Raw genomic sequence first — 72,089 nt, 5'->3', positions numbered from 1 at the left:
ATCGTGGTCTTTTCTTTGTTGGGAGGCTATGGATTACTGATTAAACCTCTTTACTTATTGGGCTGTTTAGATTTTCTGTTTCTTTTTGATTTAGTAATGATAGGTTCTATGTTTTGGGGAATTTATTCTGGAACATTTCACAGCTTTATCAATATATCAACAAACAAAAAACATGTCACATACATAAAATGTCTAAAGTTAACTTTTTTCCTTTTTCTTTTTTTTTAAAGATTTTATTTATTTATTTGACATAGGCATTGAGAGAGATCTCAAGCAGGGGGAGACCTAGGCAGAGGGAGAGGGAGAAACAGGCTTCCTGATGAACAGGGAGCCTGATTTTTGGGATCATGACCTGAGCTGAAGGGAGACATTTAACTGACTGAGCCACCCAGATGCCCCAGAAATTCAACTTCTAAGATAAACTAATTTCAGCATGTACCATCAGATAATAAAAACAGAAACAATAAAATCAGAAGAGCAAAGTTTATCTGCTCTCCATTGGGCTGTTTGATATAAACCATGTTGAAACTGGTTACTTGTATTTAAATATTTCCTTTTGTGGGGCGCCTGGGTGGCTCAGTGGGTTAAAGCCTCTGCCTTCGGCTCAGGTCATGATCCCAGGGTCCTCGGCTTGAGCCCCACATCGGGCTCGCTGCTTGCAGGGAGCCTGCTTCCTCCTCTCTCTCTGCCTGCCTCACTGCCTACTTGTGATCTCTGTCTGTCAAATAAATAAATAAAATCTTTAAAAAAATAAAAAAATAAAAAAATTTCCTTTTGGACAGTATACATTTATATTGCTCAAATAGACCAGTAGACTATAAAGACATTTATTTACAAAACAGGGACAATGATATTTACTACACTGGGTTTGTTAAGGATTGAATGAAATTCATTAAGTAACAATAAAGTAAAGGCAACAATTGGTATGTACTGAATTAAGGTATTTTCCTAACTCCTTGCTAACTACTCAGCTAGATTCCATTGAGCATGCCTCATCAGAGGTTGCTTCAGAAGCCAAATACCTTTTCCAGTTTTGTGTCTTGTTGTTCTGAGTTCTTGTCTAGTCTCTGCCCCATTGGCTTATCTTGCCATATGGCTGGCTCCTTAGCACTCGATAATGCATGTGCTTTGATTTCTGACATGTTTCCTTAATCCTCACTGCTCCGATTTCATCTAGAATCAAGTTTCTTAAAACATCGTTTTACATATGAGGTGATAGTAAAACCTCAGTGAGTTAATCAGGAGAATATTTTTAAAAACATATCAATGTATTGAGTAGGTGGCTAAAAAATACATGAGAAAAGATTGAGATGCATATATAGCACTCATTGTTTCAAGAATCAGAGTGTTGTAATATGAACCTGTGAATACATTATAGGTAAAGTTGCAGGACAGGCACTTTAAAGGACAAAGATATCTGGGTAGTTGAACAGGAATCAATTATGTAAAATAAAGGCCACCTATAGTGACATAGTATATAAATAACGTGGTACGTATCATGATGTCGTAGGGTTTCAGGGAGGAAAGACTAACCCAAAGTAGAATAAGATGAAGAGGTTTTTGGATAAATATTCGTTTTGAAGAATAAAAGTAAAATATTGTCTATGTAGTAAAGGTGAAATATTTGGTATTCCAGAGCTGAAGCATCTTGAACAAGAAAAGTAAGATTAGAATAAATGTGGTCAGTTCATGAGCAGTGTTTGATAATTTTATTTTACTCATTCTTTTTATTTCCTTCATTCTTTTATTCATTCAGTCAAATATTTATTGAGTGACTACCCCACAAGACACTGTTCTAAGTACTACTTACTCATCAGGAAAAACAAACTCCTGTTTTAGTGTAAATGAGGATTAAAAAGATAATGGCAACTAGTGAGAAATGTTGCTGTATTTTCACCATTAGGGATTTACTTTTATTTTTTTTTTTTAAGATTTTATTTATTTATTTGACAGAGAGAGATTACAAGTAGGCAGAGAGAGAGAGGAGGAAGCAGGCTCCTCGCTGAGCAGAGAGCCCGATGCGGGACTCGATCCCAGGACCCTGAGATCATGACCTGAGCCGAAGGCAGCGGCTTAACCCACTGAGCCACCCAGGTGCCCCACCATTAGGGATTTAAAGCCAAGAAAGTAAGCCTGGCCTTTTTCTGGTTCCTTCACTTATGCTGTTCCCTCTACTTAAAATGGTGGCCTTTTTTTAATCATCACTACTTACCTTGCTACTCATTTTTAAAATCCCACTCAGGGAAACCTTTTCTAACTCCCTAGTTTTAGTGAGATTTTCTTGCTGTCACAACACTGTATGATTATCTTTCTTAATACTTAATATTTGCTATTTTACATAGTGTTATGTGAAATATATATATATATATATATCTCCCTTCCTTTGAGTTTCATGAGGGTAATGACAATCTTTGCCTCCTGATTCCTAGTGCAAGAGAACTTTCAGTTAACTTGTATAAGTTTTTAGATGCTCACACCTTAAATAATCAGCAGAGAAGAGCTATTATGAAAGTATTCAGTCTTTGAAATCCAGGCAAATAATATTTTAGCCAAAATTAATTATAGTTACATTAGTAAAATGTAATCAGTAAATGCAAGTAGTAAAATGTAATTGGTAAAATGTATTTTTCCCCAGAATTTAAATAAATAGAAAATATAGCAAAAGTAGTAAGCATCTCAATTTTAAAAAGTAAGGAAATGATTCAAGTTCAAAAATACCTTAAGCCACCTTTAAAGTCTTTACTGGGTTCCTGAGCATATGGTTTAGGTGTGCTTAGGAATCTAGGCAATGCTAGAAACCAGCATGAATTCACTAGGAACAAGTCATACCAAATAAGCCTCATTTCCTTTTTTTGACTGTGTTGTTAGGGTCTTAGATCAAATGATTGCTGAAGACATAGACCATAGTAGTTGTCAAAAATCTCTTATGATGTGCTAATGGATAAAGGAGACAAATGTGTCTGGATTATAGAAGACTCAAGTGGTTGAATAACCTGAGAATGTATATGAGTAGATTCCAAACTGGGTGAAGTTTTGTTGTTGTTGTTTTAAATATTATTTATTTATTTTAGAAAGAAAGAGCATGAATGGGGGAGGGAATGAGGGAGAGCGAAGTAAAGCAGCAGACTCCCCATTTAGTGTGGAACCTAATGTGAGGCTCTATCTCAGGACCCTGAGATCATGACCTGAGCCAAAATCTAGGTTTGGATGTTCAACTAACTGAGCCACCCAGGTACCCTTGGATGAAGTTTTAAAAATGAAATTAGTGTTCAGTTTTCTATGGCTCAACATTTTTATGATAAGAGAAGGAAAGAAAAGAAGGCAATTTAATTGCATTTGCAAATGAAAAACAGTGATAATGATAGTTTATATAGTGGGTAACAAAATCAAGATGCCCCAAATGTACATTCAGTGACAGGAAATGCAAAGATCCATATTTAAGACGAATTATAAATATATTCTATTTTATACCAATATAGGTTAAATATTTTGATTTGAGATTACTTCACATATAAAAAACTTGTTGATTTTAATTTGCCATAGGTTCATGGTGCACCTGCAGGAAAATCAAGTGGCAAAAAATCAGCAAAGGGTGTGATTAAAAGTCTGGATCTCAGAATAAACTGAGTTAAGCCTTAATTAGACTTCTCCTCTCAGCCATGATGGAGTAACAAGGACCTCATGTAATCTTTTGTTATAAGTAACTAGAACATGTGACAAAATATATGCAATAACTCTTTTAAGACGTTGTATAAGAAGAAGCACAAATCTGATCTCTGTAAGAAAGGAAACAAAGTAGGTGAGTTGTATAACCTCCCTAGCTTTCTTCCTAGAACCAGTTTCTGAATATTAGGTGCACAGGAGGGGAGTTTAAACAGCCCATCAGTATCACTGAATTGAGGAGGTAAAGAGTAGTTGAGAGCATCTGTTATGGCTGTAAACTGCAAGGTAGATTTTCAGAAAGAAGGAATATATGCAGGGAAAAAAAAAAAAGGGTTTTAAAATCTGCTATTGGACCACTTAAGCTTTGGCTGACTTTTTTTTTTTTTTTTAATATTTTGTTTATTTGACAGAGACAACAAGAAAGAGAAAGGGAACACAAGCAGAGGGAGCAGGAGAGGGAGAAGTAGGCTTCCTGCTGAGTAAGGAGCCTGATGTGGGGCCTGATCCCAGGACCAGGATCATGACCTGAGCCAAAGGCAGATGCTTAACGACTGAGCCACCCAGGTGCCCCAATAGTATGTTTGTTTGTGAAAAAATAATTCATATATATATATATATATATATATATATATATATATATATAGTTTAAGGTTAATATCATATTAGGTGCTTTAAAAGAAAAGTATCAATGGTCCTGAAGACATAGGACTGGAAACTCTCTAAAATGAAGCCCAGAGAATAAAAAAGACACCCTAATGGCAAATGGGATAATATTAAGCTACCTAACAAATATATAATTGCAGTACACAAAGTTAAGAAATAAGCACAGAATAAAATATTTGTAGAAATAGGGTTTTTTTTTAAATTGATGACAATTATAAATTTAAAATCCAAGAATCACAATAAATTCCAAAGAGTTATAAACACACACAGGGGCACCTGGGTGGCACAGTCAGTTGAGTGGTCAACTCTTGGTTTTGGATCAGGTCATGATCTTCGGGTCCTTAGGATGGAGCACTGTGCCGGGCTATGCTCAGCATAGACTTGGCTTGGAATTCTCTGTCCCTGTCTCTCTGTCCCTCCCCTATGCTCTCTTTCTCTTTCAAATAAGTAAATAAATCATAAAAAAGAAAAAAAATACATGCAAATGCACAAACACAACAAGCTGCATCATAATCAAATTGCTGAAAACCAGTATAGGGAAGAAAAGCAGCATAAGAAAAAGCACACTTTTTGAACAATAGAATAAAGACAAGAATTTTAGCTGACTTCTGTAAGAAATTATGCAAGCCGTGAAGGCAATACATTATTAAAGGCCTAAAAGATAAATTAAAAAGATCATTGTGATATTCTGTATCCAGAGAAGTTATTTAAAAATGAAACCATATAAAACCTTTTTTTTAAAAGATTTTATTTATTTACTTGACAGAGAGAAATCACAAGTAGACGGAGAGGCAGGCAGAGAGAGAGAGAGAGGGAAGCAGGCTCCCCGCTGAGCAGAGAACCCGATACTGGACTCGATCCCAGGACCCTGAGATCATGACCTGAGCCGAAGGCAGCAGCTTAACCCATAAACAAACAAATGCTGAATGAATTACTTTTCTGAGAAGATCTATAGTACATGAGATGTTAAAGAAGTTTTAGGTAGAAAGAAAGAGATATCAGATGGGAATTTGGGCTTATAGAATGGAATGAAAACATCAGAAATGGCAAGTATATGGATAAACAAATGACTTGTTTTTTTCTATTTTCATTTTATGGAAAGTTAGTATTATCATAAAAGCAAAAATTATAAACTATTAAAAGAATTATAATGAGTGTAGAAGTAAAATATATAACAATAATAACACAGGGAATGGGAGCAGGGAAATGGGAACAATGTTTAAGAAGTCTTGTATTTTAATTGAAGTGATACATTATTTCTGAAAGGTAAATAGTGATAAAGGTGGATATTTCAAAACTCAAGCAAATATATAAAATAATTAGGAGATACAATGTAATACTTGAAAATACTCAGTCCAAGCAAATTCAAGGAAATAGAAACAGATGAATAAAGAACAGATTCTATAAATAGAAAACAAATAAAAAGATGGTAGAATTAAATCTCAGTGTACCAATAATTACCTTCTATATAAATGGTCTGAGAAAATTCAACACACAGAAATATGCTGTCTATAAGAAATTCACTTTAAATACACACTCACCAAATATTAAAAGAAAAAGATGGAAAAGGCGGTATGTAAAAAACACACAAAAAAACAATTAACAACCAAAAAACAACGCAAAACCTTGGACTGGCTAAACTAATATCAGAAAAAGAAGATTTAAGAAAAGAGATATTATCAATGATACTGAGGGATAATTAATAATGGTAAAGGATTAAGTCATGAGGAAAATATAGTAATCCAATAACAAAATGAATACATGAAATAAAAACTGATAGAATTTAAAGGAGAATAACATACTTTACTAATATTTGGGGACTTCTACACTTTTTTCTGAATAATGAGTAGAACAGTAAGACAGAAAACCAGGAAGGATACAGAATACAAGAATTACATGGTCAGCTAAGATGATTTTCCTGATATTTACAGATCTGCTCCCAAGAACAGAAGAATAGAGAATAGACACAATTTGAAAATGTACATGTAACATTAATCCAGGTAGATTATCTAATGGGCCAGAAAAAACAAATTTGATAAGATTGGAATCATAGAGTTATATTCTCTGACAACAAAAAATTTAACTATAATTCGATATTGGAAAGATACATCAAAAATTTCCTAACTAAAGAATTAAACACACACACACACACACACACACACACACACACACACACACATTTCTAGTTGACCTAATGTTCACTAGAATTTTTTTTTATATAAAAATGTTATCACTATACCATGGTGGTTTATTTTATGTGTCAACCTAGCTCTGCCAGGATGTCAGATATTTGTTCAAGCTTTATTCTAGATATTTATGTGATGGTATTGTTTTGATGGGATTAAAATTTAGGTGGATAGATTTTGAGTAAATCAGATTGCCCTCCATTATGTGGGTGGGACTATTCAATTAATTGAAGGCCTAATATTAGAAGACTGATTACCCTTTTGAAAAGGGAACTCTGCCAGGAGACCGCCTCAGGACTCACACTGCAGAACTGGCTCTTTACTGGGTCTCCATCCTGCAGGCCTACACTTGAAGGTTTGGACTTGCCCAGTCTCCACAATTGCGTGACCCAGTGAATCTCTTAAATTTCTCTCATATGTGATATCTCTATGTGTACGTTCATGTGTGTGTGTGTGCGTGTATACATCCTATTGGTGTTGTGTCCTTGGAGAGCCCTGACTTGGCATATTAAAATTCATGAGGTATAGGTAAGGTTGTGCTAGAAAGAAATTTGCAGTATTAAATTCTTATAAAGAATAGTGTAAAACTAAAAAAACAAACAAACAAAAAAACCCCACAAAGCTTCTAGTTTAAAAAGATAAAACAAAAGGCAAATGAAGCCATAAATAAATAGAAGAAAGGAAATAATAAATATTAAGGGCAGAAAACAAAATAGAGAAGTGATAAACAACAGAAGAAAAAAAGTCACAAGATAGATATTTTAAAAAATGAATAAAACATAAAAACTCCTTTTTTTAAAAAAGATTTATTTATTTATTATTTGACAGACAAAGATCACAAGAAGGCAGAGAGGAAGACAGAGGTGGGGGGGGGGGGGAAGCAGGTTCCCTGCTAAGCAGAGATTCCTGACGCGGGGCTCCATTCCAGGACCCTGAGATCATGATCTGAGCTGAAGGCAGAGGCTTAACCCACTGAGCCACCCAGGCGCCCCCAAATTTAAAAACTTCTAATAAAACTAATCAGAAGAATTCAAGAGAAAAAATGCAAATTACTGATATTAGGAACCAAAAGTGGGACATTATTAGAGATCTTGTAGTCATTAAAAGGATAAAAAGGAAACAATATGAATATAGTTATTCCAGTATATTCAATTTAAGTGAAATGGAGAAATTAACTGAAAGAAAAAAATAAAACAAAACTGGCTAAAGAGGAAATAAAAATCTTAATAACACTATAACTATTGCAGAAATTGATGAACTGATTAAAATCGTTCACATGAAGAAAATTCCAGGGCCGAATGTCTTTACTAGTAAATTATATTATACATTTAAGAAAGAAATAATAACAATTCTTTACACATGTCTTCCAAAAATATAGAATTAGGAAATCTTCTCAACTCGTATTATAAAGCCAAAATTACTCTAGTGAAATAAAGATATAACTAGAAAATCAAACTACTGTTAAATGTCTTTTGTAAACATTAGAACTAAAATCTTTACCAAAATATAAGCAAATAGTATCTAACAATATATAAAAAGGATAATTCCATCCAGACTTTATCTCAACAATGCAAGCTTGATTTAATATTCCAAAATCAATCAGTATAATTCACCATATCAACAGAATTAGAAAGAAAAATAATGCAATTATTTTAATAGAGCTGCAGAAAATAATTTGATAAGTGTCACTCAGCAGAAACTCAGCAAAAAAAAAAAAAAGAATCAAAGAGAATGTCTCCAACCTCATAAAGGCCATTCTCAAAAAAAAAAAAAAAGCTAAACATCATGTTTAGTAGTAAAAGACTGAATGCTTAAGAATTAGTATAGGGAACAAGGACAGTTTGGTCACTATCAATATTTCTATTTACCATTGTTTTAGAGCTTATAGCCCACTGTAAGAAGGCAATGAAAATAAACACAATGCATATAAAATACAAACAAAAAAGGAACATTATATTTACAGAAAAAATAATCAGGTCTACAGAAAAACCTAAGGATTAGTAAAAAAACAAGTCAAACCAAACTCAGAAAAACCTAACTGCTATATCAAAAACAAGTTTAGCCATATCACAATATATAATATGAATATACAAAAATATATAATTACCTTTATGCTATGTGAACAGTTGGCAATTGTAATTAAGAAAACAGTATCATTTACTATAGTATCATTAAACAGGAAATATTTAGGCATACATTTTACAAAATATGTGCAAGATCCATTTAGTGAGAACCAAAACGTATTGTTCAGGGAAATTAAAGATTTTTAAGTGAGAAGACTTAATAGTGAAGGTGTTTTAATTCTTTCCAGAATTGTTCTGTGTATTAAATTTAGTATCAAATAAAATTTCAGTAGGCTTTTTTTTAAATTTTGTTTTTTGAGAGGTACCATGAATTGACAAACGGGTAGAATATACATGCAGATACATATATATGTATATATATAATATATATAATATATAAATAATATATATAATATTTTATGTGAATGTATATAGATATATAATGGAATTGCATCCCAAGACATACAGAACCTTTGCAATTCAAAGATGATAAACTACCCAATTAAAATTTTGGCAAAAAAAATTTTTTTAAACACACCCTTCTCTAATGAAGACATACCATACAATTGATCTATAGGTATATGAAAAGATGTTCAACATAATTGGTCATTAGGAAAATAAGAATTAAAACTTATTTTCTATAAGTACTTCTGTGTCCTATACGGTTAAAAATATAATTATCATATGGCCAAGCAGTTTTACTTCTGAGCATTTATTTGAGAAAAAAAATATATTTAGATTTACATTTTCCACATAAAGGCTTGACACAAATATTCATAGCAGCTTTATTCAGAACAGCTAAAACCCGGTAACAACCCAAAGTTTCATCAACAGATGAAGAACTGTACATATTTTAGTGTATAGATACAACAGAGGAGTACTTACCAATTAAAATAAATTATGCTGATTTGTACAAGAGTTGATATAAACAATATAAATAGCATACACTGATAAACCCAAGAGCATGGATGAATGTTAAAAATAGGGTGAGGTATAGAAGACTGTTAAAAGATTTCTACAATGTGGGATTCTGTTTATTAAGCCATATATTAAACCGTAAAATACAAAATTATAATGATAAAAAGTAGGTCAAAGGCTTTTGGGGGTTGGGAAGGGATGACAGTTGATTGAAAAGGTGTACTAGAGGGAGTGCTGGGATGGCTCAGTTGGTCAAATTTTGGACTCCTGATCTCAACTCAGGTTATCATCTCAGGGTTGCAGGATGGAGCTTCACATCAGGCTTCCCACTCAGCAGGGAGTCTGCTTGTCTCCCTCTCCCTTTGCCCCTCTCCCTGCTAGCTCTGTCTCTCTCAAATAAATAATCTTTGAAAGAAAGAAAGAAAAGAGTACAAGATGATTCCTTGGAATGATGGAAATGCTTTATATCAATTTAATTCATAATGGTGGTTACATACGCATATACATTTGTCAAAACACATCAAGAAGTACTTTTTAATGAGCATCTTTATTTGTATACCAATTGTACCTCAAAAAACGTTTTTCTAAATCAGAAACAAAGACATTTTTATAAAGACCTCATCGAGAACTCTGGAATCCTGCAGATCAGAGTTTGAATCTCAGCTCTGCCATCAACTTCACACAAGTGTTATTCTCTCTGGACTTCATTTCTCCTCATATTTAAGACAGATATGATCATGAACCTTAACTTTTAGAATAAGGAGAGGGAAAAATGAAGCCCTGCATGTAAAATACATAGCATAATGACCAGTATGTATGGTATATAGTTCAATATATGCTAGCTCATATATTGAACTATATGCTAGCTCATATATTGAACTATATTTGGAGGGAATTAGACTCATCCCTAAACTACCTTCCAACAAAGTTACAGTAAGTTGAGCATCTCAAGTTCATGGTTGAATAAAATTTGACTGTACTCTGGAGTTTATTTGTATGCATTCTGAGTCACTTAATATTATTCAAGGGAGTATCTCAGATATCCTAGGGAGACCCTCTTAGCAGATTCATAGAGCTGCAAATTACTTTTGTGCACAAACAAGAGCATGACTGTGATGAGAGAGGAAAAGCTTGCCCAGTCACAGCAGAGATAGCCACAGAGGTTAATAACACTCTCTGCTAAGAAGCTGTAGTTGTAGGATGGAAGAAAACTATCGTAAGTGTTATCAAAGAGCCTGCCTTGAAAAATCAACGCTATATAATAATATATATGTAATTATATATAATTGGATAGACTATTGTGAATTCAAAATCAATAAATGATTTGATAAATTCTTACTCAGAATAAACTAGAAATGGTGCAGCCCAGTATGTGTGCCTAATGCACATACAAAGAAATTTGTACAATGGACTGTGATCCATTTTTCTGTTTTTCTCATGTTTAATTTATCCTCAGTCATTTAAAAAAATACTAATTTTACCCATGTGGAGGAAAAAATTAGATAGGTAGTTCTGCTATGACACTGTTTGAATTGACATTTAAGTTTGGCCTACCCTTTGTTTATGTATATTTGCTTCCAACATTTATTGGATTTTATGGTTGAGAAGCGAGCTTTCTTCTCTCAATATTTTTGTGCTATTTTTAGGTTATTGATTATTGAATAAATGCTGAATCTAATTTTATCATTATTTAAAGTGACGATCATGTAAAAATTAAAGATTATACTTCTAGAAACAGAAATAAATGGGGGCACCTGGGTGGCTCAGTCTATAAAGTGTCTGCCTTCGGCTCAGTTCATAATCTCAGGGTCCTGGGATGGAGCCTCACGTTGGGCTCTCTGTTCAGTGGGGAGTCTGCTTCCCCTTTCCCACTCCCAGCTTGTGCTCTCTCTCTCTCTCTGTCTCAAATAAATAAATAAAATCTTAAAATATATATATATATATATATATATAAATAAATTAGATTATATTTTGATGTGATTATTTATTAAAGGTACTTAAAATTCTCAAAGGAAAACCGGAAGAATGTTTTTTCTTTAATGGAAGGAAAATACTTATAATTCTGAGGAGTTTTTAACTTCTTATATTAAGTTCCTGAACTTCTGAAAGGTAGGATAGATATTTCTGGATTTTCCATTATATGAAATGATTGAATTCTGTTTATTCAATGAGATTAAAAGATTTTCAGTTCTCTATGTTACAGTGAATGTATCTAATGTTTTCATAAAATACAGGTTTGTAAAAAGATGTGAATATATTGTGCTGTTGATTATTTTTTAACTCAATACATGAGAGGTTGATCAATAAGTAATAATCTGCTGCTGATAAAAACACTAAAAAAAGTGTCATGACTTAATACGGGGTATATAGCAAATAAACTTAAGTGTGTCATCTCTTTGCTTGCTTTAAAATGACATACATGTATTATTTGTTTTCCATAAGTATCATTTTATTTTAGTTTTCTATTTTTTTCATAAACATCATTTAATTTTTTTTAGTAATATGCTTCTACCTGAATGTAAAACAGGAATAAAATATTTTTGTTTCTTTTATAATTCTAAAACAATAATATTTAATATATTATTTACAAAATAGAATACCTCTTTAAAAGCCATCAAGTTATATGCATGAAAATACATTATTAACATGTAAAAAGTTGTTAGAAAATAAAGAATTGTCATAACAAAAATGAGTGTCAAAGATCAAGGAAACCGGGGAAAGTAAAGACATGCTAGAATGAATGTCTGATACCTGAGAGTAATTAGACTTTATTTTATGACCTCCTTTAGATTTAATATGGGATATTTGGTTCACTTGTTTTCTTGAGACCTTGACATCACTTATATAATTCATTATACAATACATAGGTCTTTCTCTAAGCTATATATATCTATGTCTTTTGCACTGAATACATAATTTTGTGCTCTTCTCCCTGGCAAAAAAGATCACTGCTCTTTTTCTTCTGACCTAGAATTTCTATAGTGTTGTTTTTCCTTAGATTCAAATATAATAAAGTGTTCAAAGTGAAACTAAAAATTTATTTACATAAGAGTTTGAACATTTAAAAGATTTATGTAGCTGAGTCTAAAGTTGATAACCATTTATTCATTCATCAAATACCTGGGAAGTCGCAAGTGTGCAACAGATACTGTGTTGGGCAGTGAGAATACCATGTTGAAGAACCAAAGAATCACTTATACAAAAAATCTTCTATAGCAATCTATCAGGAATTTTTTTTTTTAAAGATTCCATTTATTTATTTGACAGAGAGAGATCACAAGTAGATGGAGAGAGAGGCAGGCAGAGAAAGAGAGAGAGAGGGAAGCAGGCTCCCCGCTGAGCAGAGAGCCTGATGCGGGACTCGATCCCAGGACTCTGAGATCATGATCTGAGCCGAAGGCAGCAGCTTAACCCACTGAGCCACCCAGGCGCCCCCAACTATCAGGAATTTCAATACATGTCTGTTAAAGGGATTTTTTTTTCCTGCAAAAATCTATATAACAAGCTATGAGTCATAATTTTACAACACTTTGATTTGGATCAAATAGTTGATGGAAATGTTAAGATGTTGTGACCACAAATAAAGAAAAATAATTTTACAAAAATCTGATTAACATTATTCCAATTCCATAGTAATAAATGATTCTGAGAATAGTTTAAGATTTTGCAGTGATAATGCATAAAAACCTTAATTTTTGTTCCATATCAAGTCATTATTATGGCTGTCCTTTCAGAAAATTTTTTTATAAAAATATACCATGACAACTTAAAATATCAGTTAGCATTGAGGTTTTAATTACTTATTTTCAGGAAAGTTGGTGCTTTATATAGAATACTGCATATTATTTTCCTCTCTCTTACAATTTTTTTTTTTTTTTTTCCCTGAGAAATCTTGGATGCTTTCATCACAACTTTTGGTCTTGCAACCCTTTTCAGACATATAAAATAAGAGAACACACTTGGGGAAAAAAGGAATTTCTCAAAACTCCCTAATGTTTTACATATTGGGTTACAGTGTGTGTATATGCGCTCTTTAACTTCCTTTACTGGGAAACAAGGTATGAAGTAAGTAGGACAATTTTCCTCTGAATTTATGTTACAAGAATCTAATTATCATGGTAAATTGTTAATGACTAATAGCCCTCTAACCTGCTTTATGTCTATACAGACGCAGGATCAGTTTAAGTTCACTGAAAATTTCATGGCTTTAGCATTTAATATTAAAGTTGGCAGTGAAAAAGGAATATTTTGAGTGCCACTTCTGTATTGAAGAAAACACACATCATAGGAAACCTCTTGTCTTTAATTTCTAATTCATTCTGCATCACCAGAACATATCCATTTTTAATGTTTCTCAAATATTTTCAGCTGGGAGAAGAAACAGTGGGGTTAAAATTTAATGTAAAGATCCTTTCTGGTGAAATAGTGTGCTTGAAGGAAATCACTAGAGATTAGCTGGATGAGTCTGACTCATGACAGGGGGCGATCTTGACAGGAAAACGATGACCTACCCTCCCAAAACATCTTTAATAAGAAAAATGTGTGCTTAATATCTAGGGAGAGAATAGAGCACTAGAACAGAAGTTATAAATTTAAGGGAATCTGCTAACTCTTTTTCTCCCTGGGACAAACTTAAGACATCTTAACCACAATAAGTTCTGGAACACCCTAAGGTACAGACACACAGACTTATCTGTAGCAGGAGCTCTAAATACAGAATTGCATTTTACAATGATTATAACGATGGATTTAAGTGTAAATTCATATTCCTTGAAATCTATAAAATTCTTCTTCTGATATTTCTGTTTGTTATCTGGATTTAATGGGTCTGACCTATGCAGAAAAGGATTTCAGGGGATTGAATATCTGTTTAGGGAGAGCAGCCTGGCTTAGTAAACTAAGAATTGGAAATTGTGACTACCAGTTTCATAGTGATTTGATTTATAGCAGAGTTCCCTGCAAGAAAGAGTATATAAATTTTTTATTAATTCTTGGAAGACATGTTAGTATAGTACAGAGTTTCCCACAAAGCTGATTGCTCTGTGGAATGTAAGAAATTCTGTAATTTTATAATTTTTTTGCCGGCAAGTTTAAATAATTATTTGAATGCTCAATTAATACAAACTTTTATATCTTTGTGAGTTAGCATTTTCTTTGTTGAAGAAAGACATGTCATTTGTTTAATCTGATATCTGCTTTGCTGGCCAAACACTGTGGCTATTTATTTGCTTATTTATTTAAAAGCCATTATTCAGACAGATTCCTTTGTGAGTACTCTTTATTTTTGCTTGAGTACTGAATTCCATTACAGATAATCTGTCTAAATAAACACTATTGCAGTGAGTTGAATGTGATCCAGTTTGCATGTCGAGTGCAAAGATGAAGTTGCTTTGAATCAGAAGACTTTTACAAGTTGCAAATGTTCTTCTGACTTCTTTCTGACTCGTGAAAGCTTTTATAAATCTACCCAAATGTTTCTTACCCAAAGGGACAATCAGTAATTATAGAAAGGTGATAGAAGGCAACTGGTTGAACTCTGTTGTCTTAAGAGAGATCTATAAAGTAATTTCTTAGTCTTTCTGTAAAAGTCTCTTTGATTATCATCCGCTTTCTTAATAACCAACACCTATTCTTTAACACATACACACACTTGTTCATAGGAGGCAGATGATTATATAGCATTAATTTTTGCATCAAAACATTTCCTTAGATTGCAACTTCTGAAAGATCTTAAAATCACTAACATTCCAGGCAATTTTCATTGAATTATAAACTTTGGCAAATCTACTTGTTTTTCAGTTGTACAGAGAATTTCTAAAAATAATAAAAATTACTTAACAGGAAATTTTCTGGCAATTATGCAAAGAATAAAGATTTTTTGGTTTCTTATTAAAATTTTGAAGACTATATTATAAATCTCAAGAGACTGAATGTAATAAATGCAGTAGTTGTTCTAATTGATAGTTACCTCTACCAGAGCAATAAAACAACAGCCACAAATACAATTGGTGGGATTGTTAATTATGGAACTAATCTCGCAAGTACAGTTCCATAATCTAGAAAAATATATAATATGAAGTGATTAAATTAAAAGATGGAAGGTATTGAATAACCACATTAGTTTAATAAACCAAATATTCATAGACAACACTCTCTCCTAAAAAATAAAAATAAGTATATGGAAATGCTGTATTATATATGTAGTCCTCCATGCCACAGAGTGGAAACTTAGTAGTACAGAGAGTTGAGCTTGAAAAAATATGTATGTATATCTTAGTCTAGATGTAGAAACTTAGAAACACCTAATCAAGAATAAAGTTTGCTGTTGTCTCTCTGTGGCATTTATGCTGTTGACCCATGACCATGAGGACATGCTCTAAATTGTTTTCTTTTGTTTTAATACAAGTGATGAATCCCTTTGCAAAGAAATATATTTTCCTGGCCAGAATAAGGTGTCTGTGGACCAGAAATAACTGCCCTGTTTTCAACTGAGTTAACAATAACAGAAACAAAACATGTAAAATTTTGTCAGTTACTAAATTTCTTACTTAAAAGTTAAACCTTCACTAGCATTGATGGATGGGGATGGGAAACTTGTTGCAATCAAAATTTCAATTTAGATGTCTTAGCCAACAACAATGTTATTAGTACTTATTCCTGAGATTTTCAGCCTTTTTCTGTAACAAGCTGTGATGTTTCCAGTAATGCCAAATATCAAGAAATTTTCAAAACCAGTAATATTTAACTGTGTGGATTAAAATTTCACATAGCTTTATTAGTATTAGGTAGAGAAATTAAGAATAAAACCATGAAAAACATGGAACCAGGGAGTTGTGGTAGAAAACTTGTCTCCAGGAAATATAGTATTAATTATGTTTCCACAATACAAGAGATTAAAATCAATTTTAATAGTAAATGAAACACACATGAAAATACTATGATGGCACGTGTCTTGGTATATGTCTCTAGAGATAGGGTAGAAATGGTAAGGAATGAACAAATTGAAGCATTATTTTAAATGAAGGACCCATTCAGTCGTCCCTTCGCTTCGTTCTTCACTGTCTTCATCAACGCATCATCTGTACATTCATTACTTCATTAAACATTTGCTGAGTCTTGGATTTATGCCATGCCTCAGTGTGGTTATGCAGGATACCTCAATGTCAAGACACAATCTCTGACCATAAGAAGTGCATAGTTAAGTGGTGCCTGGGTGGCTCAGTCATTCAGCATCTATCTTTGGCTCAGGTCATGATCCTTGATCCTGGGATGGAGCCCCACATTGGACTCCCCACTCAGTGGGAAACCTGCTTCTCCCTCTCCCAACCCCCTGCTTGTGTTTTCTCCCCCACTGTGTCTCTCTCTTTCAAATAAATAAAATATTTTTTTAAAAAAAGTACATAGTCAAAAAGGAGAACAAAACAAGCAAACCCTAAAGTTGCAGTAGAGAATGAACAATACAACCATAGAATCATATAGAGAAATAGAAGAAACCAAGGGATTGGTAATTCTATTGGATGGGTCAGGAAAGGATATATATGGTTCCACATTGCTAAAACAAACCTGTATGTTGAGGAATCTGAAGGCTTAAAAACTTTAAGAAATACTGATTAATAAAAGAAAGAATTCTTAAAATTGTATTATTGGAGTTAAAGAGGACGTTCACAGAAAAAAAGAGGTGTGTACTAGTTTTAAAAATATAAATATCCATGAAAATGCTAGGATGAATCACAAAAGGTGGTGGACAAAGAAGCTCACAAAAGGATGGTGGATAAAGAAGCTTGATAGTCTATCAGTTCTGTATTTTTATATTAAAAAAAAACTATGCAACCTTTAGTGAGTTAAAATAACTGTAGACTTAATTATTGTTGATGATGCTGCAGATTGGAAGTCCAGGCATTTTTTTCTGCTGATGTCATCTAGGATCACTCACACAGCTGTGATTATCGGAAAGCTTGAATGGGTTGGAGGGTTGAACATGATCTCAGTGCTAGCAGGTGGTTGGCTGTCAGATCGGTTGCCTCAGTTTTCATACATATGGACTGTTATCCTTAGTAGTCTGAGCTTTTATCACAGCATAAGTGGTTCAGGGTTATCGCCCTCGACCCGCAAGGACGACAAGATGCCCCAGTTCAGATGCATCTTCTCTCTCTTTATTTCTGCAAGTCTACACACTTATATACACTTACATGACCGATCAACGAGCAGGGTACAGGAGGGAGCGAATCAGGCTGCGCACCTAAACGAACAACTTTTGCTAGCAACCAATGCTGTTTACCTCCTCTTTGGGCATTCCGCTTAGTCTCATGAGGCAACTTTTCTTGGCAACTTGCCAGGCGCCATCTTTTAATGACGGAGGCCACCCTGGCCAGGGGCCTGCCTCTGACAAGGGTTCCAAAGGATCAAGAGTGGAATCTGTAATGTTCCTCTTTTTTTTTAAGACCTTACTCTCTTTAAGTAGTTTCTACCCCCAACGTGGGGCTCAAACTTAAATCCCAGATCAAGAGTCACATTGCTCTGTGGACTGAGCCAGCTAGGCACCCTTGTAACACCTCTTAAATATAGGATCTGAAATTTCAACAGTGTTAATTCTGCTACACCCTATGACACAAAGACAGTTTTAATTCAGGAGGGAAGAAAAGTAGACAACTGAGAAATGATTTAGGTCAACATTATATAGAAACTCTCCAGTAAGTCAGAATTTTAAGTTAGGAGTGGTAAACCAGTGGGTATAGAATTGAAAGCAAGAAAAGGACAAGTTCTAAATTCTGGGCATGGGGACACTGACCCTGGCAGCAAAGGAGCCATAATGTAGCCAGAAGGCAGCTAATGGAATGAATGAGATGGTGGATGATAAAAAAGTGGAAGATATAGTCTGTCAAGAATGAAGTTTACTATACCTGTAAGAATTGAAGAGAACTCACAAATAATTGTTTGGTGTTTGAGATTGAGTTGCCTGAGACAGAAAATTTACATTCCTTGTCTTACCAGTTTTCTGATGGCAGCAGTCTTGGACTAATAATGAGTATATTGTGAAGTTTAAATTGATGGAAGAACCAGAATCTATAAAGAACTTAGCAAACTCAACACCCAAAGAACAAATAGTCCAATCAAGAAATGGGCAGAGGACATGAACAGACATTTCTGCAAAGAAGACATCCAGATGGCCAACAGACACATGAAAAAGTGCTCCATATCACTCGGCATCAGGGAAATACAAATCAAAACCACAATGAGATATCACCTCACACCAGTCAGAATGGCTAAAATCAACAAGTCAGGAAATGACAGATGCTGGCGAGGATGCGGAGAAAGGGGAACCCTCCTACACTGTTGGTGGGAATGCAAGCTGGTGCAGCCACTCTGGAAAACAGCATGGAGGTTCCTCAAAATGTTGAAAATAGAACTGCCCTATGACCCAGCAATTGCACTATTGGGTATTTACCCTAAAGATACAAATGTAGTGATCCAAAGGGGCACGTGCACCCGAATGTTTATAGCAGCAATGTCCACAATAGCCAAACTATGGAAAGAACCTAGATGTCCATCAACAGATGAATGGATCAAGAAGATGTGGTATATATACACAATGGAATACTATGCAGCCATCAAAAGAAATGAAATTCTTGCCATTTGGGACAACATGGATGGAACTAGAGCGTATCATGCTTAGCGAAATAAGTCAAGCAGAGAAAGACAACTATCATATGATCTCCCTGATATGAGGAAGTGGTGATGCAACATGGGGCTTAAGTGGGTAGGAGAAGAATAAATGAAACAAGATGGGATTGGGAGGGAGACAAACCATAAGTGACTCTTAATCTCACAAAACAAACTGAGGGTTGCTGGGGGGAGGGGGTTTGGGAGAAGGGGGTGGGATTATGGACATTGGGGAGGGTATGTGTTTTGGTGAGTGCTGTGAAGTGTGTAAACCTGGTGATTCACAGACCTGTACCCCTGGGGATAAAAATATATGTTTATAAAAAAAATAAATAAAAAAATAAAAAATTAAAAATTAAAAAAAAAATTGATGGAAGAAATTTGTCTCCCTTAATATTTACTCTACCACATTATGATTGGAGTATAAGATGTCTCTTCATTATTGACAAATTGTTTAACTAGCAAATTTAGTCTAGGATTTAGATTAGTAACATACACAGCAACATTCAAAGAACAATTGATTAATTTTAAGAAACTATTTAGTACAGTAAAATATTAGCAAACCAAATCTACCAACATACAAAATTTATACATTATGACCATGTAGGATCTATTCCAGGAATGTAAGATTGGTTTAACATGCAGGAATCAATTAAAGTAGTAAATTGTATTGGTAGACTAAAGAACAGAAATTGCATAATTATGCCAATAGATGCAGAAAAAAATATTGACAAAAAATGGAGCTCATTTATAATAAAAAAATATCTCAATAAACACAATCTGATAAAAGTCACATATAAAAGACCTACAGTTGCAGTATCTGGGTGTCTCAGTGGGTTAGGCATCTCAGGATCCTGGGATAGAGCCCTACATCAGGCTTCTTGCTCGGTGGGGGAGTCTGCTTTCCCTTCTCTCTCTGCCTGCTGCTCCTTCTGCTTGTGCTCTCTCTTTCTCTCTCAAATAAATGAAATCTTAAAAAAAAAAAAAAAAGGGGGCGCCTGGGTGGCTCAGTGGGTTAAGCCTCTGCCTTCGGCTCAGGTCGTGATCCCAGGGTGCTGGGATCGAGCCCCGCATCAGGCTCTCTGCTCAGTGGGGAGCCTGCTTCCTTCTCTCTCTCTGCCTCCTTGTGATCTCTCTCTGTTCAATAACAAATAAAATCTTAAAAAAAAAAAAAAATCAAAAGCTTTAAAAAAAAAAAAAAGACATACGGTTAACATCATAATTATGAAAGACTGAATGCTTTCCTGGTAAGATCAGAGAAAAGGCAAAGTTCCCACTTGAGCCACTTTTTTTTTTTTTTTTTCAAGTAGGCTTCAGGCACAGTGTGGAGCCCAAGGCAGGGCCTACACTCAAGGCAGGGCCTACACTCATGACCCTGAGATTAAGAACTGAGCTGCAACAGAGTCAGACACTTAACTGACTGAGCTACCGAGGCGTCCCCCACTTATAACACTTCTATTTGACATTGTTCTGGAGGTTCTGAAGAGTGAAATCAGGCAAGAAAAAGAAATATAGGCATCGATACTGGAAAGAAAGAAGTAAAATTTCTTTATTCATGATAAGATGGATCTGTATATGAAATTCCTAAGGAATCCTTCCACCAATCTATTTAGAACTAATAAGCAGTTCAGAAAGTTTGTGTTACAAGATCAGTATATATTAAAATCAACTGCATTTAAACATGCAAGTGGTGAACAATCCAATAATAAAAATAAGAATGCAGTTCCTTTCAGAGTGCTTTCAAAAATAATAAAATATCTAGGAATAAATTTAACAAAAGAATTGCAAAAGCAGTTCATTGAAAGTTACAAAACAACACTGAAATCACTTACAGTCTTAAATGGTAGAAACATCCTCTTATGAATTGGAAGATTTAATATTGTTAGAATGGTAATTCTCTCCATTACTCAATAGATTTATTTTAATCCTTACCGAAGTTACAACAGGCTTATTTATTTATTTATTTATTTATATTTGCAGAAATTGGCCAGCTGATCTTAAAAATTTAAAAAACCCCAAAGACCTAAAATCATCAAGAGAATTTTGAAAAAGCAGAACAAAGTCAGAGTGCTTTCATTTTCTGATTTTAAAGCTTATATAAAGTTATATATATATATATATACACACTAATTTATAATTTATATACTATTATATATTTTATGTGCACTATTTACTATACTAAAAATATATGTATGTATACCAATACTATATATATAGTACATTGTATAAGATATATATGTATATATGTAAATACACACACAGTTATAAATATAGATATCTTTGGCATAAGGATACACATAAAGATCCATAGAATGGAAGTCCAGAAATAAGCCCTAACATTTATGGTCAAGAAAACTCTAACTTTTCAATAATAAAGGTGCCAAGGCAATTCAGTAAGAAAAGCACAGTTTTTTCAACAATTGAACTCCACAGGCAAAAAGATTAACTTTGACTCTTGCCTCATACCACAAACAAAACAACTCAAATAGATTATAGGGGCACCTGGGTGGTCGAATTGGTTAAGCTCCTGACTCTTAATTTTAGCTCGGGTCATGATCTCAAGGTTGTGAGATAGAGCCCAACACCAGGCTCTGCACTGAGAGTGGAGTCTGCTTAAGATTTTCTCCCTCCCATTGGGGAGGGTACGTGCTTTGGTGAGTGCTGTGAAGTGTGTAAACCTGGTGATTCACAGACCTGTACCCCTGGGGATAAAAATATATGTTTATAAAAAATAAAAAATTAATAAAAAAAAAGATTTTCTCCCTCCCTCTTTCTCTACTGCTTCATCCTTAATTAATTAATTAATTAATTAAAAATTAAATTTAATAAATGAATTGTCAACTCACATGAAGGGATAAAACAATAATTTTTTAAGAAGAAAACACAGAAGAGAAATCTAAGACCTTGGATTAGGCAAAGACTTCTTAAGGTAAAACACCAAAACCTTTCTACATAAAAATAATGAGATATCACCTCACACCAGTCAGAATGGCTAAAATCAACAAGTCAGGAAATGACAGATGCTGGCGAGGATGCGGAGAAAGGGGAACCCTCCTACACTGTTGGTGGGAATGCAAGCTGGTGCAGCCACTCTGGAAAACAGCATGGAGGTTCCTCAAAATGTTGAAAATAGAACTGCCCTATGACCCAGCAATTGCACTATTGGGTATTTACCCTAAAGATACAAATGTAGTGATCCAAAGGGGCACATGCACCCGAATGTTTATAGCAGCAATGTCCACAATAGCCAAACTATGGAAAGAACCTAGATGTCCATCAACAGATGAATGGATCAAGAAGATGTGGTATATATACACAATGGAATACTATGCAGCCATCAAAAGAAATGAAATCTTGCCATTTGCGACAACATGGATGGAACTAGAGCGTATCATGCTTAGCGAAATAAGTCAAGCAGAGAAAGACAACTATCATATGATCTCCCTGATATGAGGAAGTGGTGATGCAACATGGAGGCTTAAGTGGGTAGAAGAAGAATAAATGAAACAAGATGGGATTGGGAGGGAGACAAACCATAAGTGACTCTTAATCTCACAAAACAAACTGAGGGTTGCTGGGGGGAGAGGGTTTGGGAGAAGGGGTTGGGATTATGGACATTGGGGAGGGCATGTGATTTGGTGAGTGCTGTGAAGTGTGTAAACCTGGTGATTCACAGACCTGTACCCCTGGGGATAAAAATATATGTTTATAAAAAATAAAAAAATTATAAAAAAAATAAAATAAAAATAAAAAAATTATTAAAAAAAATAAAATAAAAATAAAAATAAAAATAAAAATAAAAATAAATAAATAGGATCTTACCAAAATTCAAAATGTTTGTACTTCAAAAGAAAGCATTCTGAAAACATACTAACAAATAATAAGCTGGAAGAAAATATTTGAAAAGCACAGATCTGATAAACTCCTCATATTTAAAATAAACAAAAAATAAATCACTCAAGATTAAAAAACTCCAATGAAAAGTTAGGCAACAGATTTGAATAGTCACCACAGAGAATATATAAATATATATCCAACATCATTAGTTATTAGAGAAATTAAAATTAAAATCACAGTGAAATACAATTTCCTACCCAGTGTTACAGCTAAAGTAAAAAGAAGAAAAAGAAAAAGAAAACAGATGATAGCAAATGTAGTTGAAGATCAGAGAAACAGGAACTCTTATATGGTCTTGATGGGAAGGTAAAATTGCACGGCCAACCTGGAAAGCAGTTTGCCAGGTTTTTTTAAAAGTTAAACATGAATTCACCATTCAACCCAGCACATTCCCCTCCTAGGTATCTAAGAGAAATGAAAACATATGCCCGCATAAGACTTGCATGTAGATGTTCGCCGACGCATTACTCAGAATAGTTACAATTGGAAGTGACCTAAATGTCCATCAACTAAAGATGACATAGAAAAAATGTTGTATATCTGCAATGGAATATGAGTTGCAATAAAAAGGAATGGATTGCTGATCAATGCTACAACATGGATGAAATTCAAAAACATTTTGCTCAGTGAATTTTCAGTCATAAGAGACGAGTTACTATATGATTCCATTTATATGAATGAAAACACAATTATGGTGCTGTTTACATAAGTCAACAAATTTACTAAGCAACAACTTAATTGTATTCTTGAAGTAAAAAAAAAAAAATACAAATGAAACAAAGCCATTTTATTGAACACCCAACTCTGAGCTGGATCCCAAAGAAAAATGAAAAAGTTTTCTAGACTGGATGTCAAAATATGAGATTCTTGGTGCCAGCTTCTCCTTGCCAATAAAAATGTTGTGTTTGCAAGTACCTTAACATTTCTGGCTCCATCTATTATAAAAGTAATTTGGGATAGGTGATTCCTTAAATCCCTAATTACCTATAAAATTCCATGAGTCTACTCACTTCTTAAAAGTTATAGGAAGCAACAAAAAATTATAAGAAGCATCCATAAAAATCATAGGATGCAGTGTTAAACTCTGAAGTAATAATTACTATAACTTCCCCAATTTTCTTTCTTTAGCAGTTTTATGTTTTTAGAATGCACTTGGGTATGTAATTTCTAATTCTTTGGACCAATCACATTTCATTGAGTACCCACAATATGTATAAAGTATGAATGCTATGGAAAAAATTAAAATATATAGTACTACCTCAAAAGAATCTTTCATTCTCAAAATAGATGCCATAATGATGATATATAACTTGCAGAAGAATGTTAGATGTGATGGCTAACCGAAGAGGTACAATAAAACACTAGAGTATTTCAGGGCCAAAAAAGATTGCTTAAAACTGGAGGATAAAATAAGCCTTTGTGGGGGTAAATATAATTTGAATTGAATGTTGAAGAACAGATAAGATTCATATATGTGAAAATGTGAAGAAATTATATCCACTTGGAAAAATTACATGAGTAATATAGGAAAATTCAGAGAAAATCCTAGTTTGGCTGTATCGAATGAAAAAGTGAAGTAAAAAGGTATAAAGTGAGATAGTAAGTTTGAACTTGACTGTGGAAGAGTTTGAATGTTAGGAGGCTTTTCATTGATTCTTTTTTTTTTTTTAAAGACTTTATTTATTTATTTGACAGAGAGAGATCACAAGTAGGCAGAGAGACAGAAGGGTGGGGGAAGCAGGCTCCCTGCTGAGCAGAGAGCTCTATGCGGTACTCTATCCCAGACCCTGGGACCATGACCCGAGCTGAAGGCAGATGCTTAACCCACTGAGCCACCCAGGTGCCCTTCATTGATTCTTGATAGGTAAATCTCACCAACTCTTTTTTTTTTTAATTAAGACTTTATATTTTTAGGACAATTTTAGATTCATAGCAAAACTGAGAGATGCATGCACATGCATAGACTCCCTCGTTGTCAAAATCACTTAGAAATACAGTATTTTTTTTTTTAAGGATGAACCTACATTGATATATCATAATAAACCAAAGTCAATGGTTTATATTAGGGTTTACTCTTAGTGTTATACATTATGTGGATTTGGACAAATGTATAGTAGCATACTGGGTAATTTTACTGCCCTAAAAATCCTCTATGCCTCACTTATTCACCTCTGCCCCTCTTCAGCTTTGGCAACTAATGATTTTTTTTTTTTTTTTTTTTTTTTTTTACTGGCTCCATAGTCTAGCCTTTTCCAAAATGTCATGTAGTTGAAACAGAGATAGACTTTCAGATTGGCTTCTTTCACTTAGTAATATACATTTTAGTTTCCTTATTAACTTTTCATGACTTGATAGTTCATATCTTTTTAACACTGAATCATATTCCACTGCCTGGATGTGCCACAATTTATTTATTTACCTACTGAAGGGTACCTTAGTTGCTTCCAAGTTTTGGCAACTATGAATAAAGCTACTATAAATATCCATGTGTAGATTCTTGAGTGGCTGTAAGTTTTCAGTTCTTTTGGTTATACTAAGGAGTGCAACTGCTGAACCATATGCAAGATTATGTTTAATTTTGTAAGAAACCACCAGACTGTCTTCCAAAGTGGCTATACCATTTTTGCATTCTCAACAGCGACTGGAGTTTCATTTCTCCACATCTTCACCAGCATTTGCTGTTATAGTATTCCAGATTTCAACCATTCTAAGTGTATAGTGGTACCTAATTGTTGTTTTAATTTGCATTTCCCTGATAACATAATACATGAAGCATCTTTTTATATGCTTATATTTCCATCTGTATTTCTTCTCTGGTGAAATGTCTGTTAAGATCTTCGGACCATTTTTTAATTGGGTTGTTTTCGTGCTGATGAGTATTAAGAGTTCTTTGTACATTTTGGGTAACAGTCCTTTATTAGATGTGTCTCTTGCAAATATTTTCTCCCAGTCTGTAGCCTGTCTTCTAATTATCTTGACATTGACTTTCACAGAACAGGAGTTTTTAATTTTATTGAAGTCCAGTTTAGCATTTGCTTTTCTCATGGATTATAACTTTGGTGTTATAACAAGTCGTTGCCATACCCAAGGTCATCTAAATTTTCTTTGATGTTGTCTTCTGAGAGTTTTATAGTTTTGTGTTTTATATATGGATCTATGATCCATTTGAGTTAGTTTTTGTGCAGGGTATAAAGTCTGTATTTAGATACACTTTTTTGCATGTGGATATTCAGTTGCTCAAGCACCATTTGTTGAAAAGGTCATCTTTGCTCCATTTTATTGCTTTTATATATCTGTCAAAGATCAGTGGACTGAATATATGGGAGTCTATTTCTGGTCTCTATTCTGTCACACTGATCTGTTTGTCTCTTCTTTCCCTCATTCCACACTTGATTACCATGGTTTGAAGTTGAGTAGTGTCAGTTCTCAACTTTGTTCTTCTTCAATATTGTGTTGGCTATTTTGCATCTTTGCCTTTTCATGTAAGCTTTGTTGGTATCTATAAAATCAAATTGTTGGGATTTTTATTGCAATTGTAATGAATCTATACATCAATTTGGAATGAGCTGACATTTTGACAATATTTAATTTTCCTATTCATGAACATGGAATTTATCTCCATGTATTTAGTTAGTTAGTCCATCAGATTTTTGTCGTTTTCCTCACTTAGATCTTGTGCATATTTTGATCTGCTAACTTTTGAGTAGCAGAGTAAGTTTATCAGAGGTTTCCTTTAAGAAAATTTATCTAATTGTCTTGAAAAGGGAGAAACTGGAAGTTATAAGCCTGGTTGGAATGCAAGATAATAAAGATGTGAAGTTGATTAGTTGTAGTGAAAACAGAGAGTGTGACATGGAGGTAACTGATGTTGCCAAGGTAGACCTAACAAAATTTGTTATTACTTATGTAAGACCAAAAGATGCTGAGTTAATAATGAACAACAGTCTAAATTCTTTAACTGTTCTCTCATTCAGTTTTCCCAAGCACTGAATAGAAGTAAGAGCTATCATCCTCATTTTATAGATTGGAAAACAGCAGAGAAAATAATCCATCCATTCATGTCTGTAACAGACCATGATGGGTTTTGTTGAAATCTAATAGCTTAAGCCTGCTCTGAGTCCTCTCCACAAACTGTGACTTGAACCTTAGTTACTGGAAATATTGAAGTACACCATATGAGCAAAATTCACTTGAGATGGAATAAGAAAAATGATTTTGGATAGCTTGTTTTTCTTCCCTTAACATGTATATGTGTTTGTCTTAGTTTGTGAGCTCAGGGCTCATAAAGCATTGGAAAAAATGAATTTCATACAGAAGCTAAGAATTTTTAATTTATTTTTATTATTTTTTAAGATTTTATTTATTTATTTGAGAGAAAGACAGAGACAGTACATAATCAGTGGGGAGAAGGCAGAGGAAGATGGAGAAGAAAACTGCCCCACTGAGTAGGGAGCCTGGCATGCGGCTCTAGATCATGACCTGAGCCGAAGGCAGATGCCTAACTAACTGAGCCACCCAGGGGCCCCAGAAGCTAAGATTTTTAAATAAAAATCCCTATTGAAATTCTCAGATTATATATTAGCTAACTGAATATAATAAAAAAACTTTTTAAAAAATAAAGAAATTCTCGGACTATAGACCAAGTAAGTCACATGGATCATTATCATCATCTTCTTCATAGTAGAGCTTTTTAATAAGAAATTCCATCCTCCAATAAATGGGCAGTGCCTTCTATACTTTTCAAGTTGTATATGCTGTATATATCATTAAAATCATGTAAAAAAAGTGATAATGTGGAAAATGTCTTATAATTTTTATGAAAAGAAGATTAAATAAATATATTTATAGGCTACATGTGCATGTGTGCACATATGTGTAAATCTAAAAATATAAGGAAAAAAATACACAAAATTTTAACTTCAGTTATCTCCTTGTAGTGAGGTTATAATTTTTTTTTTTTTTCCATTTTGGGCTTCTTGGATTTTCTAATGATCTGACATTTATTATTTTCATTTTTTTAAAGGGCTTTAAAGACTTCATTCTATCCAAAATAATTGATGAACTGTTGCTGAACTATATAATTCAATTATTAAAGTTCTGTGCTGCTTCTAGTTACTTTGTTCCTAAGTAGAATTGTCGTCTTTCAAAGTTATACCTTTTGTCTCTTGCTTTCCTGTGTTATCTCATTTTATAGAATTCATTTTTGCATTAATTGTATTTTGCTGATTTTGATTTTTACCACTGTAGCTAGGACTGCTTGTTGCCTATCCAATATCCATTCTGTCCTTTTCCCTTAAAAATAGAACTTTGATTTTGTTGGGAGTAGCACAGCACCCAGTTAAAAATCAAACAGAAAAATTGAACAAAACAACACAACCTATGCATCCATACCTGCCTTGAAGATAAACACGTGTATAGTCTGGTCCATATGCTGTGTGTGGGAGTAGTTGGTGGGAACTTATCATAAGCTACTTAAAGAGGATTCAGACTCAGCATAAACATGTCCTAAATTATGCCTTTGTATTTCCTTTTTATTTCAATATGAAATTCAGACATGATGGCTGATGATGCAATAAGTGTCTTATTTCATTTACTTTGAAAAGTACTCTTAGAACTTAATCTATTTTCATGTTATATTCTAATATACTGTAATTATACTTCTAGGGGTTATACTTCTAGTAGGCCATAATCACCTGCCTCCTGTTGGATACCCCAGGATTAATTACTCACAAAATATACTCCATGTGATGGAATAATTGAACACTTAGGTGGAGTTTTTATCCTTTACATTAAGGCTACAGGGGGAAGACAGCAGGAATTTTACTTGGCCTAGGTTGGTGCTGAGATGTTCTTTTGAGTAAGAATTAGCATCTGCTTTAATTTTTTCACAAGGATATTTTGATTCATAATGGTAACTGTATAATTATAAGAAAGAATGATAATAAAAACAATAATAATAACTATAGTTTATTATAGTAGTTGAGTACTCTAAGTTGGACACATTAAGTCCATCATACTATTTAATTCTTATACCAACTGCTATTAAGTAGTCATATTTATTTGCACATTTCATTAAGAAACAGAGGCTCATATAAACTAAGCAACTTGGCAAAAGTCACACAACTAGGAAATGTTAAAGCAGGAACTTGGTCAAAGTTACATTTGAATTTTAAAGATTTGCTAAGGTATGAACCACAACGCTATTCTTCTACCATGTTTCCATTTTCTTTTATCAAAGTATATTCTTCCAGTTGATCTAAAATGGTGTCAAATTGGGGAGCCTGGGGGATGGCTCAGTCAGCTAAGCGTCTTCCTTTGGCTCAGGTCATGATCCCAGAATCCTGGGATAGAGGCTGGCACCTCAGTGGAGGGAGGGAAGGTGGTGGGGAGAGTGGTGGCACCCTCCATGCTCAGCAAGGAGCCTGCTTCTCCCTTTCCTTTTGCCCCTCACCCCCCACCAACCCAGTTAGTGCTCTCTCTTGCTATCTTTCTCTCTCTCAAATAAATAAAGTCTTAATTTTTTTTAAAAACTGTGACAAATTATCTGCATATAATTTAAAACAAAGGGAGTCTTTAAAACAAAGGGAATCTTAACTTTCACTCATTGTCATAGCATTTTGACCATTAAGGGATCATCACTGCTCTAGGCCTAATTGAGGGCCTTAGCCAAAAGAAAATATTTGTGTTCTTCCTCCTCAGATACTTGTATCTAGTGATAGTATTTACAGCCTAAAGAGGCTTAGGGAAATATGGGCAGTGTGAATTCTATATAGGTAAAACAAAATTGTTTTGCAATATATCAGTTGAACTCTGATCTTTTGATTTCCGAAATATACTAGGTTGAAGGCTGTTCATACTGTCAGCACATCCTTCTGGTTTTTCTTATCAATGGTTAAAGAATCTTGAGCCTGCATTGGCAGTCAGTACTCTAAATTCCCTCAACAGACATGCATTCCGTAAAAATTGGATAATAATGTAATAATAAGGAAGAGTATATACAGTTTATTTGGAGATAGCACATGATTATCTTTTTATTCAGAGCCTGATTTGCATTAGTTCCACCTTGCTATGTTATGAGACACTAGGCAAAGTATGACTGACTTTCCTGAACCTCGGAGAAAACTAAAGGATCTAGTATAATCAATAACAGTGAAATTGAATTTTTTTAAACATATGGTACAGTTACAGAAAACATGTATAATTATAGCTGCTGTAATAAGGGATCTAATAGAATCATGAAACTTTCTGCATTATTTTGTCCATCTTAGCACTTTTTCTACCTAAATTCAAACATTCACTTGCTTTTCATAAATGCTGTTTTTGCAGAATTTCATGCTCACAGCCTTGTGTTCCACATCTGTGTGGAAGAGCCTACCCAGGGAGTTGCTTTAGCATTAGACACATGATTAGACACTGATAGACACATGGCATTTAGTAATACCATTAACATACTCTGCACCACACAATGGCAACAGATGTCTTAAGTTCTAACAACTAATCAAAAAGTAAATCAGCCAACATAAAAAACATCTGGAATCCTAGAAATGGAAGAATTTAGTCAGAGATCATTCAATATTCTATCAAATTTGTGTTAATTTGTGAAAAGCTGTGCTGGATGTTTTTATGCAAATGAGGCCAAATATACATTTTACTCTGTGATCTCCAAAACCATTTACTATAGAAAGCACTTTGTCAGGTTTCGAAGCACTTCTTCCGAGGCCTGAGATAACTCAAGCTTTCAGAAATAATTCTCTTATTAAAGCAATATGTTCAAAGTGAGCAATGCAAGTCCACAGGGAATGCTGCTGAGAAAGTAATGGTCTGCTGGTGAGTTGATGGACTGCATTAGTGGTCCCAGCCAATCCGGAAGGAGGACTGACAGCAGCTCAATTTGTAATGTATTTCATATGGAGAACATACTCAGCAAAGAGCCTTAAGTATTAGAACTGTGCATTGGCTAATTAAACTCTTTGCAAATCATGGCATTGCACCCATGAATTATACTCGGGCCATTACTCTCTGATCTTTGGGAACATTCTTATCCACATATGAACAATAATCATAAAGGCAGATAGATTTACAGAGAATGTATTTTCAGTTTAATTTTCACTTACAATATTAATTTGTGGTCCCAGAAATTCATTTCCTGAGAAGAGGGAGACTTTGTAACGTTGTTGTTGTTGCTGTTAAATATTAAAAAAGAGTTAAGAATTTGAAAGTCTCTCAGGTGATTCTTAATGTTCCAAAAAAATTGTTATGGTGCCTTCAGAAATTAGTAGAATTCTGTATTTCAATAAAAATCGTAATTATTCCAAATGAGGACTTTCAGTACTATGTTTTGCAGTACTGAAAGTCCTCATTTGGAATAATTACGATTTTTATTGAAATATAGAATTTTACTAATTGAATCTAAAATTAAGATTTTAGACAAGGTTGCAGTCCTCAAAAATTTTAGTATTTAAAAGGCCATTATTTTTTCATATTTTGGGCAGCTGTGCCTGAAAATGGTGGTTAGGTTTATACTGTTTATCAATAGGTAAATAAAGAAGAAGAAATAAAGATGAGTGTTGCCTGTCTTTTGAATTTTCTTTTGTAAATGTGATGAATATTTAGCTGTGCTAAGTTGCTTCCCTGCATATTGGTGGCATAATGACATAATTCATTAACATAGCAAATATAACAAGAAAGCTATAGTTATTAGCACACAATTTGCAAGTTGTTTTTTATCTTGAGTTATCTTAAGGCACATGTTAAACTGTGAACTCAAATTTAACACTGCATTACTGCAGTGGTTTTATATTTTGAATATAATGTAGCAGAAAAGAATTTTCAGGCTGCTCCATAGCAAAACATGCCAGTGAGTTGTTATGCTTGTGTGATATCCAGGGTTCTCCCTTACAGCGTTATTTAATGTTTACTTAGATAGGAAAGGTAGATTGCAATTATTTCCCTGTTAGTATGCCATTTTCTGCTTTACTTATTTTTATTTATATGTTTTATTCAACCTCTGTTCTCTAGAGCATATAAACGTTAAGAGTCTTCTAGAAGTACCAAGAAATGCTTAATGGTACAAATCTCAAATGTACACAAAAACGAGTCTTAATAAACTACACTGTCAGAACATGAAAATTAGCTCAGAAAACTCGCCCATGAAATGCTTCCATTAGATGACAGATTTTATTTTTCCTAAAGAATAATCGATGATTAAAGTTTATCTCCAAATACAGAAAATTTGCATCAAGGAGAATGCTTCCTCGGGAGAAGATATACCGGGGAGTATAACTAATACTCTAAATGGTCATCTTTTTAAGCATACTTTTAGGAGAAAAAAAAAAAAGAAAGAAACTGAGATAATCCCAAACTATTAGACATGGGAACTTTATATTTATAGTCTTTGCACAATCATAGAAGCCGTAATGATCCCCTGATAGTATTAATTCCTCTTTCAGTTTTTATAAACTTGTCAAGTCCGGCACTTTGCTTCTCTTACAGCATTGACATTGAAGCTGAATGATGCTCAGATTTTTATCTCCTGGCATGAATAAAAAACTGTGTCACAGGGGTACATAATAAAAACGAATGTGAGGTTTACTAGAGATAGGGGACTTTTTGGATCAAAGCATATCCATTTATGAATGTTATAAACTTTTGATAAAACAAGTTGTCATGTGATGGCATGTTTATTTCAGAAGGATGGATGAAAAGATAATATTTTTAATTAAAAATAATAAGAAATTTCTTCCAGCAGGCAGACAATAGAGCTGGGGCATGTGGCTAACAGCTGGACGTTATTAAATATATATGAATTTGAGCATCTCATTGGTGATTCTTTAATAAAGCTATCTTTTTTTCTTTTATTGCTAGTGAGGAAGGTCACACATTTGTACTCAAGAGGACAAAACAGATGTCGATTTTACATTTTTTTCTCTAATTGTTGTAATCTTTCTCACAAACCACCTACTTTTTAGTTAATGGAGAACCATAAACTTGTCAATAAGATTATCTTAGTCATTCCTAGTAAAGCTGTCAGTCAGTGTAAGTTTCCGGTCCCTGAGGGATTGTTTCTCTTCTTCCCTTCTCCTTCCAAGATGCATAGCTGTGAGGGGAACTTTTTCCAGTTCTTAGGGGAAAGGTAAGGTTCATCTCTGATTGGTTCTATCCTCATCTCTGCTATCTAGTCTGACTCTAAATGTAAAAGCTGACCATGTACTCTGTTACTCTTTCCATTCCTGCTGTAATAGCAAAAGTGCTCTCCAAGGCAAATTATGCAACTATTATCCTCATCCTACTTGATCATTCCAAGCAGTATGCAGTTGTTGCCAACGAAGTTTTTCACTTTTATTTCCAAACCACGCTAGAAAAATTTGGCCATCATATGAATCATTACAATACAGTTCCAAGAGACCAAAACTGAAAACAATTTAAACAAACAAAAAGATGAATTTTTCAAGTCACAGGGACAATCGTTGAGTAGGACAGAAGGTCTCACTGACGACTGCATTAAGGACCTGGGAGCTTAAGGACACCCTTCATCTCTTCTCTGTCTGTGCTACGAGTGTGTTGATTTCATTCTGAAAACTTCTCTAAAAGGTCAGCGATCTCTCCCCTGGTTAGCTGTGAAGATGTGGTATTCTTAATAAACTGTGTACAGGCCCAGTTTGAAAAATACCTGGGAAGCCCTTCAGTTGCTTTACCTAAGACCATTCACCTATCATTTAGCAAGTAGGCAGTTTCCAATGCAGGTCATACAAGAATCACCTTCTTTGAAGAAGCATTTCACAGGGGAAAGAGTAGGAGAAAGTGTTGAAATAGACATCAGGATTATACATGCCCCTAAGTGTAAATAATTAATCATTTCACTGCCAATATTTTTATTAGAATATATCCACTTTCCTTAATTTCTTCCAGAGTCTTTGACTTATAACAGTCTTATGCCTTAGACCATGTACCCTTTTCTTAGTTTTTAGTGAAATGTCACAAGATTGGCTCTCTTCAATCTTAAAATGAACATGACTTGGCCCTGCTTTCGCCTCCAATCTCATCTCTACAGCTTTTATAGATCCTTTTTCTTGTTTCTGAAAACATACTCACCTCTTTCTTGTCTGAAGTCTTTTGACCATACATTTTACTCTTCCTGGCATGTTTCTCCCATTGGTTATCTCCTTCTCAGCTTTCGTTTCTAAGCTGAAGTATTATCCCAGAGAGACTAACCCTTATTGCCTTAAGTATGATCTTCATTTACCTGTAGATTCACTCTTTTTTGTTAATCTCTTTAAAAAGGTTTTTAAAATTTATCTCTTATTATTTATCTTTTATTATTTATCTCTTCCAGTGGACAGCAAGATCTACAAACACAAGGACTGTGCTTCTGATCTACCATTCTGTGCTTCTGATCTACCATTCTGTGCTTCTGATCTACCATTCTATCCTCAGAGGTTTGCCTTAAGCCAAGCATATGGCAAGCTCTAAAAGCCATTTGTCAACTCAGACGTTAAATGTTAAATTTGACTCTTGCCAACTTTTATCTTAATCTGTTGCAGCATTTCTTCTTCGGCTTCGGCTTCTGTCCTGCCTTCTCTTGGTATTTTGGTTCTAATTCCTTTCATTGTTTTCCTCTTCCTCACAAAACATTAGTCTTCTGGCAATCCTTATTTTCTTCTCAAACTATGTACTTTGACAAATCTGATGCTTTTTTTTATGGTTTTAACTACTGTTCATATGCTTAGTGTTCAGCAATGTTTTAGTTCTCCCGATCATCAGAATCATTCTCTGTTTTGCTGATTGACTCTTTTGAGTATTATTAAATGGAATTGAGCATTCTCCACCCTCTTCAACAACCTCACCCTATTTTCCAAAACCAAAAGGCCATTACCCAAGCCAGAAACCAAGAAGTTTCATCCAGTGTTCTGACTCCATTCCATCATTTGCTAGTTATGCCTGTATTCACATATTCCATCACCAGTATTCACCAGTAAGGAGAGGATATTTTGAGAGAAAGACCAGAGTCAAGTAACTATTATTATGGTATATGGTTACCATCATATTATTTTATTATTAGTTACTGTTAATTTCTTATTGTGCCTAATTTATAAGTTAAACTTTATCAGATTATGTATGTATAGGAGAAAATATGTAGATGATTTATGGGGTTCTATACTATCTGCACTTTCAGGCATCCACTGGGGGTCTTGGAACATATTCCTTTTGGATAAGGGAGGAGCTCCTCTACTGAAAATCTCTTTAAACCTCTCCTCCACTAAGAATATCTTTCTTTATCCTTTTTGCTTTCCTGCAGTTTTTAACGTCTTCTTACTACTCTCTCTTGACTATGTCTTTCTCATTGGGTTTTCTCAGGAGCTCCAAATTTCTCTTCTCCTATTAATCAGAACAAGTGAGTTAAATCCAGATTGCATTTTTAAACTTGCATTCCCAAACCTAAGAAACTGTTTTATGTATTTTGCCAAAGATTAGTTCCTACCTCCTCCATGATATAGAGAGTAACTTGGGTGAGTTACTTAAACTTTCAGTATTTTGATTTCCTTATCTGTGTGATAGAGATAATAGTATTAATCCCTTCATGTGTTTATCCCTGATTAAATTACTTAATACCTGTAAATGTAAACAATACTAGCAGTTATGTGCTTATTCAGTGTTAATCATTGCAATTGCTGTGGTTGTTTGTACTCCTTGGAAATCTCTATGATTATACAAACTTTTTTTCTTGCTATTATTATATCTTTCTCTTTATCCTTCCCTTTCTCCCCCTACCTCCCTTCCCCTGGCCCTTTTTGCTGTTAAATAAAACTAGTATGGAATCTCACAGAAAATGACAGCTTGAAAACCTGGGTCACATGAGAACAAGAAAACAGCAAGAAATGCATTTTTTTTTCTTTCTGCTCTCATAATGATTTTGATCTCTGCTTCTCTGTCTCTGTCTCTCTCTCTCTCTTTTATTTAATCTTTTGTATGCTTTATTAATCTTTTTGCACATGACACAAATATAATACCACTCCAAGGTAGTGGTTTAGAATCCCAAATCTGTATATCCTTATCTACTCTGGGAGGGAAAGTCTAATTGGCCCACATTATGGCAAAGGTCTACCCCTACTCCAGTTACCCTGTTTTTGAGATGAGTAAGTTCTTTATTTTTTTTTTTTTAATTTTTTATTTTTTATAAACATATATTTTTATCCCCAGGGGTACAGGTCTGTGAATCACCAGGTTTACACACTTCACAGCACTCACCAAATCACATACCCTCCCCAATGTCCATAATCCCACCCCCTTCTCCCAAACCCCCTCCCCCCCGGCAACCCTCAGTTTGTTTTGTGAGATTAAGAGTCACTTATGGTTTGTCTCCCTCCCAATCCCATCTTGTTTCATTTATTCTTCTTCTACCCACTTAAGCCTCCATGTTGTATCACCACTTCCTCATATCAGGGAGATCATATGATAGTTGTCTTTCTCTGCTTGACTTATTTCGCTAAGCATGATACGCTCTAGTTCCATCTATGTTGTTGCAAATGGCAAGATTTCATTTCTTTTGATGGCTGCATAGTATTCCATTGTGTATATATACCACATCTTCTTGATCCATTCATCTGTTGATGGACATCTAGGTTCTTTCCATAGTTTGGCTATTGTGGACATTGCTGCTATAAACATTCGGGTGCACGTGCCCCTTTGGATCACTACATTTGTATCTTTAGGGTAAATACCCAATAGTGCAATTGCTGGGTCATAGGGCAGTTCTATTTTCAACATTTTGAGGAACCTCCATGCTGTTTTCCAGAGTGGCTGCACCAGCTTGCATTCCCACCAACAGTGTAGGAGGGTTCCCCTTTCTCCGCATCTTCGCCAGCATCTATCATTTCCTGACTTGTTGATTTTAGCCATTCTGACTGGTGTGAGGTGATATCTCATTGTGGTTTTGATTTGTATTTCCCTGATGCCGAGTGATATGGAGCACTTTTTCATGTGTCTGTTCGCCATCTGGATGTCTTCTTTGCAGAAATGTCTGTTCATGTCCTCTGCCCATTTCTCGATTGGATTATTTGTTCTTTGGGTGTTGAGTTTGCTAAGTTCTTTATAGATTCTGGACACTAGTCCTTTATCTGGTATGTCATTTGCAAATATCTTCTCCCATTCGGTCAGTTGTCTTTTGATTTTGTTAACTGTTTCCTTTGCTGTGCAAAAGCTTTTGATCTTGATGAAATCCCAGTGTAGGGATAGAGGGCACATACCTCAATATCATCAAAGCCATCTATGAAAAACCCACCGCAAATATCATTCTCAATGGAGAAAAACTGAAAGCTTTTCCGCTAAGGTCAGGAACACGGCAGGGATGTCCATTATCACCACTGCTATTCAACATCGTACTAGAGGTCCTAGCCTCAGCAATCAGACAACAAAAGGAAATTAAAGGCATCCAAATCGGCAAAGAAGAAGTCAAATTATCACTCTTCGCAGATGATATGATACTATATGTGGAAAACCCAAAAGACTCCACTCCAAAACTGCTAGAACTTATACAGGAGATGAGTAAGTTCTTTAAACAAAAAAGGAACCATTGGCTTCTTTTAAAAACACTCCTTGTACGTACTTAAGCACCTGACCTTTAGGAAATGTCTCTTGTTTATCCTTTATCTCTAACATTAAGCACAGTCTTGGCCTATAGATGATAGTCAATAAATGTTTATTGGGAGAATCAGGTATTTGCTTTGTGCAGAATTTCACTCACTAGCAAATTTTGTTAAAGTAACATTTTAGCGTTTTTAATAAACTGAGTTATTCTTACATGTGTAAGTGACTTTAATTAACAAAAAAAATAGGTGTGGTTGATGGGGAAGATTGAAAAAGCAATCAAAGATGAAGTAAATTAATCGAGAATGAGATGAAAATAAAGGAAAAGATAGAATATTCCAACAGAAGGGGTATCTGGCTGGCTCAGTCACTTGCTCATCCAACTCCTGATTTCAGCTCAGGTCTGATCTCAGGGTCATGGGATTGAGCCCTGTGTAGGAATTAGCACTGGGCATGGAACCTGGAAGAGTCTCTCTGTCTCCCTCTGTCCCTGAATGGGTTTTCTCTCTCCCTTTCTCAAATAACAGTAGTTCCATCATTTGTTCTCAGTTATCCCAAGAGTTATGAGAACGAGAATTATAAACATTTCTTTTTTTTATATGTAATAAGTCTTAAAAGTAATTTTTATATAGTACTCAAAATATACATAATCTTTCTCTTACCCATATCCAAATTTCTAGGAGCGTGTTTCATTTTACCTATTTTTCTAAATATATTAGAAATTTTATTTTTCTAAGATTTTATAAATTTCATTTCATCTCGAAGCAATCCATGCAACATGATCAGTATTAATTTAGAAGAATTCATTTATAAGGTCTTAAAACTAAATGCACTTTGTTGCAATTCAAGGTACTTAATTTTACAGTCGTCTGAATGGTGAGTGGAATATAACCAGAAGAAACAGGCAGAAGAGAATCCTTAAATATACACATAAATAATTATTTAAAATTTTAGTCCTGATTCTTAGTTACACTTGTTACTCACAGAAGTCAAGCCATATTTTCATTATTAATGTATTTGTAAGGAAAACAAACAAACAAACTATAAACTAAACTAAATAGGAGCCATGGAATAGGAAAAAAGTGATTAGCAGCTTCTAGGGGAACAGAACTCACTACAGGAAATAAATGCCATTCCATTTCGATTTTACAAACAAATAGCTTAATTGAAAAGATTCTTAGTCTGTTGGAAAACCTCATCTCCCATTACATATTTCTTGCTCCATGTACCATTCCTAAAATATTTATTGATTCAAACCTGGTTAATAATACTGAAATTCATCTGTCTTCAGAAATGCTTACAAATTTTCAGATAAGTGGATGAAATATTAGTTTTTAAGTGAATGAAGTTTGTGTGCATATTTATACTTATACATACACACTTGTTATATCTACTAGCTTTGTTAAAATCAATTACTACTTTTTAATCACTAACATTTATATGACATAAATGTCTTCCTAAACATTTTAGATTGTTGAACCCCTCTCTATTTTGTCTCACAACTTAGAAACCTACTCCTAGATGATAAGAGTTCAATATAAACAAATACTTTTGCTCTTCCACATTTTTCTTTTCCTAAGGGACTCCTGGAAATTGCCCAGGGAAATTATCACTTGTTATGTTGAAAATCATGTGAAAACTAAAGAACTAGTTAACTTTTGTCTAATAACTTTTTTTTGTCTAATAACTTTTGATTAAAATTTATGTGATACATAAGATATGTAGCATAACATAAAACTGTCCGTAGACAAGTGTCGTGATAAGCAAGTTTACATTTGTCTTGCAGTAGTCAAAATACTTGTTGTTTGATCTTCTTTCCCTCTGATGTCAGAATCCAAAATTTCCTAGAGTTCACATGAAGGAGTTTCTGATAATTGTCCCACAGTTGACACCTCATCTCTAGCACATTCTTTTCATCAATACATCTTACCATTTTCTGGATGCCATGCTTTCTGCATTCTAAGATTATTTTCTGGTTGAAATATTCTGCTTTTACATTTCTAAACAAAAAAAAAAAGAGACAAAAATAGGTTAACCATAGAGTGGTGCATAATCCAGAATCCCTATTTGGTCACCCAAAAGAAATACAAAGCAATTCCATGCTTTTTTTAGGACACTTGAAAGACGTGGCAGCAAATCCAGCATCATTTATAGCAATAGCTTACAATATCTTATTTTTCTCTCCTATCTTTTGCCTCTTCCACCTCTAATAGGTGAGCTTTCTTCTTTGGTCACTCCTCCCCATTCATACTGTTATCACTTCCCTCTCTCTTAGTATTTAATTGATGGTTCTCCTTTCCTTCCCTATTTTATTTTTCTTTCTCCCCCATAGATGCTATTTCCTAAAAGACTATTCTCAATCTCTTATTTCAATCAAAATCTCCATTTGCCTACAATTCTATTTAGATAACCATATAATCTTTCTCTCCAGACTGGCGTTTGACACTATATTCTATACTCTGCATTTCAAGGGCATACTTTGGTTGGCTCTTGTCTCTATTCATAAAGTCTCCAGGCTATCTTAGTTTAATTATCATTTGGCTTTGTTAGTTAAAGTATCATTTTCCAAACATCTGTACTTTGAATTCTTCACTAAAAATGACTTGTTAATTTCTATAGATTTAGCTTACTAAAGCTTACATTTGCTCCATCTCTTTATTGATATATATGTACCAATTTATTAAAAGTTTTAATGACTGCCACCTACATATTTATTGTTCCTTCTTAACCCCTGTCAGTTGTCACACTCTTACCTCTTCAAGTAGGACTCTGAGTGTCTCAGATAGATATTATTAAGCACATAGTACTAGCCCACTGAAAATAGTGAGAGATAGAGAGAAGATTTGTTCATAATAGCAAATTAAATTTGAATAATACTAAAATCTTCAGAATATCATTCACTACTCCTATTCTAATAATCTCTAATCTATCAAGACATGCACTCCCAAAATTTGTCTTTGCTTATAATATTGATATGCTCTAGAATGCTTTCCTTATCTTGGTCTTGTAAAATCCTATCCATTAGTTTAAAATTATTTGAATTGGCATTGCATTATGGAGCTTTTTTTTTTTTTTAACTCTACCTATTTAGAAAACTTTGTCCCCAAATACTTTTTTTACTTTATGCAATGCATTTAAATTTTATTCCATGACTGCCTCTATGCTTCTTAAAATAAATAATGCCAATACCAATGTAAAATCTTACTTGGTTCAGTATATTTCTTCTTCTTCTTATCTCTAAAGAGGTGAATGGGAGAAAGAGATTTGAGGATTAAACTGATGAGAATTGTCTGATAATTTTATTCTAGTTTCCCCAAATTTCAAAATTCTATTTCATGTAATGTTAACAGTTTATTTTACATAATACAGCACCTAAAACACCTCACCTTATTAATTTTGAAACTAAGTATTTAGTTTATGACTTTGGCCAATATTTCCATATGGATTTTTTGTATAATGCGTCATAAATTTAATTGGAAACAGTACATTAAAATCTACAAAATATTTTCCCAGGTAATATTTAGCTAAAAATACTATTGCTTGCTATGATGCTTTTAGTCTCCAAGAATCCATAGCTGTAAAATGAGAAAGGAACAATGCTTATTCTGTTGCTGATAAGACCAAAATAATGTCAGTTTATGTATACTAGTTCACTGACTTTGCACAGTTGGGATGTAGTGATCTTCGGTTCTATACTAAAAGAACCTGTGTGTGAGAGAGATTAAGTAACTTTTGCAGTATTACACGGCTTCTGAGAATCCCAAGTGACATCTCCAAGTCTGTGATTTTTGCTGTACCTTTGTCTTATTTAGATAGGGACACTATACCTTTTGAAGGTGAACGCCTAGTAACCAAAAGCCAAAGCTTTCGTTGTTTGTGGTTGTTATTTCTACTTTCTTATACTATACTTATATAAAATTAATTATGGGATTTGGGTAGTTAAAATAACAAGATTATAATGATTAGCTATTTTGTGGATACTTCCATGTTAGTGGACATGAGCTTCTGTTGATTTTTCACTTGATATGTTGTGATCAGAAAACACACTCTGTATGATTTTAGTTCTTTTAAATTATTGAGATGTATCTTATGGTCCAGGATATAGTCTGTATCAGTATATGTTTTGTGGGTGCTTGGGAAGTATGGGTATTCTGCTGATGTTGGATGAATAGTTGTACAGAAGTCAGTTACACGCTGTCGAATAATGGTATTGCTGAATTCTTCTGTATCCCTGCTGATCTTCTATTCAGTTGTTCTATTGATTATTGAGGGAAGGGTGTTAAATTCTTAAACTCTATTTGTTGATTTGTCAATTTCTCCTCTCAGTTCTATCAGTTTTGCCTCATATATTTTGCACCATTTTGTTTGGTGCATACATATTTATGATTACTATGGCTTCTTATGGATTGGCCCTTTTATCATTATGTAATGTCTCTCATTTTCTCTGGTAATTTTTTTCACCCTTAAGGCTCATTCATCAGATATTAATATGCTGCTTTTACTCTTCTTAAAACTGTACAGTGTCGGAGAAGTACAAGTACCAGATGATTTCACTCATATGTAGAATTTGAGAAACAAGACAGATGACATAAGGGAAGGAAAGGAAAAATAAAACAAGATGAAAACAGAGAGAGAGGGGAACCATAAGAGATTCTTAACGATAGAAGACAGACAGGGCTGCTGGAGGGGAGGTGCTGGGGGATAGGGTAACTGGGTGATGGGCATTAAGGAGGGAATTTGATGTGATAAGCACTGGGTGTTATATGCAACTGATGAATCACTAAACTCTACCTCTGAAATTAATAATAAACTAAATGTTAACTAAATTGAATTTAAATTTAAAAATTTTTAAAAAGAAAAACACTGTATAGTATAATAGTTTTTCTTATAGAGTATATATCTATTACCATAATCAATTATTAATAGTTATATGTAACAATCATTATATTAATATAAATATTAATATGGAATAGATGCTATACTGATTATAATAATAAAATATATCATCCTTCTTCTTCTACTCTTTCTTCTTGTAATTAAGATGGCATCTCTGTATTTCTATCAGTATTACGTAGGTATGGCTGACTCATTAGTCTTTGCTTCTGTACACTGTGTGCTGTCACCAGAAAACTATATTGTCTGGACACCCAAGAGTATTATGGATTGTATCCATGGAGACCATTGGTCTAATGTCTAATTTCAAGAGGATAAGGGAATGAGAATACCTTATCCTGCACCTCCCAAACATCAGCTGAGTGACTCAGTTACTCAATGTCCAACTTCTCAGTCAATATGCTTGAGCCTTGTCACATGCCATGTTGTATCAACATGTGAAGGGGATAATACTTCTGCAGGGGGTGTTGGCAGTCCCAGGGATAGGCTACTATAGCTCTCTTAAAAGCAAACCTGGATCTCTCCAAGATGGACTGGGAAACCTTAGAAGGAGATGGTTGATTATGAGTCAAGACCTGGAGATTCCCTGCCCCGTTTCCCTGTAGCCACCCAAAGAGTCATGCTAAGAGTTACTGGAAGATGAAAAGTAAGAAGTGAGAGTAGTGGCTAGAATCCCAAAACAGGGAAAGAAAAAGGGAGATTGTTAGGAAAAGACTGACCAACCTAGAGGGAAGGCAGAGTCCTGTCAGAAGGAAATTCAGAGCTGTGTTTTAGGGTGGTTTCAATCTGAACATCTCTGGGTTGTGGACCCAGTGCTCTTTCTCTGCGCCACACTGTTACTTATTGGTTTGTTTCAACAAAAGCCTAATACTTTGGGTTATAGGGGAAAACACCTGTCATACCCTCATGGCACAGCAAAGGGACTAATTCAAACCCAACTTACACCAGGTTTGGAGGCAATAAAACACACAGCAGTTGTCAGGGAAGAGTTCCCTAACCCCGACAGTATTGATTTGAAAATTCTAGGGGGAAAAAAATGTACCAATATGATCAATGTGAAAAGCCACCACCCCTCTTCAAGTATAACCCGTGTGCCACCCTCCCCCAGGAATTAAAGAACCCAGGTAGCAGGGGGAACATCTTAGAACAAAACAAAACAAAACAAAAATTATACTGTATATGTGTGTGTATATATATAGCTCAGCCCAGTATACAACAGAGCCACAAAAGCATGACCCACATCACTCCAGTGGGCATCCGCTTGGGAAGAATACCCTAATTCCACAGTCTGGATGATATCGCCCACCTCTGGTACAGGAGCTCACTACAGGAGAGAAATTTACCCTGGACACTGAGACCACTGCCTTAACAATGCTCAAGGCTGCTTCTCCTAAGACTCTGAAACTTTGGACATCAGTCGTCTGTTTTGCTTCCTTTGATGTTAGGGATTCTATTACATTTTCTTAGCTAACTTTCCTTAGCCATGATAGCTGCACTCTGTCAAAACATACTACCCTATGCTCCCATGTCTGAAAGAAAATTTTTTTCTTACAAAGCTGTGTACATCTAGGTAAGCTGACAAGAGTTATTTTAAGCTACATTCCTAGAAGTGAGATTTCTGCATTGTAGGACTTAGACCCTTTTAAGTTACTTGATATTGCCGAAGTGGTCTCCAAAATGATTGTGCCTATTTACATTTCTTCTACCAGTAAATGAGAAGATTTCCCAAACCCTGGCCAAACTTGATACTGTGGCATTTTTAAACCAATTTCTAGGAATGAAATGCTACCTTAGTGTTGTCATTTGCATTTTTAAATAATTCATTAATAAAATCAAGTGTCTTCCCATCTATATAGCACTAGTTCTTCAAGCATATCACTTTGCTACATGAAAAAAATCTATATACTTACTGATAGCATTATTCTCTTTCTAATAGTGCATTATTACAAACACTGCTCTAGTGAAAATACAGAAATATCTTGTTATCTGTACTCTCATTATCCAAGTATTTGGTCTAACTTGCAAAACTTTCTATTCCAAAGTCATTTTTTTAGGGGTGGTGGGCATGCAGAAGGAGAGGGAGAGAGAAAATTTCAAGCAGACTCCCTGCTATGCTCAGAGCTTTACACAGGCTTATTCTCACCACACCAACATCATAACCTGAGGAGAAATCAAGAGCCAGGCACCCTAAGCCACCCAGGCATCCCTATTTCAAAAATCATTATTGAAACAAGAACCTGCATCTCGTTCTGGCATATAGAATGCATCACAAATATACCTCAGTTGTTCATTAGGTAGGATCAGAGTTATACCTTATGAGTGTCGTTTAAAATATCATGAATCAACACTCATCTTCTTAGGACATTTTTAGAGGGTATAGCCTTTCCTAGGCCCTAACATGAACCTTTCAGTTTTCTGAACTACTTTACACCTTCTCTTCCCTCTTCAAATTGTCGACAACTTTGTCCAGACTGCAGTCTCAGTAATGACCTTCCTTATAATACCATTGATTAAAAAAAAAAAAAAAGGAAATCCACAAAACCACTTGCATCTATACTTACATATTAGGCCTCTTTCTGTCCTTGTGTACAAAACATCACTGCTGATATTGAAGACAAATCCTTCCACAGCCTTGCTAGATCTTGTCATTGAACTCCTCAGAGCTTTGTTTCCTAAAATGTCCAATTTGTTTCTACTACATAATCAAATTTTCACTCTTTCCTGGATTATTTCTATCAGCATATAGCTATATTCTAGAAAGATTTCTTGGGACCCACATTCTTTAGTTATAACCCTATTATTTTACTTCTCTATAGCAACACTCAGGGAAGAGATTCTCAATTTTCTTGGTCTATTTCCTCAGCTTTTACTATTTTGTCCTAATAACTGCACTAAAAATCAGCAAATTACCAAGTCATCTGTCCTTATCTTAACTTCTCAGTAACTATTAATTTCCTTTCAAGCACCTTGAACTTCTTTCTCCAATTGGCCCCTAAATTGCATTCCTACTTTATTAGCTAATTATTCCATGATCTTTGTAGCTGACTTCTCTCCCACATGTCTAAGTTATTGGTGCCTCAGAGCTCACCCTTGGCCCTTCCTTCTGTAATTTCACACACTCCCTACAAAACTTTATCCAGTCTCATAACTTAGATACCATCTATCTATTTTTGACATCCAAATGTATATCTCCAGGCTTAACTACTTTCTTGATTATGATAACCACTAAATAATACATGGAATTATAAAATTATTATGTTGTGGACCTGAAAAAAATATAACACTGTATGTTAGTTATACTTGAATTTTAAAAAAATCCACAAAGTAGAACTTTATCCCCACATACACCCCAGTCTGCTTTTTCTCCCCATCTCAGTGAATGGCATCACACTTCTCTTATTGTGTTAGATCATAGGGCTAGAAGCCATAATTAATTTCTCTTTTCTTAATATCCTATATGCCAACAACCACTTTTAAAACTATTTAATATGTACAGGGTGGTAGAAACTTTGTCTATCTGCAAAAGCAAAAGTGGTTTACATTATAGGTGCTCGTCAAATATCTGTTGAGCAATGAATGAATGCAAAAATAAAATTATTTTTTAGGCGAAATATGTAAACCTTTTCTTAAACCATAGTGAGGTTCAAAACAAAGGGAGTGAGGTGTAGCATTGCTTTTATATGCTTATGTAAAAATATGCTCTAGAAATAGTCAATCGAGATTGTGATTATTTATGTTTTAAATTGATATTCCACTGGCATAATGGTTACTTCTCTACTTTTTCAGGTGTGTTGTTTTTGGCTTCCCTTCCTGGGTGGATTTCCTGATATTTTATACCATTTCCACATCTTTCAATCTAAATATATAATTTAAGAAAAATTAGCCATTTATGGAATAAAGATAGTCCCTGGTGACATTCCCAGGTATCTAGCAAAAGAAAAAGGCACACATAATTATCCAAGATGGATGTATAGTACTTCTGACAGCACAGGTTAAACAAAGAGTTGACAAATTCAAAACAGAGCAATTCCAATTCTTCATTAGAACTCTTGAGTTCTGGTGATGAAATATACAGTAGTAGTTAATTATTCTGATTTAGACTAGTAGGAAGGAAAGGACACTGTACGTTGTTATATGAATAAAAAACAGACTTTGATGGGTCACAGAATCTTTCAAATACTGAAGTTTGAGCCTTTTAGCTATAATACACTGGAGAAGTGTAGTGAATATCTGTTATTCTTATCTTGCTGGCATTCTTTGCTTCTTTTCCTTTAAGAGGGACAACTACTTCTTTCTCTGGGTGGAATCTATAATCACCTGGCTTCACTTCCTCAATATCATTGTACATATGAAGAAAAGTGTCCAATTTCCTTTTTAAATATTGATAAAAATCTTGGGAAAGGGATGCTATGCACTTTCCTTTGGCATTACTAAGTGTAAGTGTAACCCAAACTACATCTAGCGATGGCAAGGACACACTCTACTTGAGCATGAAACCATCATAGAGTAAGATTGAGCATGGAGAGGGCACAAAATAGAGGCTTATTTTACAATATTTGGTTGCACTACTACATTATTTGTATTCCTGGATTTGGCTATGACTAAATGATCCCTAAATTTTTATGTTTCTGGGCCAATATATTCTAGTATTTCTTGATTTTTTTGTCTCTTATAACTGAAGTGTCCTTATAAGCATAAATAACGCTAAGGTTTCTATGTAGATATTTATGTGATTTTTAAAAATAATTTGTAATTAAAATGCATTAAAGTTATTTTCAAAGTATTCAGTATCACTAGAAACAGAAAATATAAGCATTTAGAACATTTGGGTTTTATTTGAAGTGACAACATAGCAAATTGTTTTAAAAAAATCAACTAATAACACACAGCCTAAATGTAATTCTCACATTGTGGATATACTAAGAAGAGAAGAATTATATTAAGTGATTGGATTATTAAATGCATGATTTTCTTTATTCTGTCATTGTTACTTCTTAGTCTTCTTTCTGCATCTCTTTTTTTCTCTCAAATGCTTTTATTACTCTTTAAACTGTGTGTTATTTCATCGACCTATATGATTTCACCCCGACTAACATGCTAACTTCTGAATTTGTATCTTCTCCCTGATTTTCAAGTTTCTGTATTCCACTGTTGCTGACATTCTTTCTTACAAAAAAGGTTTAATTTATTGCTGTTATCTCTTAGTCTCATGTGAAATCATTATTAATATTACTGGGTAGATATCAAGAGAGAGGAAATCTGAGAGAGTAACAGCTTTAAAATCTGTTAGGGTACAGAATGATATAGCTAAATAGCAAGTCAGAAGAGGCTGGGCATGCTCATTAACTCCTTCTCCCCTGGCACCCTTGCCCAACTCATTTCCCACCTTCTCTTCTCAAAGCTGTTTTAGTCATGTAGGGGCCATCTAAATTAATAGCCACCATATTCAAATCCTGGGGGTGGTTATTGATTTGTCCCTTCCCCAAGTCCTGACAGCTAATCAAAGAATTTCCCCGTTCTCTATTCTGTTCCATTGATCTATGGGTCTGTTTTTGTGCCAGTACCATGCTGTCTTGATGATGACAGCTTTGTAATAGAGCTTGAAGTCCGGAATTGTGATGCCACCAACGTTGGCTTTCTTTTTCAATATCCCTTTGGCTATTCGAGGTCTTTTCTGGTTCCATATAAATTTTAGAATTATTTGTTCCATTTCTTTGAAAAAGATAGATGGTACTTTGATAGGAATTGCATTAAATGTGTAGATTGCTTTAGGTAGCATAGACATTTTCACAATATTTATTCTTCCAATCCAGGAGCATGGAACATTTTTCCATTTCTTTGTGTCTTCCTCAAGTTCTTTCATGAGTACTTTATAGTTTTCTGAGTATAGATTCTGTGTCTCTTTGGTTAGGTTTATTCCTAGGTATCTTATGGTTTTGGGTGCAATTGTAAATGGGATTGACTCCTTAATTTCCCTTTCTTCTGTCTTGCTGTTGGTGTAGAGAAATGCAACTGATTTCTGTGCATTGATTTTATATCCTGACACTTTACTGAATTCCTGTATAAGTTCTAGCAGTTTTGGAGTGGAGTCTTTTGGGTTTTCCACATATAGTATCATATCATCTGCGAAGAGTGATAATTTAACTTCTTCTTTGCCGATTTGGATGCCTTTAATTTCCTTTTGTTGTCTGATTGCTGAAGCTAGGACCTCTAGTACTATGTTGAATAGCAGTGGTGATAATGGACATCCCTGCCGTGTTCCTGACCTTAGAGGAAAAGCTTTCAGTTTTTCTCCATTGAGAATGATATTTGCGGTGGGTTTTTCATAGATGGCTTTGATAATATTGAGGTATGTGCCCTCTATCCCTACACTTTGAAGAGTTTTAATCAGGAAGGGTTGCTGTACTTTGTCAAATGCTTTTTCAGCATCTATTGAGAGTATCATATGGTTCTTGTTCTTTCTTTTATTGATTGATGTGTTGTATCACATTGACTGATTTGCGGATGTTGAACCAACCTTGCAGCCCTGGAATAAATCCTACTTGGTCGTGGTGAATAATCTTTTTAATGTACTGTTGAATCCTATTGGCTAGTATTTTGTTGAGTATTTTCGCATCTGTGTTCATCAAGGATATTGGTCTATAGCTCTCTTTTTTTGTGGGATCCTTGTCTGGTTTTGGGATCAAGGTGATGCTGGCCTCATAAAATGAGTTTGGAAGTTTTCCTTCCATTTCTATTTATAGACCCTCAACTCTATGGTCAACTCATCTTCGACAAAGCAGGAAAGAATGTCCAATGGAAAAAAGACAGCCTCTTCAATAAGTGGTGCTGGGAAAATTGGACAGCCACATGCAGAAAAATGAAATTGGATCATTTCCTTACACCACACACAAAAATAGACTCAAAATGGATGAAGGACCTCAATGTGTGAAAGGAATCCATCAAAATCCTTGAGGAGAACACAGGCAACAACCTCTTCGACCTCAGCCGCAGCAACATCTTCCTAGGAACAACGCCAAAGGCAAGGGAAGCAAGGGCAAAAATGAACTATTGGGATTTCATCAAGATCAAAAGCTTTTGCACAGCAAAGGAAACAGTTAACAAAATCAAAAGACAACTGACAGAATGGGAGAAGATATTTGCAAATGACATATCAGATAAAGGACTAGTGTCCAGAATCTATAAAGAACTTAGCAAACTCAACACCCAAAGAACAAATAATCCAATCAAGAAATGGGCAGAGGACATGAACAGACATTTCTGCAAAGAAGACATCCAGATGGCCAACAGACACATGAAAAAGTGCTCCATAGCACTCGGCATCAGGGAATACAAATCAAAACCACAATGAGATATCACCTCACACCAGTCAGAATGGCTAAAATCAACAAGTCAGGAAATGGCAGATGCTGGCGAGGATGCGGAGAAAGGGGAACCCTCCTACACTGTTGGTGGGAATGCAAGCTGGTGCAACCTCTCTGGAAAACAGCATGGAGGTTCCTCAAAATGTTGAAAATAGAACTGCCCTATGACCCAGCAATTGCACTATTGGGTATTTACCCTAAAGATACAAACGTAGTGATCCAAAGGGGCACGTGTACTCGAATGTTTATAGCAGCAATGTCCACAATAGCCAAACTATGGAAAGAACCTAGATGTCCATCAACAGATGAATGGATCAAGAAGATGTGGTATATATACACAATGGAATACTATGCAGCCATCAAAAGAAATGAAATCTTGCCATTTGCGACAACATGGATGGAACTAGAGCGTATCATGCTTAGCGAAATAAGTCAAGCGGAGAAAGACAACTATCATATGATCTCCCTGATATGAGGAAGTGGTGATGCAACATGGGGGCTTAAGTGGGTACGAGAAGAATAAATGAAAGAAATTGGGATTGGGAGGGAGACAAACCATAAGTGACTCTTAATCTCACAAAACAAACTGAGGGTTGCTGGGGGGAGGGGGTTTGGGAGAAGCGGGTGGGATTATGGACATTGGGGAGGGTATGTGCTTTGGTGAGTGCTGTGAAGTGTGTAAACCTGGTGATTCACAGACCTGTACCCCTGGGGATAAAAATATATGTTTATAAAAAATAAAAAATTATTAAAAAAAAAAAAAAAAGAATTTCCCCGTTCAGTGTTTCTCCAGTCATTTCTTCATTCTTTACCCTAGATCCTACTGTCCTCATACTTTGTCTAAAAACTGCAGCAACAACAAAAAATAAAATAAAAATGAAAACTGCAGCAACCTTGCATGGATCAAATAAGTTACTCACTGATGTTTTCATGGAATCCTCCTTGGAGTAGATTAGGAACCCCTTCTATATACTTTCCCAATTACCTGTATATTTGGTATCATTACATTTAGCACATACCACTTTATGTGTCTGTCTGTTCCTCTACATGAGGAGAAATTTCCCTTATTATTATTATTGTTCAGAGGTAAGGGATCTTGAGTCCTTTCAAAATATGGCAAATAGCATTTACCAGGTTTTATTTCCATTTTTATTTAAAGTTAAACTTTTCTGGTAACTGACCAATGAAAAAACCTAGGGAACTTATCTAAGTTATTAAATTTTTTGTGTATTTTCAGCTTTATATCTAGAGTTAATAATTTGCTTTATGATCCTCCGCCTTTTATATACATATTCTTCAACTAATGGCTATGTGATAGTATTCCTCAGATTCTGTGATTTTGGAACATGCTCAAAGTCATGTTTAATCCTCTGGATTATGAGATCTATAATAAACCTAAATGAAATTTCTCTTGAGCCTTATATAATTTAAGATTTTAGAACCTGAGTCCAAGTTGAGATGTTACCTTTGATGGAAATTTTCTTTTCCTCATTTCGTTCTTTACTGAAATATCACATCTTCATAAAGGTCTTCCTAAACCACAGTTGCAAAATAGCTGTCAGGCCACTGGGTGGTTCAGTCTGTTAAACATCAATTCTTGATTTCAGCTCAAGTCATGATCTCAGGGTCCTGGGATCAGCTCCATGATGGGCCCTGTTCAGCACAGTCTGCTTGTCCCTCTCCCTTCCACTCTGCTCCTCCTCCTGTACATGCTGTCTCTCATAAAGAAAGAAACAAACAAATAAACAAACATATAGCTTCCTGTGTTCTCTGTGCTGAAAATCTTCTGCAGATTGTTTTGTGTCTTCTTACCGTATTGCATGTTCCTCAAAGTATTAATTGTTAACTGACATAATGTGATTTTCAATTTGTTTGTTTGCTTATTGCCTTTCTTACTAGAAGTTCCTGTGATCACAAATTTTATTCTCCATTTTATTTCAAAAGTCTGGAACACAATGTAGCATATAGTAGGGCTACCATGGCTATTTTTTTAAAATAAAGAACAACTGGAACATCAATTTGTATTTGTTTCATTTTCCACTCTATATTGTTCAATAACGTATTATATTTTTTGTTTGCATTATTAATCAGTAGAGTTATTTCTCCTTTCCAATTTCAGCTGTGTTATTGGGGTTATCATTTCTCCATTTAATCTAAGCATAATATAAACATGATCTTTTTGCCTTTTGCCTTACCATTTTGTTTTCCTTGTTTTTATCTCAGCATCTAGTGATATCCTTTCCTTCCAGTACATTAATTAAGTACTGTTCTTTTACTTATTTTTGATGTATTTAATTTTGATAGATCTTTATTAAATTATCTCTTTTATTATTTTATTTCTTGGCTAAATTGCAGAGGATGTGAAAAAGCTAATTACTTGTAAGAGAACATTTGTATTTGGGAAAACTGTTCTCTCTTGGTTTCATCTTCTAAATTTAGTCTTATGGGGCAAAAAGTAAAAAGATAAACCATCAGTTTCACATCTTAAATTACACTGTCTAAGAAAGACAAGTAAAAATACAGCAAAGGATTTGTATAATGGCTGTGGAATGACACCCACCACAGTCCATTCATTTCTAAACAAAAGCAAACTCTGTATAGTGACTAGAATTGAGCAGGGTACTTTCAAATTATTGGTTAACCACATTAAAGGTGATGAACTGTAAAAAGGCAGTCACCAATATATCACAGTTACAGTGCATAGACAATGCATTCATCAGTCACTCTTTATGACTGTTGTCATGCTTCCATTTTCTAACTCTCATGGGAGCTTGAGGTATATATAGGTGTTGGAAAAACAACAAGTAAACTCAGGAAACATTTTCTGCTCTTGGGTACCTGTCACACTTTTGTACTTTGATTCATGTCAGGATTCAAAGGTAACTCTTAAAATCTGCCAGCTATTCAATCTTTCTTGAACTATGGTTTTTTGTCTTTGGGTTCATCTATTTCCTAACTAGTAGAAAAATACTATACCCATTTTAGCCTTTTGAGAGGAAAATATGAAGGTGCTATGGTATTTGGAATGGATATTTTCCAAATTGGAATTTGATTCTAATTTGACTCAGTTTAACATTCTCTCTGTCTCTCTCTAGATTTAGAAGGAAGCTTTCTTGAAAATTAAGTATTTTGAGTATGTGAAGTTGGTTAAGGGCATGGTTTCTAGAAAAAATTGTCTGTATTAAAATCCTTTCTTTGTTTTACTGTCTGTGATGATTCTACTGCATGTGATTACATGACAACAAGTTATGTTTTCTCATTCTTTTTAACTAAAAAATTATTTTAATATTGGTACTTAAATAATATTGTTGTTGAAGGACTTAAATATGTTAAGAGGTGAGAGTAGGAATGACATATTAGGTGCAATGCAAGTATTTGATGTTATAATTACTTTTCAGATTTGCATTAGAGATTATTAGGTGTTATTTAGAAAAAAAAAGTAAATCAAAAGGTAGGTGTTATTTAGGGAAAAATAGAAGCAAATCAAAACATGCACAAAAGAAAATTAAATCACCCATTTAATATGGTCAATAATCAGAAGTTTTTAAACTTATACCACTTGGATGCCAAAATGAGTTATAGAATGTTAGGTCTACTTATGGAATATGAATTTTTATACAGCTCATAGCATTTAAAATATTCTATACAGTTTAAAATAATTATTCTAGGGATGCCTGGGTGGCTCAGTGGGTTAAAACCTCTGCTTTCAGCTCAGTTAATGATCCCAGGGTCCTGGGTTTGAGCCCTTCATCAGGCTCTCTGCTCAGCAGGAAGCCTGCTTCCCCTCCTCTCTCTCTGCCTGCCTTTCTGCCTACTTGTGATTCTGTCTGTCAAATAAATAAATAAATAAATAAAATCTTTAAAAGAAAAATAATTATTCTATAGAAAACAGTATAATTATTATTGACATATTTCCATATTCCTATTTCTCTGCACTTTGGAAGTTTGTCTAAAGTAGTGGTGAATATGCCAATTTGTAAAAATATGATCGAATAGAACAAAGGATGTCGGCTGACTTGAACTTTTAAAAGACATTAGTGGCTCCCTATCTTGTAAATAAATTCAAAGTAATGTTTGGTTTTGATAGAGGAAGAAATTTCTTATCTTAATGTTAATTTGTTAAATCAAATATTGATAATAATACTTAGCAGCTGAAATTAAATTTTTTAAAGTGTTTTTACTTAAAATACTGAAATTGCTTTTTTGGGTGCCTGGAGGTTGAGCCTCTGCTTTTGGCTCAGGTCATGATCCGAGGGGCCCTGGGATCTAGCCTCACATTGGGCTCTCTGCTAAGCAGGAAGCCTGCTTCCCCCTCTCTCTCTGCCTGCCTCTCTGCCTACTTGTGATCTCTGTCTGTCAAATAAATAAATAAAATCTTTAAAAAAAAATACTGTGAAATTGCTTTTTAGAAAAAGCATTGATATCTAATATCTCTGGGTACTCTGAAATACTTTTCTCAAATATGTATCTTAAACTTACTACCTGTTGATTTAATTGGATAAATCTATAAAATAATGTGTAGTAAATCTTAGAGGATATACCTGGGTCTCAAGAGAGGTTTGTTATAGGGACACAGTGGAAGATATCTTGACTGTAGAAATACCTGGCAAATCTCGGGAGATTTAAAATATTTCCTTCAATAGTATTATTTTGAACAGAGGAGGGGATCCAAGTTTTGTGGAGCCCGAAGCCTAAACAACCTTGAGAATCTTCTTTAAGGGGAAAAACAAACAAATGAAAAAGCAAAGCAAAATTATAACTACAACATTGGTACTAATGGATATCTTGAAGAGAAAACAATACAACAAAATATAAATACTTACAAGCTTCAAGTCTATAAGGATCACATTCATCATCAATAGAATACATCATAGTCGAATATAATTTTTGTCATTAAAATAGGGATGTTCATTTCAGTTTACAGTATTTTTATTCAATAATGAGATAGTGATGATTGTTTAGAGGTGTGTCATGAATTTAATAGTATCTTCATCAATATATTTTATATCTAATAGCCAATAAAAATATTTTTCAGGTATTTTCATGTATTTCACTCTTCTTCATTAGATTATCAAAAATCAAGTAGCATATTTATTAGTTTCTTTTGAAGTGAGTATCTTCTTAAAGAATTACTACATCTAGTATTATCTTTTAAAAAGTACTTTTATCATTCATCTTTACTACCTTTATATCTCATTAATATTTCATCTGCATTTTTCTCAGTTCTTCAATCAATAAGCTTTAAAATGACAAAAGAAGACAAACTACAAGAAAAAAAATGTGACGTGAGTGACTAAGTGTTAAAGTTAAATTGGATCCATTAAGCCTTCAGAAAAACACTAATATGTGAATTAGGAAACCAGTGATATAGTCTAAAACTGACCCTCATTTTTTAGAATCTAAGTTTAAATGTTACTCACTCATGAAGGTTAGAATAAGAACTTTTCATTCTGTATATGTATATGGCTTAGATGATACAATATTCAATATACACAACTATGTCATGCCCAAAATTCCTCCATTTTGTAAATGTTACTGACACAAAAATATAAGTAATGCTGCAATGAAATAGATATTTAACCAGTGAGTAAATTTCATATAACAACTCCAGGAAAACATAACAAAATGGTTACCTTGAAAAAAAAAAAAGTATTATCTTCACTAAATCCTAAGAATACGTTCATTCTCAAAATGAATAGTGAAGAATATTAGCATAACACTGCATCCTCTTTAGTACCATTTATAACCTAGGGAAACATTAAACAATTGATTCTAATCTGAACAGGGAAATGTTATTTTGAAAGGAAGGTGAACATGTTGATAATCCCATTAAACTCAAATGATATAATTAACTTACATTCAGAAAATTAAAAAGGTTTGTTGGCTCAGGGAGTTGGTTTTTAAAAATCAGACCTTTCACCTCTAGGTTACCATTTTGAATCCAAACCAGATAAATAGAGACTGAAAATTACTAACATATGATGTTAAGTGATGGCTTATAGGAAATGGGTTGGTGGTCTCAAGTTAATCCCATGGACAGGTACCCACATCATTAAAAAGACCATCAGAGTTTGCAGTAATTTATCTCTTTACATACAGGCTTAAAAGAAACAAAGGAATTACTTGTAAAAAAATCTCTCAAGGGCAAAAAAGCAATTGGTTAAAATAGATTCAGGAAAATAAATGTTTCAAAGTAAAACTTATTTTTACAAATGATATCAGAACCATAAAATTTCTAAGATTATTAGTTCAATTAGTTTGATAAATATACATTTCAAAGCAGAAAATGATCCTTTGGATTTGTCAGTATTGGAAGATAATGAAGGAAAACAGAATAAAAGATATTTGAGCAGAATTAACACAAAATTCACTGTGTGTGTGTGTGTGTGTGTGTGTGTGCCTGAGAATGAATAGATTTTTATAAAATGTATTTAAATTTTATCAAAATATGCAGTGTAGCATTAAATATACTCCTATATCTCTTAAATATAATGATTTTAAATTCAAGAACTACCTTATAATGTTCATCTGTGTGATGAAAACGTTTCACATTCAGTAAACTGAAGTTTGTTCCTATAAATTAAAAAAGTCCTGAAATTCAATATAATATGCAGTTGAACTAGGATTTACTTTAAGTCAATTCAATTAAACTCAAACCACAGAAGCTGAAAATCTCGAACTAGAAACATCTTTCACTATTTCCTCATACAACTTTCCCTTTTTCCCATTTGACATTTGAATTTCCTTCTTGAATTTGTGGTCATTTTTTTTTTCTCTACTTCAATACATTTAGGAATGGAGAAATTATTTTTCATAAAACATTAAGTTCTATTCTGATATTGCTTGAGTGAATATTCTTAAATGTGTTGCATTGAAAATGTATATCCCAATCATATCCATCAGGGGGGTCCTAATTCTGCCTTCTTTGGTGACATCTAAAAAGTATTTTGTCTTTTCCCAAAAATAGTATTTCAAATTGATCTTACCTTTCAGGCATACTCAGTTACTGCCGAAAACTACATAGCTAACAGTTAAAGTAGCAATAGAAGCTTTGGCTTGCCACCTTCACCAAGTCCTGTGCTTTTAACCAAGATGCTATCCTGTCTTCACACTGCTGATGAGGAGGAGAACAGTGATTTCATGAATCAAAAAGAAATAAATGCATGTTGCATAAATGCCACTCTGAAGGCATTTGATAAAGTTTTAAAGGGACAAGGCTTGGACAAATGGCTGGTTACAAAACTACAGAATATTGGGCAGGACCGGGCATGAGTAATTTACAAATTGCATGACTTGTTAGGTATTTCAGGGTCTGGGAGGAAGAGGAAGTAAACAAACTCCAAAATTCTACTTTATTATATTAAGAGATGTGGCACAATCAGCTGAATTATGTTCCCAACAGGAAGTACAGATTGCCCAACTTGGTGGAGATGAAGTTTCCTTTTAGTCTTAGGTTACCTAAGATTGAGGGAAGATAGGACTTCTTTTTTTCAGCTATATTGAGGTGTGACTGACCAAGAAAATTGTAATATATTTAGAGAATACAGAGTGATAATTTATACAAATGTACACTGAGAAAGGGTGCCCCTCATTGACTTCATAAATACATTCATCAACTTATCCATCTACTCCCTACCTTTTGTTTCTACTTTTTTTGTTGAGAACATTTATGTTCTACTTAAGCTTTGTGAATTTCAATAATATAATACAGTGTTACCAGTTATAGTCATCATGTTATACATTAAACCCTCAGACCTTATTCATTTTTTAACTGAAAGCTGGTACCCTTTTACCAACCTCTCTTTATCTTCCCCCAGCTATTGCCAACCACTTTTCTACTCTCTTTCTGTGTTTGACTTTTTCTTCCTTTTTTTAGACTCACATATAATTGAGGTATCAGACATACATTGCATTTTAATAAATCTAAATTTTTAGATAATTGAAATAAGGATTCTAATATGAAATTCCAAATGAAATTGAACATTTTCTGGTGAACATGTATTTTTTAAAAAATTAATATTCCACTTGTGAAACAATAGTGGATTCAGTAATTTTCAGTTCTTTCACAAAATCATTCTACTGCAAATATTTGAGTTGTGGCCAGGAATTGCTAGTGTGTTAATTGTGGAGACTCAAGTTTTTAAACACTGTAGTGGATTTTTAGAAATGTTATGGAGCTTTAAGATAATGTAAAAATTTAAGAAATTGAGGTCCACAGAAATTGATTCATCCACACGTAATAGTTAACAAATAGAAACTCTAAAAATTAAATTCAGAAAGGTAAGTGGATCAAATCTGAAACATTTTATTCCATTGGTTTTATGCCAGTAAGTCACAGACCGCAGACGCTTGAGGTTTCCATATAAAACCGCATGTCTGTCAGAGGACTCTCGCCCTGCTTTCCTTTGTAATAAATACCCTTAAAAAGATCAAAGCATTTTTGGTACCAAACAACATAATGTAATTGATGGTTTTCTTTATTGAACAAAAAGCTTATATCCATAGGGTCAAAGTTCTGCACTTTAGGAAAGCCTACAACCTAGGACATATGTAACTACTGAGCAGGTCAGTTCATGTGCAAGTTATACTTGACAATAAGCAGGATTCTACTATGGAAGAACTTCTCTTCAGTAGGATGTAGGATTTAGAGCTTAAAATCATTTGCATGACATATCAAGATCACATCATGCTTATTGCAAATTATTTAAATGCATATAGGATCCAGCAATGATCTCAGATGAATGAAATGAGCTTGGTAGGTAATAGGGAATGGTGAAAACTGTGGCAAACTAAAGAAACCACATCACAGCTCAATTCCAGTCATGTGAGAAAGTAAACATAATTTTTTCAGATCTTTTGATTTTCTTTCAAGATCATTTAGAAATTCATGGTTTTGGGTTTTGGTTTTGTTTCAGGTGGAGGGGGGTGAGATAGAAAATACACTGGCTTTGCATCTTAACAACAAATATACTTTAATAACATTTTAGCAACCCAACAAAATACAATCTAAATTGCATTTAATCTAGAGTTCTTTAATTTTCTATCTCTATTGTAGCTATATCAAATATTTTTGAAATGAAGGAAAATAATGACAGTGAAAGCAAAATATGGAGATTTTTTTTCTCAGTTATCTTAAATCCTATGGGAAATATAAAAAAAGAAACACTAAGCATCTACAAGAAATAGTTTCTCTATAGGGAAGGCTATTCAGGTCTACTCTATGAATATAACCAGTATATGTTATCAACTAATGAGATTGAGAAATATTGTGATTATATAAATGCTTTATTTCCATCCTTTGGTTGATATACAAGAACCTGCCAATAGTAGTTTATGTCAGTAGCATAGCTACCTGGGGGAATGCATCTTCCTGGATGAAATGTGGGACCTGGGCACAGAGAGCAGGTATTTGTGCTTCCACACTGCTGGTGAGCTGCTATGTCTTGGATAACTGGAGGAAGGTTAAGATCTGGAGACAGAAAAATAAAACTGAATTATCTGTCAGGGACAGGAGACAAGATACCAGGCAATGCTTGGAAACACAGAAATCAGGTTTATATTGTAAAACAGATGCAGCAAAATGAAAGTGAGACTGAACTCTAGTAGCTTATGTCAGATTGCACAAGGCAGATGAGATACAGGGGAGGTCAGAGAGAGGAGGAGGTGCAGGAGAAACTTGGGCTGAGGCTCAGAGACTGAAAGAATTTATAGGCAGATCATCAAAAGACAGCAGAGTATCTGGAAGGCTTGAATACCTGGCAGGATATTGTGGTGAATCCCCCACCAAGTCTGGTTCACATTAAGATGTGTGTTTCAACTTGTGTACTTCCATTCTTGGCCGGGCAGGACAACCTGGACCTAGAATAGAGGTGAACACATGGCAGTATTTTTATACCTTCTCTTAATACTAGGTTCTGAAAAACAGACAACAAATCTACAAATAGCAGTCAAGGTCAGAGACGAGGGACTGTTTTTTGTCTTTTCACTGAAACTGCTCAGTCTACTTTATTGTCAGTATATTTGATCTCTAAGGACCCTTTTAAACAGACAACACATTTCTTGGTTTTAGTTATAGCATTGAGAAAGGGTATGGTTGTAGTCTAAACCATTGAACTGTTTCATGTGTCTTGGTTAAGGACGAATAACTACTTTGAATGAAAACTTTTATTTAACAGAACAATCTGGTTAACATTCTACAATAGAGTGGCAAATCTAGTTTCATCATTTTTGAAGACATTTTATGAACATGTACTATGTGTCCTGTATCATTATTGCATTCTGAAATGAAGAAGTGATACACAGTCCTAGCCCTCTGATATTTCAGGTTTAAGAAAGAAACATATCTGCGGACAAATGATCATAATAGCGTGATAAAGCATTGCTAACGTAGATATTAACAAATGCTATGGGGATAGTGAGGAGCAAGCCGATATTATCTAAAAATTAGGGAAGTCTTTATACTTCACTTTAAAAGTAATAATCCTTCAAAATCTTCCTATAAACTTCTCTTTTCTCTGCCTACCTGATTATTTGATATTGATGAATTAATTATTGATTAATACTGAATTTTATTGCAGCAATTTGTTGGGAAGTTCATAAGGTGGTATTACAAACTGAGTGGCTTCAACTCTGGAAATTTCTTTTCATTATCTTACAGTTCTGGAGGCTAGACATCTGAGTTCAGGGTTTTCCCCAGGACCATGTTCCCTCTGAAGGTCCTAGGGAAAGATATGTTCTTTGCAAGATTTTGGTGGTTTCTTGGCTTGTGATAGCATAACTCCAGTCTTTGCATGGCGCTTTCCATGTATATTCAACTCTGTGTCCAAATTTCTCCTTTTTATAAAGATAATAGTTATGTTGGATTAGGGTCCCACCATACTCTATTAGGACCTCATCTTAACTAATTACATCTGCCCAATGCTATTTCTGAATAAGCTACATTTTGAAGGAATAGACATTATAATTCCTGAATTTGGAGGGGTCAGTTCTACCCATAACATTTATCTAAACCTTGCTTATTTGAGAAAAGGCCCAAGTTCCCTGCAAAGGTAAGATGCTTCAAATCTGAATTTAGATGCTAACAGTACCAGATGCATACAGACCCGGGTGTGCCTTCTGTACACTGTGGGCACTTGGGAAATACTGGTAATAAGGTCTGCAAGTGAACTGGTGATTTGAAGGATTTGTGTAAGACAAATAGATGATTACAAGATGATCTAAGATCTAACTTGAGAAAAAATTTCTCTACTAACAGCATAGTTTGTGTTGGATTTATAATTTTTTTATAAAGTCACTTACAGGTTTTGCTGAAAGATTTGTATGTTTTTCAGTTATACTAAGAATTGAGTGGTTCTTCCAGGGTTTCTTGCAAAAGAAAATCTGTGGTAATACAAAACTATTTGGTTAGATGTATTCAATCTGGAAGGAGTAAGAATAGGTTCACCACGGCTCCATTTGGTTTGTCTGCCAGGAGGCGTTATATTTAAATGGTTAGAAAAGTGAGAGAGACAGATTGTTTTATTTATATAAAGAAGGATAAACTATGGTTACTCTACATAAGTGTTGGTAGATTACCAAAGAGTGATTGGCATATGCTAATAAGAAACCTATGTTTCATTGTGATTGATTTATCATATTGAAATATAGGACATAAGCTTTGCATTATAGCAGAGGCCTGTTATATAGAACCTAGGAGGGGTCAGGGTTGATAGACAGGAAACTTGTAATTCTCACCACTTTGACACAAGTGACACATTTTAAGAGGTGGCATAACCAATACTGAGATTAGTTTGTTAAAAAATTTAAGTCATGAAGTTTGTCTTGCTGTTGTATAATGAAATTTGTTATTGTTTTGTAAAAACAGTATTTGAGTAGTTAGTGTTGGTATAGCTTCTGTCATTTCTGAATCATTGGTCTGAGAGTAAAAGATGAGAAATTTAAAATTAGCAGTAGCGATGACATAATCAAGTTTGACATTTTCATAGAGAACATTACATCAAAGGAACACCTGTGGATACTCAAATCTTAAAAAAAAAAAAAGTTTAAGGCAAAAAAAAAGAGAGAGAGACTGATTAGCCAGAAGAGAAGAGGTGTAGGAAATTCAAATCCAGAGAAACAGCATAGAACCTGCTTAAGGATACACTATTAGGGATTCATGAGCAATTGAGAAAAGTAACTGAAAATGAAAGTGAGATGTTAGGGTTTTGGAAGGATGAAAGACAAGTGATAAAAGCCTGCAAAAATGACTTTTAAGGATAATGTTTGAAACCAAAAAAAAAAAAATTTTTTTTTTAAAAACCAAGGTGATCCCCAAATGCATAATAAAACAACTCCTTTCAGATCAGCATATCAGAAATGCAAATCCATTGGAGATTGATTTGATCTATTAGACCACTTTGTTGGCGCTGAAGTGATCCGAAGAGACTGCAAAGAATGCAAAGGAATTGAATGGGTGCTTTGTGCCTGGCCTTTCCTCCGGAATGATAAAGAAGCGTCTACCCTGGAGTTACTTTGTACAGAGAAGGAAGGTGAAGAACTGTCAGAGAAATCAAAACAAAGACCTGATTGAAAAAATATGAGAAATTAAGTGGCCATAAATCACTAAGTTCAAATGGTCTTCATCTAAAACTTCTGAAGAAGTTAAAGAACGATGTAGCTAAGCTACCACCAAAAATGTATCAACACCTTCCATCAAAGAGGAGGGTGATGAATGCCCATCTATCCCTGAGAATAGTCCAGTGTTACTTGTAAGGTTAGGTTTTAATAAAAACATGGTGTTGTCTAGAATTATTCATGCCTTAACAAAAAGAGTTTACTTTTTCCCCTGTGGAAAATATATATTTAAACAATTAGTTTAGTGGTTTTGGAGGACATTTCTCCATACATAGGCTTCCTTCCATTTTTGTTTTGTTTGTGTTGGTGGTTGTTGTTTATTTCTGACTATGTTTCTGTACAAGTTTGCAACCTTGAACATTATTGAGCATTACTTACCACAACACACTGATGGGTTTCCAAGGCAAGGATTGTAATCCAGCCATGGAATAACTCATGGCAACATTTGTTGGTTGTCAACTTGGTCTGGTTGATAAGCAATAACTTCATTGTTACAACATGTGGTGGGGTTTTAGATACTAAGCACCATGCTGAGACGGGTACAATAAAACCTGCTTGGAAACTTGATTACCCAAAGTAATGCATGCATCTACTTTGCTTAAGAGTTTTCTCACATTTTGGGGAGAATCGTTATGTTTAAGTTAGAGCAATTCCATAATGCCCAAATTAACTCAAATTAATAACTGGCTTGTGAGCATGTCAGAGTTTCTGGTGACAAATTTAGGGCCTCCCTTTAAAGACCAGGCATTGATTGCACAAGAGACTACAGCTCTCTGTTTAATTCTTAGCAGGTGGGCACAGGCCAGGCCTTCCCATCTTGCATCGCCAGTGAACCTCGAACATGACCTCTCCAAGGGAAAGAGAGGAATTCATTCGCCATGTTTACTTTATAGTGAAACTCTTTTTAGATAAAGGCTCCTAACTGTGCAGAATTGTTCTTAGTTAAGAGTGTGAGATGCGTGGCGTGACTGGTGTTTTTGACAGTCTCAGGAACAACTGCAGAGCCTGATCACCAAACCTAAGGAGTAGGTTCATGTGATATACCTAAGAAATCAAATGAGCTTCTTAATGGACTTATCTGAAAGTTGTGATATTTAAAAGCCAATTCATTTTGTTTTGCTAAAGGCTAAGGAGGAAGAGGTTTAACACAAACTCCCTTTATTGCCCCATTCTTGGAATTGCCAATATAAGCCAGGACTACCTCTGTTTCAAAATATTGCATGGTTCCCTAAAACATATGTCTGTCCCCCAAAAGAAAAAAAATAGAAGAAAGAAAGAAAAACTTAACAAGGATAGGATATTGCATTATGGGATGGAAAGGAGCCCTGGTTCAGAGAATAGTCAGTCACATTTGAAGATAGCATTGGATCTCAGTCTTTTTTAGATCACTGACAACTTTGTGAGTTTAACAACAACAACAAAAAAATATGGACACATTCATCAGAAAAATGTACATGGTATACATTTAGCAATGCATTTTCCATTGGTTTATAAACCTGCCATGGCTGTGTTCAGATTAAGGACCATGGACTGGTTGATACACTGAGTACAATAAATTACCACTTAAAACTGTCATTCTGTAAGTGCCCTTATAATCCTCTTTGCTTCAGGGATGTTACCTAACCACACTGAAACATACTTTTTCATCAAATGAAAGTAGAAGATGGTCTACATGCATGAAATGTAGTGGAACCATCGTTACGTTGATCATTAGGAAAACTCAATCTAACTCCCATTCTAACCATAATTGCTAGAATGTATAGTTTTCTTAATTCTCTGAGCAATACTTTATCAATAAATTTAAGAGATTGGACTAGGTTTTCTCTAAGGTCCATTCCTGCTTAGAAATTATATGACTACCTATATTTTTCAGGAAGAATTTCCTATTCTTATTGACTGCTCACTTAATAATAACAGAAGTCTTCTCTCAGTTGAGAAAAATTCAGAACTGGTAGTATTATATGAAATTGGACATCTGGGCATTTAAAAAGAAAAATTTTAAGTTGTTTTTAAAACTATATTTTCACAAGTTTATGAAGGTCTCTGTTTATGTCTCCCATTGGATTTTGTCTCTTTTTATTTCATGTACATAATCACTGTAGCATCTCTGTATTTGTGGGTGTGTGTATATATGTATATATATACATATATACATTTTTGTAATATATAATTTTATATAAAATTTATATTTTGTTAGCTATTACATGCTTAGTAGCAGCATAGAAAATATATCAGTAAATTTGTGAAATTTTATAATTTGATCTTTATGATTTTTTAAAAATATTTTATTTATTTATTTGACAGAGAGAGAGAGAGATCACAAGTAGGCAGAGAGGCAGGCAGAAAGAGGGGGTAAGCAGGCTCCCTGTTGAGCAGAGAGCCCAATGAGGGACTCGATCCCAGGACCCTGAGATATGACCCAAGCCAAAGGCAGAGGCTTAACCCACTGAGCCACCCAGGTGCCCTGATCTTTATGATTTTTAAGAAAAAGTGAATTTCCTTCTTTTAAATTTATATTTAATTAAGGAGTCAGAACATCCTGGACAGGAAGCGCCAAGCATTGATTTAAGCTGCCTAGCTCAAATACTGATTCTGTCCTCACTAACTCTTGAGCCTTTTTCCCTGTAAACTGGCACAGGTAGTAATAGTGCCTACTTTGTAGGGTGTAAGCAGAATTAGATGAGAGACATATATCTAGGTAAAATTTTAGCTTGCCAAATGCAGTGTGTGAATGTTAACTGTTAAACAAAAACATCACAATAAATGAATGAATGAATAAGTAAATAAATGTTAGCTATATTCTGCTTGATTTTTTTTTTTTGGTTATTTACAAAAGATATTTTAAAATGGGGGGGCGTAAAACTACAACTATATTCACTTTGATTTTTTCGTTTCAAATAATAGAAAAACTTCAATATACACATTTACGATATATAATATTCACAATTACCTCCAATAGAGAAAGTCCAAAATAGCTGATCTAAGGATAGTGTGATCTTCTGGGGGTCAGGAATCCAGGCTCCCTCTATGTTTTTCTCTAGTATTTCAGCTTACAGTTTTTATTGCATTGTCCAGGGAAACTGCTCTAGCTCTGACCACCATGTCTGTATTTTTGCCACATGGGAGAAGGAAAGAATGGAGAAGGATATCTTCCTGTTTTTTAAGGACATTTCTCCTACTTTTATCCTATGGGCCACAACCTAACCACAGGCCAGACTTAGCTGCAAGGTTTATGCTACGTGTTGTGTGCCTGTCTAGAAATTAGAGTTCCAGGACATCTGAGTGGCTCAGTCAGTTCAGCGTCTGACCCTTGGTTTCAGCTCAAGTCATGATCTCAGGGTTGTGAGACTGAGCCCCACGTCACCCTCCCCACTTGGCACAGAGTGTGCTTGGGATTCTTTCCCTCTTCCTCTCCCTCCTGCTTTGTCCCTCCTCTTATTCCTCTCCTTGTTCACATGCTCTCTCTCCAAAATATATAAATAAAATTTTAAGAAATAAATACATAAATAAAATTGGAGTTCCATTAGTAAGGAAAAAGACATTGTATATTGGGAAACAATTTAGTGTTTTTGCCACAAAAAACTAAATACATTATTTTTAATAACCAAGATTGAACTAAATCCACATAAAATACAATATAGATACTTCACGGGGCGCCTGGGTGGCTCAGTCATTAAGCGTCTGCCTTTGGCTCAGGTCCTGATCCAGGGTCCTGGGATCGAGCCTCCTATCGGGCTCCCCGCTCTGCGGCAAGCCTGCTTCTCCTTCTCCCACCCCCCTGCTTGTGTTCCCTGTCTCGCTGTGTCTCTCTCTGTCAAATGAATAAATAAAATATTTAAAAATATATATATATATATATATATAGTTACTTCATGGTTTAATGATAAGTAAGAGCAGTCCTTAGTTTCCTCAGCAGTCATTAATTTCTCTAATTATTTAATAACATTGTGAACTTTTTCATTACTCTTTCCCCATTATTCCCTGCACTTATTGTATAAACTAAAATATTTCATCTCTTAAGGAACATTTTCTTAAATCTTTTATCTTCTTCAGCTATTTCTTCTCTGTAATTCAATATCTTCCACATCATGCTCTAATCTTAGCACTTACGATGCTATAATCATGAGTTACATGCCTATATCCCTTATTAGAATATTCCTTGAGGGCAAACACTACAGCTGACATGTTTTTGTAACCTCAGGCCCTAGCACATTCCTGAAACATGGTACATTCAGTCACTGCCTGTTGAAAAAACGAGTGGAGTATGTGATGTAATTTATGTGTGGTCACATGTCAAACACTAGTAATTGTTTGATACATACAAACCAGAAATCAACTATTAAGTATGCCACATTTATTTGCTTAAACTACACTAGTAAAGTAATGGACCTTTGAATTATTACTATTATGTAATGTAACCAAAAAGATAAGCAGATTAAAAATATCTCCTTTCCCTCCCTCCTCCTCTGGGAAGGAAGGAGGAAAGTGAGGAAAGGGAGAATCCAGAGCAGTGATTTCAGTTTTGTGTGTGTAAAGACTAATGTCAAAATTCTGGCCCCATCTTTTGTAGCTGAAAGAGTGGACAAACAACTTTTCAGTTTTCAGCTTCTTTTTCTTTCTGGATAGACTTGAGAGGTCCAGAAATCATTGGTAAAGGAAAGGTACTGAAACTCTTTAGACCTGACTGCCAGAATGAAATACTGTCCCAGAAAGGAGCAGTTAAGAAAATATTTCTTACTCTTCTGGGTTCAATCTGTACTATCTCTGAGAATGAATGTTTGTCTTTGGAAAAAATTGTGTGTGTGTGTGTGTGTGTGTGTGTCTTGGCTCAATCATTAGTCTTCAGAAAAGCCTTTCCCTGGGTGCATGACATGAATTAGCCATAATGTGCAAGAGAACTGAGCTGTGCCAGGGGCTGCACATCTAGGTCAACTCACTAAACACTGAACACATGACATTGACTGTCTAGTCTCAGGAAACGACATGCACAGAATGGTCTGATAGAAACTCATGCCGTGAACACACTTTTCTCTGCCCATTTACCTTTTTCTTTCTGTTCTTTTGGAGACCTTGAGGTCACATTACAAGACTGTCCCTCTAACCTATCCTCGGGTTCCAGCTGCTCTGGGTCAGTCCTTAGCAATCCTCACTTAACCCTTCCTTCAGTCTCCCCTAGATGTCAATGCTCACGTTACACTGCCTTTGTACTCCTTCCCCACACTACTGCAGCCTCGGAAAGCCCCAGCCCTCTTACCTCTCACTGTCCTGGCTGCCACACTCTTTTTTTTTTTTTTTTTTTTTAAGATCTTTTCCTTCCTCTCAAAGCCATGGATCCTTCCGGTGTTGCAGCCCCACCATACCCACAATCCCCCATCTTCATGTTCCTAGTGTGTGTGGACCAACTTTCCATCAGTGATGGAGTCTCTTCTTTCAGGTGGGGTGATGAACATCTTATTTCCCTTCACCCTTCTTGTTGTCAGATTCCTGAATCTGAGGTTCCAGGCCCAGACCTGCTGTGGAACTAATAGTCTTCACAAGCTCATAATGGCTCTGATGCTTTTATCTTAGAATCTTTCATGTTCCTTTTGTTAGTCTCCCTCCACCACCAGATTTATTTTATTTTATTTTTAGATTTTATTTATTTATTTGACAGAGAGAGATCACAAGTAGACAGAGAGGCAGGCAGAGAGAGAGAGAGAGAGAGAGAGGGAAGCAGGCTCCCTGCTGAGCAGAGAGCCCGATGCGGGCCTCGATCCCAGGACCCTGAGATCATGACCTGAGCTGAAGGCAGCGGCTTAACCCACTGAGCCACCCAGGCGTCCACCACCAGATTTATTTTAAAAGCAAACCTCTTCACATCACATATCCATTGGCATTCAGTCCTATTTTGCCCATCTAAGCTTTTCCTGTACCACAGAGAAGGAAAGCTGGGAAGTATATTTCTCTGCCTCCTTTGTCTGCGTGTTTCTGGTTCAGCTCCAAGAATGAGAAGCACTTAAAACAAAATTTGGAAGGCGAAGAAGGAAAAAGCTTTGTCCTCTGATGGCATTTGTAGACTGGGTCATAGAAATAAGTTTATAGCCAACGAGGGATTTGTCAAAGACTTTTTTCTTTGTTTTTTTCAGATTTTATTTATTTATTTGACACACAGAGAGAGAGAGAAACAGCGGGAGGGGGAACACAAGCCCGGGACGTGGGAAAGGGAGAAGCAGGCTTCCTACTGAGCATGGAACCCAACATGGGGCTTGATCCCAGCACAATGGGATCATGACCTGAGCCAAAGGCTGACACTTAACTGACTGAGCCACCCAGGTGCCATTGCCAAAGACTTTTTGGGAATCTCCCACCATAGGCACTCCAGTCATTGGTTCTGGCTTTCTTATGACTCTTGTACGCCCTGGTTCCTTGGAGGTTATCTTCCTGACCTTCATTACTCCAGGCCTTCCCACTTCTATAAGTCTCAATTTTGCCTCCATAAAGCTTGTTCTTTCGAAAATGCCTAAAATGTCCTTGATGTTCCTGAAAAAAAAAAAAAAAAAAACAGCCTTGATCAGCTCCTTGCTTAATGTAAAAAATGTACAAGTGCTACTTGGACATATCAGAAATGGAGAAGGTAGTACATAGTTTACTAACATTTGGGAAATGTCATTTTGGAAATAAGGAAAATAAACAGGCAAAATTACTTTGGCTGGTGGGTAGATTTCAATATGGCTTAGGCTTGAAGATTTCATTACAATCATGGACTATGTGGGGTTTCAGCCATCTGATGGCACCTGGAGCATTTCTCTAACAAAAGTCAAAAACTCAAATGCTTTCAGGGGGCAGCAGATAGAGAAGATGAATAAAGCTGCCAGTATATAACCAATGGAGAATAGCAGTTCTATGACAGTCTGTGACAGTCTAGAGATTGCACACTTCTCTTCTTCCGAGGGATGCAGCCACTCCATGATATCTAATTGTTTCCCTGTAGAAATACAGATCTTGGGTTTCTAACTTTTTCAGTTTATTAGAAGACAAGAATCTAACTTTTTTACAAAATCTCCAAAATTTAATTATTTGGCAATAAATTAAAAAAACATTTCTGATCATTGTGTTTGCCCCCAAAGTGCAGTTTGCAAGCTGTTTCCATAGGCTGACGTTTTTTGGCTCCTTGACTGAACTTAATAATTCAAATATGGAAATGGGGCACCTGGGTGGCTCAGTGGGTTAAGCCGCTGCCTTTGGCTCAGGTCATGATCTCAGGGTCCTGGGATCGAGTCCCGCATAGGGCTCTCTGCTCAGCAGGGAGCCTGCTTCCTCCTCTCTCTCTCTCTCTCTGCCTGCCTCTCTGCCTACTTGTGATCTCTCTCTGTCAGGTAAATAAATAAAATCTTTAAAAATAAAAAAAATTAAAAAATAATTCAAATATGGAAAAACACACCACTGGAGGTTGGGGAAAGGACCTTAGTCAAAGTCAGTTTCTATTAAAAAGGATTAAATAATTCAATGATGGGTAGAGATTTAAAACATGGAAATATGAAGAAAGGTATCTTTTACAGTCTGGTGCACAAATTGAGACCAGGGAAGCTAGGTTAGAAAATGGGTATAATCATAAGAGACCAGGTTTCTCTATGGCTTTAATTACTGGATTAATTTCCACCTGAACTATAAAAACAAACATTTTACATCAGCTGCACATTTTGCATTCTAAGTTATTATTCCTTTGCATTACCTAAAGCCTAATCAACTCCTGTGGACCTGAGAAGTTGTGTGGAGAATGAATGGGCAGGGCAGTAAGGAGAAACGTGGACTTACGCATCACGATACCAGCCTCTCACTGTGTGAATCAAGAAAACATGGGAAGAGGTACAGTACAGTGCAAAGTGAGCAGTGAAGGGGTCCTCCCAGAACCCGAGCACCAGAGGCAAGCAAAATGTGTTTCCTGTGTGTTAAACGGGGGGACATAAAATAAACCACTCCCAACAGTGCCCTGGAAGAAACTGAACCTTGTAAAGACGGAGGGGGTTATGGAGAGCTGATACTAAGTTAGTAAATTTAAAATTTTATTAGTATGATCACACTATGCTTATTTCAACATAGCTTTGGTTAATGTACCAGAGAAATAAAGTATTTCCTTCTACATGGCTTTCAGCATACTGAAAGAGGTAATATTAGCCCCCTTTCAGTTTGGAAAATTTAATAAATGTAAGTTAGTTCAAATGAAGGCCATATATTTTGAGTAAAATAAGAAATTTTAGAGCCTGTTGAGATAAATTTTACCTTGTTTACATTGTCTTATGTTAAAGATAACCTATATGAAGCAACAAATTATTCTTAATTCTTAATAGGCTATTCTCATAATTGTTTAAAATTGCTTCTCTCCACATTTGTATGAAGTAAGATATTACATATCTCTGTCTCACTCTTTGATTCTGGCATCCAGCAACAACATATGGCAGAGAGCAGGAAAGAAGTCAACAAATAACTGTGGAATGAAGGAAAAACAAGTGAATTATTAGAACATTGTTCTGATTTTTCTTAGGTGAGGAAAATCTATTATACAAAGGAGTCCACATTTTAGAGTTTCCACTAGTGATTAGAAACATGATTTTTGAAAACAATTGTAGATCCAAATACTGTTCAGGACTGGAGTTGTGTAAGTGTGGACAGATCACTCAAATCCTCAGAATTTCATTTTAGTCATCTTTATACCTAGAATGATACCAATGTCAAAAAGTTGCTTTGAGATTGAAATGACTCTTAGTAAAGTGCCTAACAGATGGTTAGCACAAAGTAGATCAGAAAATGCTAACATTATTTAATGTCTATCAATATTTGATGACTACAGGAACCTGGATTCTGCTTAAAGTAAAAAGCCTAGTTCTTGACGTCTAATGCTAAAGCCTATTTATCTTTTTTTTTTTCTTATTTATCTCACTATTTAGTTTTTTCATATTTATTCTACTGCATGCTACTGAAATGAAGATACTTTTCTTTGTATAGTCAGAAATAAAGGACGACTACTTTTCAAGACACTGCTTTTGGTATTTGCTCAATTCCAATAAAATTCCATGGGCAACCTATATTACTTAATGATGCTAAGTTGCATTACTTTCCTTTGCTTAGTTTGCCAAAGCTTCACTAGACATTAATTATTATTGTCAAATTGTACCTAGGTCACCTGGTGATGAATTAAATAATGCATGGCATTGTACATATTTATTAAAGACCAACTCTCAGTATCATGACCAGAACAGATACAGCCACTGCCTTCCCTGAGTTTATAATTTAGTCAAAGTAAACTATGTTAAAAACAAAAATAAAATTCAGCTCTGGGAAAATGATATTCCAAATACATGCTTTGAAGCTCACCTCATCCCACTTCAAATGTCTAACCATGGCAGATAAAATATAAAAAAGCAAATATTAAAGAAATTCACTCTCAAAAAATAATGAAAAAAGATAAATATCTCCAAGTTCAAGAAGTTGCAAAGAATTGAATAAAATAATCAGAATTGAATCTGATGGCCTGTTGGATTCTAGATCTGGAAGCAGTCAGAAGCTGGTAGGAGTCTAACTTCTGTGGAACAGGAAAGACTGAATGTATT

The sequence above is a fragment of the Mustela lutreola genome, chromosome 4 (assembly GCF_030435805.1).
Source record: "Mustela lutreola isolate mMusLut2 chromosome 4, mMusLut2.pri, whole genome shotgun sequence".
Taxonomy (NCBI): Eukaryota; Metazoa; Chordata; class Mammalia; order Carnivora; family Mustelidae; genus Mustela; species Mustela lutreola.
This window is presented reverse-complemented; position numbering follows the sequence as displayed.